This window comes from Strigops habroptila, chromosome 6, assembly GCF_004027225.2.
Source record: "Strigops habroptila isolate Jane chromosome 6, bStrHab1.2.pri, whole genome shotgun sequence".
Lineage (NCBI taxonomy): Eukaryota > Metazoa > Chordata > Aves > Psittaciformes > Psittacidae > Strigops > Strigops habroptila.
The window spans coordinates 28,901,562-28,964,978 of NC_044282.2; the positions used below are offsets into that span (position 1 = coordinate 28,901,562).

General features: G+C 40.4%; 1 protein-coding gene across 2 annotated transcripts; it reads left to right on the top strand.

The window, feature by feature from the left end:
* Positions 1 to 16,844: 16,844 nt before the first annotated feature.
* Positions 16,845 to 51,109, top strand: ELOVL4 (ELOVL fatty acid elongase 4). 2 transcript variants are annotated; one of them, XM_030490568.1, is made up of 6 exons: positions 16,845 to 17,308; positions 34,117 to 34,304; positions 37,622 to 37,702; positions 43,195 to 43,366; positions 45,569 to 45,696; positions 46,205 to 51,109. In XM_030490568.1, the coding sequence occupies exons 1-6, from the start codon at positions 17,206 to 17,208 to the stop codon at positions 46,478 to 46,480; spliced, it is 948 nt and encodes a 315-aa protein (XP_030346428.1). In that variant the 5' UTR covers positions 16,845 to 17,205; the 3' UTR covers positions 46,481 to 51,109. The 2 variants fall into 2 exon arrangements, with proteins under 2 accessions (XP_030346428.1, XP_030346429.1); XM_030490569.1 differs by lacking the exon at positions 16,845 to 17,308 and adding an exon at positions 17,476 to 17,609 and having other exon boundaries at positions 46,205 to 46,921.
* The last annotated feature ends 12,308 nt before the right edge of the window (positions 51,110 to 63,417 follow it).

A 63,417-nucleotide genomic window follows, 5' to 3' on the forward strand; every position in this document is an offset into this window, starting at 1 on the left:
ACCAAGAGAATACAGGAGTCTTTCTTAAGATTTCTGCCCTGACATGGCCAAGCTATTGGTTTGATCTCGATAAAAATGGAAAACCAACCCAAGAAATTAAATGACAGTATATGGAGAAAATCTAAAAGCAAGTATTTAAAGCTACTGAAGGTAGTAGCATACCTAAGAACAGAGAAAGTAATTACATTTACGAGGTATTTGCTTCACTAGACCCCTAGGAGCACTGCTGTATTGTACTGTAGAGAGACAGCCATGCTGACCTGGAGCTTCACTAACAAACACAGTAGCAGCAGAACCACTTGGCCCTGGTGCCATTCGTATCCCCTTTACAACACAGTTGCAGTGCACCATTTTACTCATTTGCCCACGGCTTCCCACTGGCAAGTCAGGCAAGTCTGAAATAGGTTGGACTTTTCACATTTTTATCTAAAAATGTGGTTGTGAATTTTAAGTGTAACTGAAGTGTGCTGTTTATAAATAATGTACCTAATGCCTCACAGCATTATTGTGAAGCTGCAGTGTCTTACTGAAATGCCAACAATAATCAGCTGTCCTCAGTAAGGCAAAAGACAGGAAGAAATGCTGAAACATCTTTAGTGGATACGTTTTGTTTCCTACATAATTCAAATAGGCAAATTTCTTCAATTAAAAGGTCCTTTCCTGCAAAGGCACTTTCCAGCTGGTTGGTCCTCAGCACTTGTGGATGCATCCCATCAGGTCCAGTGTGTATGTCCAGTTTATTTAACTAGTCCCTAACAATCCTCCACCAAGGAAAAGTCTTCCTTGCTCCAGAACCTTGATGTATCTTGGAAAACTCTGAGATTTATATGGATTTTAAGGACAGCAAACTTAAAACTATGATGGTATTGCAAATGAAAATTATTCAATACTTGTGCATAAAAAGCAGGTGATTAGTAAGTAGGAGCTGAGAGGCGATTATATTTTCATATATGGTGAGTCTCATTAGTCAACAGCAAAGAATCCTCATTTCAAAAAAAGAGTCATTAAAATGCACAAAAGAGCCCCCAAAATACCTCAGATCTGAATAGATAAAAAAGAGGTTTGAGACATAATTTGATTACTGTGTTTATCTTTGCAAAGAGCAAAAAGGTATTAGAGTGGTCTCTAATTTAGTGGAGAAAAAGTTCAAAGGACCCAATATCTGGAAGATGAAACTGGACACATCTGGAGACAGATTATGCACTGAGCATAACCATTGAAATAAAGCTCTCAAGGGGATTTGTGAATAATCATCTTCAAATTAAATTTGTTTCTTTCTGAAAAAAAGTTTTTGTCAAAGATGTATTATTTGGCTCAGTAAAAAGGTAATGCAGTGAAATGCAGTGAGTTGTAGTATTTCAGCACAGATGTGCATTTCACAGTCCTGTCTGACTTAAAACAGGTCATGAAATAATTAATTTCAGAGGTCCTGACAGTGAGCTCGAAAGCTAAAACCAGTTTAGGTTTCAAAAGAACTGCCTGTGCTGATTGGTATGGTCGATGTTGTACATCTCAAGAATGGCAGTCAAGCTGAAGTATCTAATTGCTGTCGAGGCACGAACACCACGGTTAGATGGGAATTAAAAACATGCAGTGCATGAAAGATAGATCAGAGGGAAAAAATCTAGTAAAACATGAGTTCATTTTATCAGAAGAAGAGATCCCACTAAACACTGAACATTTTGAAACTCCTACTCAACAGTGTTTCAATCAGATTTTTGTACTAACGAAGTTACCATGGAATTATGATCATTTTTTGTCATTGTTGGCTAGTTATTTGTGCATGTACATTGCTCTGCATTCTTAACAATGCAGATTGACTATAAGGCTTATTTTGTTCTAAATAAATTTTCCAGAACTATAAAATGCATTGTCATGTTTATTTTATTAGCTACTTTTTGCTTCCTAAATTACTTGCCATATGCTGTATAGGAGGTGTAATTCATATGACATGAATATTTTGGGGAACTCTTTTTTGCATCACAGTCCTGTTTCTACCACTATGCACCTTAGTCCTATCTTTTCTCTAGTCCATCTGTTGAAATGGTGAATTTCCTAAAGACGACTTTAAAATGAGACTTCTGAGAGGTAGTTTTCTCAGAAGTGTCCATTCTGTTGAACAGTGAATGTATAATTCTTTCAAGACCTACACAAAATTTTGTATCATAAGGAGCAAAACCAAAGAATAAAGTAAACTACGTTACAAAACTACTCAAAGAGCTTGAAGAACTCCAAAATAGTTCCAAAGGAATAAACTGAATATTCAGTTGCTGTTCCCTTCTAACATATTTCTAAGAAAGGTGGTTGTATTGCACTCATAAAAGAGTAATAGAATGGTTCGGGTTGGAAGGGACCTTAAAGCTCACCCAGTTCCAACCCCCTGCCATGGGCAGGGACACCTTCCACTAGACCAGGTTGCTCAAAGCCCCATCCAGCTTGGCCTTGAACACTGCCAGGGATGGGACAGCCACAGCTTCTCTGGGCAACCTGTGCCAGCCCCTCAGCACCCTCATAGTGAAGAACTTCTTAAAAAGCTACAGGTAGTTTTACCTGTGCCTTACTTCTTTGATGACAGAGTAGCTCAAAAGGGCACAGCACTGGTGACAGGTGAATAATGCTGAAGAGACTCAACATCAGTGAGAGCCCTAATATGCAAATGGTTTTGGTTGTTTAACAAGACTCTGAAAGTCATCGTAATGGAAGTGTAATGGCATACCTTTTTCCTTCCTTCAGGAAAACAACATGTACATGTCTATAATAATACCTGTAATCCCGAAGCCTGGTCCAATAACTTCACCACTAGTTCACCTTTTCTCCTTTTTTCACACTAAATTCTCATCAGCTTTCCATGCACACCCCTGCCCGATGCCTCTATCTCTTGGCATTATTTTGGCAATATTCATATATCTATCTTCTTCAACAATCCCATCCTCTTTGGGAGAATTCCTTCCCAGTTCCACATAGCAAAATTATACTTATTCTTTCTGTCTTCACATAATTTTTCCCAAACAGAAGGTCCATCCATTTCCTCATCTGCATCTGTCTTATTTCCATCAAGGTGCAGCTCTACTGCCACATGCTTCACTCCCGTTCCCTTTTCTAATGAATTTGTGAGAGCAGCACCATACAAAGTCAGGCATTGAAATGACATCTCTGGGTTATAGAACAAGTCTTCAAATATCCCTGAAATAGCAGCAGTCTGTAACTGGACTCACCAAGTGTCAGTAGTCATCAGTGGTACTCAAATGCACATTATCTGCCCATCATATGAACACATGGAAAATTAATTTCTGAGGCTACTATTCCATTATTCTCAAGTGGTACTCAACATGTGTATGTGTGTATATAGGAAGTATCAGCAAAGATATATTGCCACATTGTCGAAGAGACCTTTGCCTTTTGGGACAACAGAGACTTTATTCTCTTACTGACAAAGTAATCAAGAAAGCATGTGATTTCACTGTTGGAATCCCATTGAACTGTTCCTACCATGATGTGATACCTAGTGATTGCAGGATGATGGAAGAATGTGCAGTCTGCAATGAAAATATCACTGTGCAGGGAAACACCAGGATGCAGCCCTGGCCATGTGTCTGCAGTATGCCGCAGTTTACATAGTGAACATTTACATACTTGTTATGTTATCTTGTCATTATCTGAGAAGATAATGGCAGGCTCTGGTCGCGTATGTTATCCCAGTACACACTCATCTTGTAAATCTGGCATGCACAGACAGAAATCCTATCTATCTCCTCCCTTTGAGGCTAAGGGGAGGCAACCTGGGAAAATGAGGAATACCTCCTGCTCCCACATCTCTTATTGCAGGGTGACATGGCTTAGGAAAGAACGAATGCCAGGTGACCAGGGGTCATGTTGTGTGTTGTGCACTGGTGTGCTATGCATATCCACTCTCATGTTATGAACTGATACGATGTTGTGCATCAGAGAATTTTGGTTTTACAGAATTTTAAGAGACTCTACTGACAATAAAAATTTTGGGTGAAACAGCATGTTTCTCCTTCATTTTCCATGAATATAACGCCATTTTTAGGGTACGCAGCCAATATATCAACGAAATCAAATATATGTGCAAAACCAAAAGTACGCACAGAAAAACTGAAAATATTTTAATAGAAGACGGAAATAATGTCCTCCTCTTGTCTAGTCAAAAATTAAAGCCTGGTTAGGATTTGTTATCAACATGACATGCTTTTATTCCCATCTGAAATAGCGTGCATTTGGAAGTCTTTAAAGCTAAAGTAATATGGGCCAAAATAAATAGAAACTATGTTAAGAATTTATTTTTCTTTATTAAAAATGTTTAATAACTGGGAAAACTGAAGGAGAATTTGCTAGGGAAAATAATAATACAACATTGTATGTCATCATGATCTTGTTACCAGAAATCGTTTCACTATTGCTTCATCATCATGATGAATGGTCCTGGAATACATTACTATTGGAGATTGAAAAAAAGGCAAGCTATGGAAGGATAAGCATAATTCCGCCTGTTAATGCCAAGGAGATTTCTTCATTACCTGGTGACTCAACAGCGTATTATGGACTGTAACATTGAAAACGTGCACTTGTTGACCACCTGCAATTCCACCCATATGAAGTGTTCTAAGGTGTCACTTGCTAGCTAAAGGGAAAATTTAGGCAAGTATGAAAAGAAGCTGAACTATGAGAGGAATTCCAACAAGCAAATTGTTTCACACACCTTTCCCCATCCCTGTCAGTCAGAAAAAGCTTGCTAAGAAATGACATGAGCCAAAGACCAACTGTACTGGGTTCCTCAGTCCATTCATTTGGGACAATTTTTCAGTATTAGTTAATCTGTCTCAGCCTACTGCTAGGATAGAGCTACAAAAATACTGGAAGAGATTGGTACTTTTCCTTACTGTACCTGCATCTCTTATATCTCTGCAAATTGCAAAAGCAATTTAAAAGAGGCCTTAGTTGTTTGTTTAAATCATTTCCCCTGCATCCTCTGTAGATTACCAGATAATGGTAAAAAAGAAGTGTTGCAAGAGAAATACTTATTTCTCCCATCTTTACACAAAGCCAAATACAATCCCTAGCTATGAAACAGTAATAAATCTAGTGCATAAAGCTGGATACTGGAGTCAAACTCAGGAGTCTCTTCCTGTTCTGTTACAACTCACCCATGACAAAAGTAAAAAGGATCTGTTGACCTTCTGGCCACAGACCATTCTCCAAGACATGTCCACAGCTTTTACTTAGTCCAGCACTTGTAGCATTCAGCAAAACACCTTCCAGTGCAGCCACTTCCAGAGGCTGACCTTGAGGCCCATGGTCATTGTGCTCTCTTCTCCTTCCTCTTTGCCCTTAACATGCAACCTCTCAGTTACTTTCACTTGTATCCTCCAGGAAAAGGATGAGAAAGCCTCTGCTCATAGTTATGTCGTTGTGATGGTGGGTGAAGGAGTCGGCTGTTAGTTGCTCACACCAGCAGTTAACCCAAACCATAGCATCACCCAGATAGCAGCAGAAAGGTGACCTGGCATTTTGTTGGCTGACATATTAGCAATGAACTGTGTAGGAAATGGAGAGGGCCATATGGAAATGGAGAGTGACGCATTGTACAAATTGACAACCCATCAGGAAGTTATTCATACATGGAAGAGTGACAAGAAAAAGGAGAGAGAATGAAAACATAAAGGGATTGTGTGAATAATACTTTGAGATTACTTCAGCAGCATTTGAAGTATCCATGTGTTTGCTGCTTCCATATGGCAAAGCAGGGAGGTAACCTCACCACACGATCTGTCCTGCAGCTCTGGCAATGCACACACTGATGATGGTAGGTTTAGACATGAAACCTGCTGATGGTGTGAACAAAACCTGGCATCAGTAGAAGCCTATTTCCCCACTAATAAATTGGCATCAGGCAATGTTCCACAATCCTGAATTGAAATCATCTACACTAGCAAGCTTCTAAAATGTTCTCTGTCCTGCTTTCAGCCTGAACCAGCTAACCTCCCCAGCTGTTCCTAAGCCTTGTCCAGGGTGTAGGACCTCAACACTCTCAGCCTTTCTTCACAGTAGAGGTGCTCCAGCCCTCTGGTCATCTTTGTGACCCTCCTCTGGACTCGCTCCAACAGGTCCAGTCCATGTGCCTCTTGTGTTGGGGGGCCCAGAGCTGGATGCAGTACTGGAGGTGCAGTCTCACGAGAGTAGAGGGGGAGAATCACCTCCCTTGACCTGCTGGTCACATTCCTTTTGATGCAGCCCAGCATATGGTTGGCTTTCTGGGCTGCAAGAGCACGTTGCCAGGTCATATCCAATCTTTCGTCCACCAGTACTCCCAAGTCCTTCTCCACACAGCTTCCCTCAAATCGTGATTCTTTGCTGAAAGGTTAGATTCTGTAGAATCAAAATAGATGAATCGTGCAGACAGACAAATGTCTCAAGTATGTGGAAAAGGTATTTGATCTTGCCCTGTTGTTCTGTCCTTAGTCTGGCTACATCCGTACCAAGTTTAATGCACAACTGATGTGAACACATCGGGAATTACCCTGTGCACACCACACCTCAACATATTTACTTTGAATAGGGTGGAAACAAGCACCATATTGATTTGGGAGCCACACCTTATGATTACCTTATCTTTGGGCTACGATCGTGAGGCATCCTCTGGTATTTACGTTTATGTGACTGGTTTTCTGTGCAACCTGGGATGACTTATTTAGGCATGCTAAAACTGCATTTCTTCATCCCTAAATTGGGGGCAATTCTTTCCTCAGGGGATTGATAAGAAGCCACATTAATTAACGGTTATAAGCAGAGGAGATCCTGGGGTGAACGAGATAGATACATGAAAAGTATTCCTATTATTCATAATAGGACAGCACATTCTGTTTGTATGTATGTAGAGAATATACACATCGGCTCAGATGTGTGAAGTTTATCTAAACTATATATAAGGTGGGATTAATTTTCTTTAGTCATCTAACACTTAGGTATTTCACCTAGTCACTGTTTTAAGCTCTTTGTATTATAGGTAGAGACAGAAAACCTCAGGCAATGGCTTGTTTTATCTAAGGGTGTTCGAACGTGTCTTCCTCTCCAAGTGTCTATTCCTCCCCACTGGCTATGAAACCTAGAGCAGTCCATAGAAGATATGCAGGTGCACAAAGTAATGTGAGATTAAGCACAGGCTTACCATTTTGCTCAATCAACTGCTGCTATGTATTATTTATTCATAAGAATGATATGGCTAAAATATCACATATATAAGATGATGATATACATTGCACCCACCATATCCTTTAAGTTGGACATCCAAATAACAAAAATTCTATAAGCTATTATTGCACATGTGGGTTGTTATTACACTGTGCTATTAGTGTACAGACATGACACAGGAGAACGACCTGGAAACTCCAAGTCCTGCAGGCATGAGCTCATGTTTCTTCATTGAACGTATGGCAAGCCCTGACCACAGAAATTGAATATGCAGCAAGAATGTATTTAAACTTAACATCAAAGCTGAGATCATGTTTGCAAAAAGGAAAGGAGGAGTAGGAAGAGGTGAAGAAGGTGGAATCACCTCAGATACCTATTTAAACAGCAGTAAGATCAGTGAATCATGATTACAGGTCACTGTACCTCTATAGGAATATTTTCTTGGCAGTCTCTATGCATAACATGGACGAGATGCCATTTTCTCTAGCCTCACCTCTCATATAAATGGATGTTTCAGCTGCTTCTTGACACGATAACAAGTAGGTCTGAGGACCATGTCCTCTGTGCTGCAGCCACTGAACAATTCTGGGCTGGCATTGTGTTATGCATGGACCTGCACTTTGGCAGAATTATCTGGTGTTCTCCCTTACCCCTGCATCAACAAAAGAGAGGAGATAGATCTTGTAATAAGATACTGTCCTAAGGGGCATTGTTCTTTAGATAACAATATTGCACTGTGTAAAATTGTAAAAAAATTAGAAGTATGATTTCCTTTCTGCAGTTAAATAGCCTCTGTGGCATTTGAATACATGCTGGAGCTAGACCCGCACCTACAGGTACCCTTGCTAGAGCATGCTGGTATAATGAATGCTACTATGTACCATATGTACGTCTATTAACTTTTGGCTGTATGATAGCCATTTTCATGTTCAAAGTTAACTCTTCATTATTACTAGATTTTTTTCCTTACCCAGTGTCTGATGTATGTTGTTATATTGCATTATATCAACTTCTTTTTCTTTCTTTAATACACTTTAACAACTGATCTTTTAAAAGGATTGTGGAAAATAAACCGAGTCATCCATAGTTTCTCTGACATACTAAAAATTTTGAATATCAAAGAAACTATTTTTCTTCCCCAGAAGGTTATGCTACCAAGTAGCTACAGTCTTAACATATTCCATGGTTTTTTAAATTCCCTTTTTAATGTTTCAGACAGGGTTCTTTTTGGTGCTGAAAGAGGCAGATTGTTCTGTCATTTGGGGAATGCCCATAAAACTCGTTTCAAATATAGATCAAATAGTCACAGATTGCTAGCAGCTAGGGAAGTCTATTGGAGAATTACCAGTCATTGTCTTCTCCTGTTGTTACTTTCTGTTCTGCTGTTGGTTTCTACCAGACACAGCCTACCTTTCCTTGAACATTTTCACATTCTTACAATAAGTACAATGTTTAATCTTGTTCCAGGAGCTGCAGATTCCAGTCCCTTTCAGTAGCTGTCAATCTAAATGGTAAATACAGACAGTTTATTCAGAATAGGATAGGGTAGAACGGAATAGAATAAAGTAGAATGGAATAGAACAGAGTAGAAGCAGCTCCTCTCTTGTCCTGCTGGCTACACTCTTGCTATCACAGCTCGGTACATGTTTGACCACCTTTGCTGCAAAGGCACACTGCTGACTCATGTCCAGCTTGCTGTTCAGAACGACCCCTAGGCCCTTTTTTGCAAAGTGGTTTTCTGGCTCCGTCCCCACCCTGTGCTGTGACATGGCATTATTCCATCCCAGATGTAGGACTGCATTTTCCCTTGTTGAATTTCATAAAATGTCTGTCAGCCCATTCCTCCAGCTTGTCAAGATACCTCAAATGGCAGCCATATCATCCAGCACAATGACTTCTCCCCCGAGCTGGATATCATCTGTGAACTTGTGGAGGGCACATGCTGTTCCACTGTCAAATCCATGAATGGAGATTTTAAACAATATTGGTCCCAATATGAATGCCCAAGGCATATGCTCAATGAACCTATAAATAGCCACCATGACACTTCCAGCCTGTTGTTCCAGCCTTTGTTTTACTCACTTTGTAATTCATGAAGCTAGTCTCTATCTCTCCAAAGATGCTGCAAGAGACAGAGTAAAAAGCCTGCAAAAGTGAAGGTAAATGACATCCACTGCTCTGCCCTAATCTTCAAATCCAGTCATTACATTGTAGAAGGCAATTAGGTTGGTCAAGCACAATTTGCACTTGGTAAATCCATGTTGCTTTTTTCCCAATCGCTTTCTTCTCTCTTAGGTGCCTGGATATGGTTTACAGAAGGATTTACTCCTTCATCTTCACAAGGACTGAAGAAAGGAAAATTGGCCTGTATTTCCCCAGCTCTTCTCCCTTGGCTTTCTGGAAGATGGGTGTGACATTTGCTTCTGCAGTCATTGGGAACTTCTGATCATTGCAGCCTTTTGAACAGATAGAGATCAGCTTTGCAGGGATATCAGCCATGCATCCTGCTTTGCTCTGTGTTCAGGTTGCTTAATTAATCCCTTAAGTCTTCCTCTAACCTTGGTTGTATTCCTCCAAACACATGCAAAGCCGGAGAACAGACCGAGCCAGAAAAGACTGGGGCACAGAGACCTCAGCCTTGCCATCTCCTTCATCACTAGGTCAACTGTCCACTTGGCCTTAGTCTTCCTCTTGCTGCTTTTGTTCCAATAGAAGTTCTTCTTGTAATCCTTCATGTCCTTCACCAGTTTTCACTCTGGCTAAGCTTTATCTTTTCTAGTTTAACCTCTGCATGCCTGGGCATTCTTTCTTTATTCTCCTGTAGCAGCCTATTCCTGCTTCCATCTCACATAGACTTCCTTTTTCCACCTAAACCCAGTCAGTTCCCCATTCAGTTAGTTTGGCCTCCTTATACCTGCATCATGTCCTGCATACAGAAGTGGATGCTTCTCGTGCTTTGAGGAAGTTATCCATAAATATCAATAAATATCCCTAAATATACCCGCTCTCTCCTGGGCTCCTTTGTCTTTCAAAGCAGCAGCTCCCGGGAACCAGCGTACCGGGAATCTCCCTGAAGTTCTCTCTATTGAAGCTCAGAGTCATTATTGTTACTTGCCTCTTTTGCTTTCCATCTTTGAATCCTATGGCTTTTAGTAGGACTAGAGCAAAGAAGACCAGTTCTTTTGTTATTAGACTCAGCTAGGCATAAATAAAAGAAAAAAAAATATTATTCAACAAGTTTATTTAAAAAAAATAAAGATTGTTTTCATGCTAACATGTATTAATAAATTGATCCTCGAAGTATGTTACTATAATTATAAACATTTTATTGTGCTCTTTTAGGGCAGCATCTTTTTCCTCCCTCACATTTTCAGTTGCCGCTTTCTCAATGAAAAGGCAAGTATTATATTTCTGTTGGCGTTTCTGCCTGCAAATGACATAAAATAGGTGTCTATAAAGACTCTACAGAAGTCCAAAGAGTCCTGTTCATTTATACTGTGCTGACGATCTGTTCAGACTGTAGCTTCATGAATTCTTGAGGTAATACAGGTACGGAGCTATTGTTCTGTGTCCATGAGAGCCTCCATTCCTGTGATTTCTGGACAGGTATTAGAGTATCTGGTTGTTTTTTGTCATTTGGGCATACTCTAATATTGCCTCTAGCAGATAGATCTTCCAGTGTCAAGGCTTCTTACATTTTGGTTTTAAGAATTCTGTTCCATTACATAGATAAGACCTAAAATTTTGAGACAAGACCTGAGGCAAAATAAGGACTTGTAGCTAGACTGGGGTTGATGAAATGTGCATGGCTGATAAAATGTGCATATTTTGTGCACCTACTCATATGCAATAGCTGCCTTTTAAAAAGCACAACAGTTTAGGGTGTCATCTTCCCTTCTGCGAGTCCATTTAGCTGCCATGTAGAGCTGTGACTCTTACTCTGTGGATGACAGGTACCTTCATTCCCACTACAGCTTTGTAATCCTGGCAAAAATCTTCTGAGCATTAATTGCCTCTTACAGTAAGAATGGATGGCTCACAGGCTAACACCAAGCCCAGCACCACAACACCCTGCAACAGGCAGTGCAATCCCCAGCAGGAAGCACAGTGCACCTGTACAGCAGCCCTCCCTGGGGATTTCCCTGCCTTTTCCAAGGCTGGAGAGATGGATTTATGGCAACTTGGGCTGAGTGTGGACAGGAGCTTACAGAAGACAATTTCAAAGTCCTTTACAAGGTAATGGCTGTTTTTCTGATTTCAACGTATAATTGATATTAGCTTCTTCTGCTCTAGTTCTGTTCTCTTAAAACACCATTGTGTTATACACATGCAACTACTACAAAATTTTCTGTTGAGAACCCTGCTAAGTAAAAAGCTTTAGAGCAGCCACTGAATGAAAACATACAAGAAAACTCTCATACATTTTGTGAGAAATTTGGACTTTCACTATTTAGTATAGGAAATGTTATGTTTTAGAAGTAGTATCTGTCTTGCTTACAACTACTTAGTGGCTCTTCAGATTCTTTCCAGGTAGGGTCCTGAGGCTCATGCCTTAACCAATCATGCCTGAATATGGCACTGGAAAGATCAGTGAATGAGGGATTTATACCAGTGAGTGGACAAGACTTAGTTAACTGAAGGGAGATCCCAACATTTTTGCTCTATTCCATTCCAGAGAGCTGGAACTGGCATTGCATTTCTCTAGGCTTGATTTCACCATACATAAAATGAACTGAATAATACCCGTTTATCTCAGCAGGGTGTTAATATGGCTAACCTGCTGTGTATAAATATATAACCCTGTGGCAAATACTTCCACACGATCTTCTGAGGATAGGACAACACGAGCCTCTAATGAGGACTGGCACTCAGGCCCTGTCTGTTGAGGGCATGCAGGTCTACAGAATATCCCCCTGGCAGAGTGAAAGGCAGTGTGTTGGCAGGTCACACCGGTTCAGAGGCTCAGAGGGTGACACAGCCTTTATGTAACTCCTTCACCACAATTTTGTCCTCCACACATCACACAGATAAAGGGTATGCCCAGCACTATTGTTACCACCCATACTCGCACAGTTACAGCCAGAGACAGCATAATAGCACAGAGCTTGCAAAATCAACGCCCTTCCACCTTACTATATTGCTATAAGAGGCTTCTGCAGGGGACAATGCCCTACATTTCAGGCCATTACTAGTGCAGAAGCAAAGGTGCAAAATCATCCCTACAAACAGCTACACGCCTTCAGGAGGCTGACACACCCAGTGAAGTGGGTGCAGTAGCAGTGACACACACCTATGGAAAAGGCTGGATTTGGTAGTTAGCGACATGCTGCAAATCTGACTATACATGTTGCTGTCATTTCAACATAGTGCCCTCAAAACATCAGCTGATAGTTTGGCATAGCTGTTCTCCAGCATGTACACATATGAAGCCCTCATTGCAAAAGCATGCTTGCCACACCTCACAAATGATAGATGCTGTGGCAGATATCACTGCAGATAAAAATCTTAGCTGTGTAAAAGTATGAGAAACCATGTAAGAAAAGTATCAGTAAAGCAGAATGAGATAGTATGCATACAGGTTTTTATCATCCTTGTGTCCATGAAACGCTCATTTTTAAAAGGAAGCTGGAACGCAGCTAAAGCTAAGAACGTGTACCTGCTGGGTACACAACACATCTCATATACTACCTATACACATCAGCTTCTTGGTTAGGGTGAAACCTCCCATAGAGGAATTACTTACAAATGAAGCTCTGAGTAGGGCTGGGAAGCACGGGATTAATGACTCCTCTTCTGGACCACCACAGGACAGCAGCAGTTTAAGTTGGATGCAGCCCAGCACTGCAGGCCAACACTACCTCCAGTCACCATCCAATTTTGCAGTAAATGGGGTTAGTTCTACAGTTTAAAACCTGTAAACATACTGATCTGGAGTCAAACCATAGTTATATTTACTTGGGAATAAAACAGTGTAGTTTGGGAGGAAGTGGTCTATCACCCCCCTGGTCTTTTTCTCGGGACCAAATTTTTGGGTAGAAAGGTGGAGAAGAAATGTCCATATGTACATAGAGTCCTGTGGAAAAAAGAGTTGTATTTACTTCACTGGGAATTCTCTCTGCTGGATCTGGCTCTTGGGCATTTAAACCAGGATATTAAACATATTTTAATTCTGGTATTTCAGATAAAGCCACAGCAAAAATGGCTGATGTTCAAAACATGAAGTTGGTACAGACCAGAAATAAATTCAGTCCTGGTGCTGGCAGATGCAAGTGAGATAGAACCTAGTGAGAACTTACAGCAAAGGTATGTTTTGGCCAAAGCCTGCACTTGGTATTAACACCTCTGAATACTTTCTGATGCCTCATTTGGTGCACTTACATTTGCAACCATTATATTTGGTTTGGAAAAACACTATTTTGATGCAGTTGAATGTATGAAAGGACAGATGGCATCTAGCAGATGGTTTAGAAGACAAAAGAGCTGGATCTGTTTCAGATCCTAAGGAAGCCTCCCTGTGCAAAAGCTGTGTAATCCCTGTGTGCCTGAGTTACCCCACCTCAAATTATGGAGTTAACAACATGTTACGTAATAAACAAAAAAAATTAATCAGTGCTGAAAGACACATTGTTGGTTGTAATGTTATTATTTTTAGAAAATTATGGTTGTTTGAAAACAGCTTCTTTTGAGCATGTATGGTTTAAAGCTGCCTTAAACCACCCTCTGTACTGAAGCAGATAGCATTTGTACTATTGCATATGCATACACTTAAGCCTGTACTTGTTGATTCAAAGATCAGACAGGCATTTTGGCACAGCCAGCAGTCTTTATAAAGCATATCAGCTAGAAAGCTTCAATGCAAGGAGCATATAAATCTGACAGGCTGTGAAAGAAAATCCCATGCGCTGCAAATTAATGTGCTAACTTATTTCATCATTTTCCCTCTTCAAACATTAATGGAACCAAATGAAAAAAATATGATAGTTAAATAAAGTAACAAAAACATTTCTAAAGTTAAGTTCTGAACAGTTAGGATTTGTCATGCTTAATACATATAATACTTTGTATGCCTTCTTTCCTGGTAAACGAATAGGTAGCCCTTTACCAAAGGGCACCTTTTTTTACCACCAAAACGGTGGTAAAAAAACACCTTTTTGCATGGTTTAACACTAACACCTTCTGCCAAATGCACTTTATGGTTTCCCACCAGGAAAGTTCCTGGTTGTGGTGATTCTCTTTGTAGCAAGGCAAAGTTCTTTTACTTTTGTTTTTGTCTTCTGGTGAGCTGCCTGGAGGGATCACTGGTGGCAGGATACAAGGCTCTGACTGCTTTCTTCCTAACACACTGCATAGGTGTTATCCAACATACCTGTATTTCATTTTTTCCCCTCACAACAATCTCATTGCTAACCTGAAGCAAAACCTGAGTGGGAATACTTTCAATTAGTGCAGAAGCATCTGCTCATTCATCAAACATTATAGCAGAATATGCTTCACTGAAATTCATGAATTAATGATTTTTCACGTACATTACTAAATGCACTGATCATTTGGATTTTGTAACATTTCTATTGCTATTTATTTGTTTCATGAAGAAGCAGAAAATGGCTTGAAATAGTTCTGAAATGAGATGTCTCACTGTGTTTTTTTACGAAAAGTCTGAAAGGAATACAAACAATTGGTATCTTGAATGGGAACTGGGAGGAGACCTTCTTTGGAGCAGACTGTCCCACAGCTTCCTGTAACCTTCTGCACCTTTCCTGAAGCACACAGACTTGCCTGCGGCCAGCACAAGCACCTTGGAGCACCAGAATGGCCAGAGCACAGCTGGGAAGTTAGGTGTTCCTCTGGGATCACTGCCACAGGTCTGCCTTTTCCAAGCAGGAATTTGCCCATCTGAGATGGCCAGGTTTTAGGAACGTGTAGATTACCAAGTAGAAGATGACAACATTAGCTAATTAATGACATTTAAACATCATATTTTTCTGACTCCTCTGCTGCAGATTTCCGTGGAGGCTGCATCAGTGGATGCCTTCCTCCTGCTCTCTTTGAGTAGAAGACATGGGGCTCAGCTTTCCTAGAACCACCACGTCCTGCTGGATGCACAAACGTAGGAAACTCTTGAGACGTGTTTGGAAGGCCCCAGACACGGACCTAATTTTAAAAGCATGTCTGCATGCTTGCAGGCTGAAAGTTGAACTAATGACAATAGTTTGTCATAAACTTCACATTTTTTAAAGCCAATATCAAAGCACAGAAGTTACTCTGGTTAGATTGTTCATCTTCTCCCTGTTCTCCAAGCTTTGCAGCTCTGCTGCGGCTCTTCTCAAGCATTAATTGCTCTGTAAAATTATCTATGTGCAATCATATTGCCAATATAAAGGAATTAATTGCAATCAAGAAAAGTTATCTAATCTGAAATAGATGAAACAGTAAACTGGCTTATATATATATATGTTTTATAAACAATAATTATTGGTGTCAATTTTGCAAAAAAGAATTCCATGGAATAAAAAGAATAATAATTTTAATAAAGAAGTAAGCATATCTAGGCTATAATATAAATAATTATTATGAATTTGCATTAATATTGCTAATATGTCTTGTTCCTTTTGCTCTTTGGTAGACTGTGTCTGTATACTTCTTGGGTTGGCAGCACTCTGCTTATTCCACATCTTGCCTGACATCAGGGATGACAGGGGAGTGAGATCCTTTGTCACACTGATCCCTTCAGTAGCCCATCCTATTTCAAACATGTGGCTAAGGCAAACAGCCATATACCAGTCTGAGAATTATGACTCATTCTTCTGGTTTCCTTTTGATTTAAGTGATAATGTTGAAGTTCTGAAGCCATGCTTTAGACAATGACAACCACACATCAAGTTTCTAACTGCCCAACAATATGCTGTAGTGGTTTCACCTGAAGGAGGCACAGGAACCACAGGTAACACCACGCTGTCTGCCTGCAACTTGGGAAGGAGGTTGGTGTTTTCCTTGCCATACCCAGTGGCAGATTGTTTCAGACTGTTTCTCTCACCAGACCTCCTGCCATGATCAGTGCCATCAAAATAAAATCTAATTCAAGTTTGTATAACTAATGCAGAGTTCTGATTGATTCTTCTCATGTGAGAGTAGCAGCTGTCCACACGTCAGCCTGTGGTAACCTGGCCTCAGCTCTGACTTTCAGGTAGCATTGGGATAAGTTGGACTTCCCAGTCCATCCAGGCCTCCACGGGTTGACATAGCTCCTCTTCCTTTTCCCAGTGCAGGTGATCCCTACTTCCAAACACCTGCTGGCTTCCAAGCACTAGACGCAGCATCTCTGCTCACCGTGGAGTAACTATCAAGTAACTATCAACTACCAGTGCCTTGGCCTGTCCATCAGGGGTGAGTGAGACGGGGAGCAGAGAAGAAAAAAAATGCAAACTGCTGAGAAGAGAAAAGGAAGAAAGGAAATCAAAGACGACTGAAATGTTCATCCCCCGTCTGATAAAAACGGAGCTCCTTGAAAACGAGAGGCGCACGGGGACAAGCAGCACCCCCTTCCCACCCCGGCCGCCCGCTGAGGCAGGACACGGCTCCTGGCCCCGCACCTGTTCCCCTCGCCCGGGCGCCGCTTGGCCACCCGCACTGCGCCTGCGCGGCGGGACTGGGGCCACGCGCACCCGGCGGGCAGCCGCCGGCGGGCAGCGGCCCGGCGGTCACGTGACGCGAGCGCACCGCATCGCCCCGCACCGCGCCGCGCACGGAGCTGCGGCCGCCGCCTCGCGCCTTTCTTTCCCTCCCTTCCCCCGCCTCCGCGCCCTCCTCCCTGCCCGCGGGGCGCGGGAGCCGGTGACGGGAGCGAGGCGGAGTCTGGAGGGAAGATACCGAGAGATAGAGATTTAAATCACATCCCCGGCTGTAGAAGGGCAGCAGCAGCAGCAGCCCCGGCGCAGAGGCACGGACGCACGCGCCGAGACAGGTCTGCCGGCTCCGCCGCTGCTGCTGCTGCTCACCATGGGTGCCGCCGCCGCCGCCGAGCCCCCCCGCGCCATGGGCCTGGTGTCCAGCGTGGTGAACGACACCCTCGAGTTCTACCGCTGGACCTGGAGCATCCGAGGTAACGCGCCAGTGCGGGCCCCGCCATCATCGCCATCGCCGCGCCCGGCGCCCCCCGCCCCGCTGTCACTAAGGCGCTGCGGTTCAAAATGGCTCCGTCTCCCGGGAGACGCGGCGCGCGCCGAGGGGGGCTGAGGCGGCGGGCGGGCCCGGGGCGGCGGCGGCGGGCGGCCGGCCGGCCGGGTCCCTCCGCACCGGCCTCTCCTCCTCGTCGTTGTGGGTGTGCTCGGGTGCTTTGTGCGTTTTATCTCCTTAATCCTGTGTAACGGCCCGGGGTGCGCGGGGCATCTCTTCGTGGCAAGGTGAGGGTGTCCCCCGGGCGCCTGCGGGCTGGACTTAGCGAAATCGGCTTCCCAGAGCCGTCGTTCCTCGGTTCTCCCTCGCTGCAGCGTGCCCTGGGGTGCTTGTACGGGAGCCTGATGTCGGGGGAAGCGAGGCCCTCTGGTAATTCCCGCTGGAGCTCAGGCAGCCTTTGGCTTCTGCGGCAGGTGGGAATCCTGTGACAGCATCGCGTGGAGCTCAGCAAACTAAACGAGGAAATGGTTGTTACCGTGAATGCAAACGTTTTTCATTTATATTAAGCGTGTTTGGGTCGGTTCTGCTGTTTTCCCTTTTCAATATGCTCCGTTTGTGTATTGGCACCCCATGACTGCAATGTGGAAGATGCTGAAGGAATGTCGTGGAATATGGAGAAATGTGAAAAAGCAGCTCTTGGTGCTGGGACAGCAAACGAGATGCTAACTTGCTGTGATGACCAGTGGCTCTGGAAGTATTGGTCAGCGTGAATGGCTCTCTCGCTAGTCAAATGAAACAAGCGGGGTTGAGTTACAGGTTTCATAGTCACTGTTGTGAGTAGCCATGGGCAGTTGACAGAAGAATCATTTCTCTGGATGTGTTCTTAGTTTTGCAGTTGTCCACACAGCGGTGAGGTCTAGGCTCTTTTGATTTAAAACTAGAAATACATGGAGCAGAACTCTGGAGTGACTGCAACTGTGGACATGTTTCGTGGTAGTATGATAAGTGAGAATGTGGGGCCTTCGACACAGACAGGAAGCTCACTGCATCAGCAGTCTTTTCTTTTCCACCCCCCTCCCTACTGCCATCTGTCAGATAATAAATTAATCTTATGTTATAGATGGAGTTCACTTTTTTCCACAATTTGCCTTCCCAGCTTATCTTTTGGGTTTTGCTGTATTATAAAAAATAAGCCTGTGTGCATATTTTTTGCTTCTGTATTTCAAACCTGCCAGGGTATGAGATGAAATAAAAATGCTTGCAGCAGCACAGCATTGTAATCTACCAGTGTTTGCTCTCTTTCTCTGCCTCTTGCAACATACAATTGTTCATAGACTGCCAGGTAACGCATGAAAGAGATGCTGGTGTAGCAAATCAATAGCATTTTCAGATGGATATAAAAATAAATGTGGGTACAGAGTTGATTGATATCCTTATGGATTACTCGATTTGTTTGGAAAAACACTTCTAGTTCTGATATATTTCCAGAACTTCAAACATGTTATTTAAGTTTGTATATAGACAGCATTTGTTGTAAGCAAAAATGATCAGAGAAGAAAAAGAGGGATGAAAAGACAAGTTTATGTAAGGAATGTAAAGATAAGTAACTTACATTAATACTACTTATAGAGCAAACTTATTTCTTCGTGCTGCTGCTTTGGAGAATGTTAAACAATAGTAGGATGATACTGTGATGGCATCTAAAATATGCTCAAGTCTTTTACTAATATACTAATGCAAAGTTTTAAACTTTTGCTCTAAGTTCAGTAGTGTTGCTGTTCACTTCGTTACAGTGGAATCCTGTGTTATCAGTTGCATTTTGCGTAAGAGGTGGGGAGTTTCTTGTTCAGGTCCTGAATTTCAGCAGGTCCCTGCAAGGATAGTTTTGGGTAGAGCCTAAGTCACATCGAAAGCATGTTACTGTTCTTGTTTATACCCAGTAGTATATAAAACAAGGTCCTCCTATAGTTGTTACTGTCAAGTACGGATACAGAAAACATATCGCACGACGAAGTTACAAGGTAGATTTATGAGGCAATGCTGCATTGCTATTAAATGAAATCATATCTCAATGCCCCAAGTTCTGCTTAAATACCTGCTCAGTTTGCCGCATTTCTGCGTGTGTCTTCATTCAGAAAAAAAGTCTGTTTGCCATCTCTGAGTGAATGTATGTTAAAATCCTGAACTCCTGCAATTCAGCTTTGTGTCAAGAACTATGGCAGTGATGTTGCTCAACAAAAAACACAAATTATGGTGTGCAAGACCATTGCCTAATGTTCAATATCATTAAATAAAAAACTATACCACGCAGCAAAGTTGCTCAACAAATGATGCCACGCAATAGCATTACACAATAAATCATACTGAAACACTACTACACAGCAAAATTACACAATAAAATGTGAAGAAATTTTATTCCCACTACAACTCCTACACAAAACCTCCTCATTCATGTAAACCCAAATTTATTCATTCTCTCCAGTTCTCCCTTCAATTTTTTATTGGTCACCCAAGTCTGTCTTTAGCCCTGTTCTCCATATTCAGCAGGATGGTCCTGCCAGTAGGTGTTTTCTATTGCTACCCTGTGCTCCTATGATGAGACTTCTGTAGAACTGTGCCAGAACATCCCACTGAGTCTTGTGCTGCTTTATTTTAGTTCTGTAAAGATTGGGTCTTTTTCCTCCCCTGCTTTGTGGTGTTTAAAAAGAAACTGGCCTTTTCTGAGACTGAAAAGAACCCCAAAAGACTATCTGATGAGCCTAACTGGATTTTTTTTTTTTTTTTAATGATACCATAATTTTGGTATCATTAAGCATGCTATCTAAAGCTGATTTGTTTGTCATTTTGGTTTTTTAAATTTTGAGTTTGGGAATAATAACAGTATTCTGTGACTTTTTCCACATATATATTATCAAGTATATTTTCAGCCTTAGCTTAGTATTTTTGCTTGTTAATTTGTTGAAAAATTACTTTTTTTCCCCTTTCCTTCCTTGAATACCGTTTTAAACCCCTTTCATGAAAGCCTGAAATCCGTTGTAACCATATATTCACCTGAAAAGGCTGAAGGAAAGCATCTGGGAATCCATACATTTCAAGGAGAGATAGAAAGACAAAAATATGGTCGTAGTGGTCATCAGGAGAAGAAAAGGTGGTTGATGGAACAGTTCCTATCAGAAAAAATTATCAAGGGATTCCATGCCATTATTTCTGTAAGGGCATGGGACCGCTTACATGTAATAGGTAGGGCAGCGCTTCCTTCTTTCTCTCAGCTAGTGTAGCTGGTTGGGGTTAGATCTGCCAGAAAGGATTAAGGGCATGATTAGATGACTGAGCAAGTGACTTAAAGGGAGGTTCCAGGCTGAGTCCAGGGGAACTATTAAGATGAATAACTCAGCATACAATCCAGGAAAGAAGAATGTGGAAATCTCAAAACATGGGAGTGAAGAGACATTTGCAGTTGGGGAGGGGGAGTAGGAGGCTGTGGCTTGAAAAGGAGATTTGTGGAACCCTGTATTGAGAAGAGTTATTGTAGAAGAACTAATTAGTTTGAATGTATTGAGCTAAAGAACTGAAGGCTTTACTGACTTTGGGTGAGAATGCTTGTTCTTGGAGCTCAAAGTTAAAAGGAGGCAGGGCCATCCCCAGCCACGTGGGACTGCTTTGGAACAGCAACTATTTACAGCTGTTGCAGTTAATAAGATTACAGACTTTTTCCATCAGGAGGAAAGGAGAGAGGAGAAAGATGCAAACTTTCACTTTAGTGGTAGAATAGTCTTCTAAGTAGCATTTTGTTCAGGAGCAATGTCAATCATAGCTTTTGTCAATTGGGTCAGAAATGCAAGGCAATGAGGATGGGAAACAGGGGAAACTTACATCTCCTTGCTTTAAAAGTGAATCAGTGGTGCAGCTTCCATGAGAACTCAGATTGCCATAAAAGTTTTTGCCCAGAAGATCTTGGGACTAAGTGAAGAATGGTTAGGAAGTTTAGGTTCAGTTTCTTTTTCGGTCCAAGGAACAGAAGTAGAAGCAGACACATTGTTTATTCTTCCCTTGTTCATTTTCCCATGCAGAAACCAAATGTGGCCAACGGATCCTGAATGTTTATCCTTGAGGAAAGTTCATTGGGGTGGTTAGCAGAACAGTCTGAGCGCAAATACTACCTTGTTGTATTTGAGGATTTGTGCCAAAGCTGGAGGCAAGTAGAATCCAGTAGAATCCAAGTTCTTCTGAGGGTGACGATGGGGAGAGAGAACGAAAGGCGAGACAAAGGTTCATGAAGTCTGTTTCACAGAAACAAATCGGGATGTGTTCCTAAGCTTCCGGAGGGCTGGCTGGACATCAGACTTGGTGATTTGGCATGATGCCTGTGTTGCGAATACAATTTTCTTCTCAAAGGATCAGGTTTTTTGTTCTGACCACATCTGGGTAGAACACAAGGATTAGAGAGGAAGAAACACACCAGAAAATGGAGAAGCTAGTGTAACTGGGTTAGGCCGTCTTGTGGCAGAAAACCTGTGGCAGAAACAGCAGTTGGAGAAAGCGATTACAGAAGAATGTTATAAAGGCTAGATTATGAGTCTACTCTCAACCAAACAGAGCAGTAGAAGCATCCAACTTCACTTGATTTGTTTCATTAACTATCACACTTAACTGCCTGCCAGTGGACGGAGGGACTTTATTAGTGAAGAAAAAACAGCTGTTGGTATTGAAGACAGTTTGCTGAATGTTTGAGGGAAATTCCACCCACATTTCATCACCAGGAGATTTTTATCAGATTGTGGAACTCAAAAGACATAATCAGAACAAAATCAGAACAAAACAGATGCCGAGCACCTTTGGCAATGGAGACATTGTTTGGAAAGTGCAATACTGAAGTGGAAATGTCTGGTTAGAGATTTTTTTGATCATCAAGCTTCAAGAACTCAAGTCTGATGGAGAAGACTGAAGCAAAGCTAACGCTGTGGACAAGGAGCTGAGTTGTGAATGGAAGACTCTTTCCTAAAATGAAGAAGAAGGAGTTGTAGGTGATCACATGCAACTCTTCATGGAAAGTCTTCAAAGAGCACCAGCAAGAATGTGATATGAACTTCTATCTGAACACTCATCAGCATGTTCCAGAAGCAAAAGGAAATGTTTGGACAACATGGCAAGAACATAACTTCTGAAATTTGTTTTTAAGGCTGTGTAGATAGCATGTCTTGAAATCTTTGGAGAAAGTAAGATGTTACTAATATTCTTAAGGCAGATTCCATAGAGCAAGGCTGCAAAACTGCTTTGTACAGAATTTAACCAAGCTGATTGCATTACCTTAGTACCTATTACAGAAAGCTAAATGAATAAATGTTTAAAATTACTGTAGTAGAGTTCTTGGCAGATCATGTTTCTCAGCTAAGGCTGCATGCCATTAGTGAGGCACAAATCAGCATGTGGTCTTCGAGCCACATACTACAAGAGGTGAAGGATTCTTGAGCAGTTGAAATATTTGTGGCATGAAGCAGATGCATGCTTCCTGGGGACTGCACTGGTTATGTAAATTGTTTGAGCACAGTGGTTGAACAGTTGTTCTTAGGTCTCTAGTTGGAGAAACTTGACTAGAAGTTGATCATGGTAGTCATTCTGTTTATGCTGTGCCTGGGGTGAAGAGACATGTAGCAGGGCTGTGGTTATAGCTATGGAAGACCAGAAGAGGTTGCATTCAAGGCAGCGATGCTGTCCTGTGCAACCAGGAAAGGTAATCAAAGGTTTCATGAGGACAATCAGTAGAGGAAGATGTAGGAAACATAGGATGTAGTTCCTTTTCAAGTCTTCTAAATCAGGAGCCGTGAGGAGTGGGTGAGGCTTGACTCCACTTTTTCCTTTGCCAGTCCAGACAGGTTTTTGGAATTACTCTACTCACATGGAAAGGATTAAGGGAGCACTTAAATAAAAGGTGAGTGAATGAAGAGGCTTCAAGTGTGAGATACCTTTTGGAGGAAGAATTTGGTAGGATGCGGGACCACCTGGGGGGTGGGGAAGGCTGTGTCGTGTACTGAAGAATTTTTGAGGTAAGGCAAATGAGGCTAAACATGAATGGCCTGAAAAACTGGAGCTAAATGAGAGTTTGTTTAGCTAAAAAGAATTTGCCATAAAAAGAGTGAAAGTTTTGGCTTTTTTAAAGAGTGGTGGTGTGAGTGGAGTGTGCTTAGAGCACAGAAGTTGGGACAGTGGCTTTTTAAAGGCAGATCTGATCCATGAAGTAGGGCTTCTCTGACAGTAAACTGTTGTATGATAGGGCTTTGCTTTCTCAGGCTGTATTCGAAAACAAGCTTGAAGCTACCATTGCATTTCATAAGGAACCTGTTGGGGGGGGGACTATCTTGACTAACATCTTCAGGAAGATATAGATGTGGGATATGTAGCTTCTGGATTCTGCTTAGGTGGCAAGTGGGTACAACTGTGCTCAGTGTTGTAAAGACTCAAGTGCTTCTGAGTGTATGGACTTCAAGGTCTTGTGGCATTTTAAGGACATAAATCAAGGCAACTCTGAAATCAAGGTCTTCTGAGACTTAGGTGTCAGCTCTGTGGGAATTTTCAGGACTGCACCTTAGGCTGTAGGTAAAGCAGTAAGTAGCTCCAAGGCAAGCCTAGAGATGAATTGAATGCAACATGTTTTGTATTAACTCCCATTGTGTGTGCTTGGATCTCAAGATAAGTATGAGCTAGTTTGCCTTTGTCTCATGGAAGGTGAGGGGGAATAAGTTGCATAAATTTGGCATGCATTTGATGAAAGATAATGGTATGTCTGTGGGCATTAACTGCTTTTCATCATGTCAGGTTAACTCGCTTATGTGCCTGCAACTCAAATCTTTTCTTCATGTACTTGAATAATTTCAGTGGTTTGATCATGAACTCCTGCCCCTGAGTGTTCTCTCTCTCTCTGTGGCATTGTATCTGCTTGTACCATGAGATTCTTCTCTAGTTTCGTTCCATCTATTCACCTCCCACATGTACTCCTCTGTTTCAGCTTAATTGTGGACTTCTGACTATTTGATTTATTTCCATTTTCCTGTTCCTCTTATCTCTTCGTGCAGTATCTCAAAAGTGTTTTCTTCCTGCTCTTGTAGTTATGCTTCAGATTGCATGCTTGTCCATGGTGTTTTTACTTATCATCTTCTTGTTCCCTCTCCCAGTTACAGCAAATATGAGAGATTATTTTATTGCTTTCTGAATGCTCACAGTGTTGCTGGAAGAAGGGAATTTGTAACCCATTTTTTTCACTTCTTCTGTTAAGGCAAGATTTTATGTCCTTCTACCCCTAGAGCATCATTGTAACACCTTGTTTTTAAATGGTTTAAGATGCTCTAAATGGGGGGGGGGGGGGGGGGAAGGAAATACAGGTGATAAATTGAATAGCTGGGCTGTAAGTATGAGACTTAATATTTTCTGGGTTTGCATTTAATATTTAGTGGTTTACCAAAAAAAGATGTGCCCAATAGAAATACTTACACATAGAGTACCCCAAAATGTTTTCATATTTAGGTCAGATTTTCATCTGTTCTGTCTAATCTTGGTTTCAGTGATCCATGAATTTTGGATCAAGAGTGAGAAACTGTGTTGCATAAACCATTGGAGAAGCATAGATACAGGGGCCATATGTTACCATAAAAGGTAACACGACTGTAGAAGTAAAGGGATTTAATTGTAGCATTCATTAGGGTATGGCATTATCTAGCTGCCAAACTGATGATTTTGCTTCCGCACATTTAATGAGTGAAAGATTTGGGCACCGATCATTCTGGTCATCTTTGGGGGCTAAGAACACTTTCTCATTCAGTTCATGTTTTGAAAATCAACATTTCAAAAGTAGTCTCTTTTTTTTGGTGGTGTTTGGTTTTTGGGGGTTTTTTTGTCATCCTCCCCACCCCCCCAGATTTGCCATTTGTTATGATGTTGAAGGCATGTTGAGGAATTAAGTTCTAAATGTTTTGTAGTGTTTATTTTTCTTTGGAGGCTTTGTCTGATGTACTTGTGTTAAGCTACCAGAAGACCTAATGTACCTTACAAGTGTAAATTTTACTTCTGCCCCTGAACTTTACATAGGAGCAAATATATTTCAATAACTCCTTTTGTAGTTTTTACTCAAAACAGAATTAACAGAAATCCCACTTCATCCTTCTGTAAAACCAAATTGATGAGCAGCATCCTGACACAAACAGAAAAAAACTGGTAGTTTGTCAGAGATTTCTGTGCACCTCCTTGCAGATGTTCTCAAGTAACTTTCTGGTGTATTATTTTTAGGTGGATTTCACTTGTCATTGCTGGTTTTCATACGTGCTTAATCACTCATCTAGGAGTCTCTAAATGTTCATCTGCAAACCCGAATCATTCTGTTAGAAGAACAGCGATACAAGTGGTTTACATTTGCTGTGTAGTTAAGCATTGGTATCCTTAAGCTGTGTTAGCACATTAGGAAGGCACATATCTGTGCTGAACGTGCTGTCCCATGTATGCTGAGTATGTAGCACATCTCTACAGTCAATAAGGCCCTGCAGTTATTATTAAACTTATTAATAATCCTCCACATTTTTCAAGAATGTTAGCTTGGAGAAGATTTATTCTGTGGTCACCTGCTTCGGCATTATAAAACCCAGAATGATACTAGATGGGCCAGTAGTCTAATCTGTTATTGCAACATTGAATGTACATAAATCCTGTGTTTGCATTACTGCTTACTGATACCCCTACAGTTATTTTCATAGTACCAAAACCCACTGCTTTTGTGTGAGGTAATGACATCTCCAGTCTGAGCACTCAAATACAATTTTGGCTAAGACCACGATAGTTTGAACAAAAGTTTCAATAAAGAAAACACTATAGGAGAAAGCTTGTTGAAGTGTATTTTATGCAGCACTTTTCTTTCTAAAGAAATACAGAGACATGGGCTGGATCACAGGTTACTGTGGCTAGTTCATAAAAGTGCATCCCATGGGTTGTGGGGTTTTTTTGTTTGTTTATCTGTTCTGCTTACCTGTTTACTCCATAACTTGTAACATTTAAGAAAAGACATGTAGGTTTCCCTTCACTGGGAATGCATCTTGCTTCTGTGATGCCTGGAAAAGTAAGATTTGACAAATGGAAGATTGCTACGTGCCTGAAGGGCATATTACCTTGCAAATCTTGTGTAAGCTTCAATGAGGATTATATTTTTATTATTCCTTAAAGCAGAGAGTTTGCACTGTCCTCACAAATAATCATGATCAACAGAGGAGGTAAATAAAAATAACTTGAACAAGGTGATCTCTTAGACTTGAAAACCCTGAGACTTGATGGTGAATTGAAATGGCTCCTGAACTTCATAATAATTTCATTAGTATCCTTGTCTGGAAACAAGTGTATCCTGGAATTGCTGTTACAGGCACGGAGTCAATACAGTATCAGTGACTGAATGGTGGGAGTCCCAATAAGACTGGAATGCTAGTTAGAATAACAGGAATACTAGTTAAAATAAATCAGACCTCTTAACAGCAAATTGGGATTAGGCATTCCCGTTACTTTAACGGGACTTTGTGAAACACATATTACACAGGTGTTTGTTAGCGGTAGGGGATGTTCTCAGCTGTGTGGTATTTTAATTTTATGTTGCATATGTTGTTTACTCAATAAACAGTCAATTACAAAGCCCTCACATTTAAAACAAAGCCACAGTTGGTTATAGGCAGTACCTGCTAGTCTTGTCTATAGTTCCTTGAGGCTGGCATCTCATTTCTGTGTGTAACAGGATCTGTTCAGCTTCATCTGCAAACTTTTAAAATCTGTAGGGTTAATTTTGTTTTTCAGAGTATATGCTTTCGTTATTCACTGTGCTGGAGACTGAATGTTCTTGCATCTTAGCTTGATGTTTTATAACTTGTTAAAATGACAATGCTTTGTCATAAAATTTTGATGTCTCCTGTTATTGGTCCAAACAAATTAGTTTGTTCTTGGCTAGTTAAAGCTTGAGGATTGACAAAATACTTAACTCAGATATTTCCATTCATTCCCGAAGATCAAAGTAAACACTATTCTGTAAATACTGTATTCTGTAAATACTGTATTCTGTAAATACTATTCTGTATTAAAAAAAAAGATAAAAAAATGCTTAGATCAGGCCAGCTGTTGTGCTTTTTGTGCCAGGTTTTGGAAACTTTTGTGCGTATGGCATTATGTGCATGTCATCCTTCGCTTTACCTGTAACATTCTCACCTCTTTGTGATCTTGCCAGCCATAACTACCACTGATGATATGACATCATTGTGGTAATACAGAATTCTTCTATGAGGGAGTGTGTCAGGTACTTGATTGGTGAAGTTAATTTTCCTTGTCAAACAGGTTCAAGGCTGATTTAACTGTTTGTAGAATATCTAGAGAAAAAATAATGATTAAAAGATAGATCTTCAGTCTAGCAGAGAAAATTATCACAAATTGGTTAAAGTTTAATCCTTATTCCTTGATTTAGGAAGCAAATTTATCCAATGGGTCTAGGTAACATTTTACAGAAAGCTGTTACAAATTCTACTGGGTTTTCGACCTCTGAAAAGATGTGTCCTATAGTAAAACGGGAAATTCTTGTAAGGAAGCTCTCTTAGCTAGAACTGGTGTTAAGGGAAGTGCCATGGCCTTTGTTTTGTAGATTATACTAGATTGCAATGTTCCCATGTTAGGTATGGGAATCTTTGACCCTGTCAGATTTCTTAGAAATACCCATAGACTGCAAACATTGCCAAGTATGATAGGTGAGATAAAGGTGAGAAAGAAGCGTAAGCTGGACAATTCTTATGTCCCCATCCTTTTGCTTTCCTGCAGCAATCTGTCTGCACAGTCCCTCCTAGGAGGACGTAGACTTCTGATTGAAACAGAAGAGAGGTTATAGGCCTGTTGTTTTAGCTCATGCACTAGCTTCAATCCTCTACTGTAGGATTTCTCATAAACTTGATAAACTGAGATAATCGAGGATTAAAGTGCAATATATGCAATGAATAATGAACATCACAGCAAACAAGTTAATTAAAATACTGGAGACTTTTAAAAGTGTCATTCATTTGGCCCATATAAACTGCTCTCATAAAATTGTAATAAGTGAAACGAAAATTTAAAAATCTGTAGGTATTCAGTCCAAAGATATATGGTCTCTCAATTTTGACTCTGCAATGGTACTTCTCAAAATCTTCAGTTGCAAGTTGTGCAGCCCATGTGATTAGTTGTGTACTGGTTTATAGCTTCTGCTTTTGTTCCATTTGTATGTTCTGAGGTTTCAGGTAGTCAATGACTGAGCTTTTTTTCTTGGAATCTACAAACTGGTAACGAATTCTCGTGCATTATTCTATGTAGTTTAAAAGCCTAGGGTCTAATGGAGATGCTTATTCGCATTTGCTTTCAACTGAGCCAGTCTGCAGTGGTGGTATAGCCACAGTGGACCTTATGCATCTGTAAATATTTACAGGACTGAGCCACTATTTCTGATAAAAATGCAGAAAGAGAAGTATTTTGTATAGAATATTAACCTGTAACCAGAAAAAGAAGGGGCAGGGGGGAGGCACTAAAATGCTGCAAAGGAATCTGATGTGGAGCTTTGTAAACATTTAAAGTGTGTGACGTTTCTCACATTTTTTCTTCTATGATACATGTTTTCATTTTATAATATGCTTCCCTTGTAGTGCTAGTGGAGCTAACAAGATGTAGGAAATTCTTAGATAATTAAACCAGTGTAGTTCTGTCATGCACTGCACCAGCTACTAGGAAGGAGAAAAATAACTATCACAGCTGAACCCAGGATAAGTTCATTAAACAGTCCTTCAATTAGGTAGCACTGGTTTGCATTCCTTATATTTTGCAATTAAAATTTCACTCACTTAAAGAAATCTTTCTTAAACTTGAGATGAGGCTTTGAGAGCACTTCTTATTAAAAAAAACAGCGTGATCTGCAGAGAGCTCTCACTGTTAACAACCACTTTTAAACAGTCACCATCATTTCTGCAGTGTCTTTAGAAATGTAATTGGACAGATGGATGTGCTGGATTGGCACTGTGTCTTTGTGCTGAGAATAGTATCAATAGCTATTAATAACTTTGAAAGGCTCTCCAGATAAATTAGTGCATAGCGACCTTATAGCCAAGGAATACGTATGTTGTCAAAGTAAAAATAAAGACTAAGTATTGATTTTGAATCTGATTTTGATCTGAAATGCAGGTAATTTCACAAGTCATATATTTTAGTTATGTAATGTTTTCTCTCAAACTAATCTTAAAAGCAGAGATCATGATCATTATACTGTTTCAGGATTTCTTCTGATGAATGTAGGAGCAACTGTGCTGTGCATCTGTTTGCTTATTTTTAAAGTTTGTACTTGAAAAAATTAGAAAAAAAAATAATAGGCTCAGTAATACGCAGGAAATGTAACCATCTCAAATCCTCTCTACTAGGAAGAAAATGCTGAACCACATTAAACAGAAGCATTTGCATGTTAAAACATGATATGTTTCACAGAAGTTTATTGTGGTTTTTAACTATAGATCACCATCAGTGCAGCCTTACTTACCAAAATTTATCTTCATTTGCCTTCAATATTTCAGTGTAGGTTAATTATGTCCTCTTTGGACATTACCAGATAGGATATTCAGTCCTTTTCACTGGTCGTGCTCTTCTTTCTTTGGAAGAAGAAATCAGAGACGTTCATGTGTTTCCTGTTAAATGCCCCACGTGAAGAATTAAATCCTGCAAGGGTAGGTGCCTCAGGACATTTAAAATTATTTATATATGTATATAAAATATAGGTGTTTTTCTGTTTCTTGTCTTTGCAATGTGAAACTTTAAAATGTATATACATAAAATGACAGGAAAACCTTGTGTATATAAATATTTCATATTCTTCCCTTACATAACAGTAATTTTCTAGCAGGAACATATTAGCAGATGCCTTATTCTACTCTGGATTCACATTTATTATTGACTGAAACTTCAAATGTTTGTTCTGAAACTTCTCCCACCTTACAAAAAAGAAAACACTGTACTGCAGGTTGTGCTATTACAACAGACATTTTCTTCGTGATTGAATTAGAATCTGGGTCTTAGGATTTGAAAGACAAACACATTAATCTCCTGAAAGATTCAGTCAGTCTCTGTCAATTCTAATCAGGTAAAGGCATTGGTGATTTTGCTTCAAAGCAGTTGGAGGGATTTTTTTAATTCAGGGAGCTGGCCTTTTTATTTCAAGCTTATTTCACCTTTCAGGTATTAATGTACCTATTGCATGCAAAGTACTACAGGATTTGATACACTCATATGTCCCCTTAAGCTATCACAGTTCTCTGTAATTTGAAGAAATCATTTGTGTTCATCAGCTCCAACTAGTAAGGAGAACACAAAATTACAGTTTTTGCTAAAACAGGGTTGGGGTGGAAGGGAGGAGGGTATTGGAGTAGCTTGGGAGGTTTGTCACTTAAGCAGAAGACTTCAGAGTGAATTTATCTTGCTTCAAAAGAGGGTATCTGAAAAGAAGTTTGGAACAAGGGTCTGCATGTAACTGTTTTCTGTGTAGAACATGGATAACCAGGCTTGCCTGGTAAGCTGAAATGAAATTGGTTTTGTAATGCTTTCTGTGCAGTGAGAACGGTGAGTGGCACTGATTTGAAACTGAGTAAGTTAGTTTGCATTATCCAGGTGAAATCTTGTGATGAACAAGTTTCTAAATCTAGCAAACTTTGGGATGAATAATGGCATGTTTTCTGATGCCACAGGATTAGTAAAATGTAATCATATGTAGAGTCTCCTAAATGCCCTTAAAATAAATGCAAGGTGTTGTTCTTAGCACAGTAGGAATTAGAATAAACTTTCTGACTATTGATATGCTTTTGTTTTGTCCAGGATGTACTCCAGAACTGAATTGCCTACTACATTCCCTCTCATACAGGCATTCTGTGTTCTAAGTGTAATTAATTGTCCTAGGAGAGGTCAGGCCACCCCAAGTGTCCCAGTCAGATAATGTCCCTGGGCAGTGTGTTATGTGGTCTGTATCAGTAAGCTATGCTTTTCTTGCAAATACTTCAAGATTTGTCTCTGAGATGTGGTGTTCACTGTCCAAAACCCTGCGCAGAGGCAAAGTAACATGCTGAAGCCATGATACAGGTATAGAAGTGTAATGGCAGCTGCTCAGGTATTCTTATCTTGTTGTCAGAGTCAAGTAAATCCATCTCTTGGTTTTCTCCACTTCTTCTATTTGTAGTATTTGTGGAAAGTAGATGAATTAATTGTTTACAGTGCTGATGAAGTGTGAGCAAAGCCCACTTGCAGCTGGGCTTTCACGTAAGTTGTCCCTGTGTCTTTTCGTTCACCTGCTAGTGAATTCTCATTCTTCCCTCTAGAAATCTTTGTCTCCTCCCACAAAAAGAGATCTGGAATAGGTCATAGCTTCCTATTTTCAGCAGTGGGTGGTAACATTCAGCTACTGGGCAAAATTCTAATCTTCTTCCCTTTTCATATTTTTCATATTGTCGCTTTAGCGTTCAGGATACCATGAAACACTGGGTTAGAAAATAGAAGATAGATTCTCTTATGTCCTTGCCTCTTTATACTGTTTAGAGCAAGAGTGTTTGGGAAAGCAGCTGGGTCTCTTGCCTCACATACTCTTAACTCTTTGCACACTATGGTGTCTGAAGTGACACCGTTCTGCTTGCTTAGCACAGATGAGTCTTTGCCCATTACTTTGTAACAGGCAGATGATGAAGTTCTCCAATTCTCTTGTCTCTTAAGTGGTGGTATAATATTTTAAAATTCAGATTGGTAGAGCTAAAAACAAGCAGGAACTAAAGCATAAGGAAGATAATGATGTAATAATTGCGGTGCAGGGGTGTGATTTCAGCTTCCATAGCAGCATTCTGTGATGTCTGGAAAATTAGGCTGCTCCTTTACATCCCAAGGCGCTGTACTGTAGCATAAAGCAATTGGTCTCATGTTTTACAGACAGTACATTAAATTGCAGTAGAAGTGTTTGTTCCAGAGACTTGTTGAAAAGCAAGAGGTAACTGTCTTCTCTCTCTTTCTTCAGTTCTGTTTCAATGCCTGTGTTTCTACAGCCAATCTATCTGATTTTTTTTTTTTTTTTTTTTTTTTTTTGCTACTCCTTTCTATACTCCTTGTCCTATCTCACCCTTGGTTCCTGCTGGTGGCTGTGGTCGCAAGCGTGACTCCTGTCATCCTGGCTGCATAAGCCTTGCTGGAGGTTTCCATGCATTAGAATGACTTCCCTCTTCTGATATTAATAGCCATAATGGAAGCAGCTAGGCTGGTTTCTCTTTCTTCTTTTCCAGTTCTTTTTAGGCCTCCTAGCATCTTCCTTGCAGTACGCAGAGCAAGTATTGTTAAATCAACTGGGAGCAAGAAGAGTCAGAGCCGTGTACTCTGTCGTTCTGTATATCGTGATAATGTGCTGTTCGTTAGAAGCAGAGGGTTTCGTGACATCTGCCTTTAAAATGAGGTTCTAATTTATGATTTTAAGGACAACTAAGGAAACCAGAAGGAAGTGGAGGAGTAATGGCAGTGCTGTTCTGTACTTTCCTCATTGCAACAGAGTTACTTATTTTGTAGATAAGAAGGGCTTTCTAACCAGTTAGTATGCCTGGGAACAGGAGTAAATTTATGGTAGAGGGGGTTTTTTCACTGTCTTTGGGTTATAGTTCTCCAAAAGAAATTTTTCCTCTAGGAAAGTCTTCGGGCAACTGCACTGCTGTGTGTGAGTTTGCCCACAAATGACTGAAGCAGGTGTTTTAGATGTCTGAGATTCCCACGGAGCCCTGTGGTGTGATTTCCATCTGAACTCCAACTGGCCTAAGCATCTGGAAAATAATCCTGTTAGTATCGTAGAGCTGTGCAGTATCTTAAGTATTGATAGCTATGGATTAGTTACCTTTTTGTCTCTTACTATAACTAGAGATTAGCCTTCATGTGGAGGTGGGGAGGAAACACTGAGTAAGGGGGTGTCACCGTAGTCTCTCCCTTCCCTTTTCTGTAGCAGAGCCCTAATCTTAGATGTCACCAGTTCATCAGGCTAAAAGTGGGGGGATTTGATACAGATCCAGAACTTAATACAGCATATTCTGAGCCCTAGAATATACGTAACTCTGGATCCTGTGAGTGACAGGAGGAAACTGGAAGTAAAATCTTTGTGTCCCATATGGCAGCACAGATTACTCTAACTAGAGCCATCCCTTTAAACTCTTTTAGTTGTGTTCCAGTAACATTGTTAGTATTCTGTCTGAAACATGAGGCTGACCTACATCAAATAGCAAAGGTACTTGGTTAGCATCATACAACCTATATAAAATTAATAGGAGGCTTTCTAGTGCCTAATCTTAAACTAACAAAAGCTATTAATTTATCAGGTTTGCCAAATTTGTGTATCTTTCATTTGCAGTGGTGTTGAATATTTGGTTACGTTACTCCTGCAGTCACTGTCGATCATGAGCAAAATTGGGTTTTGGGGGATTAGTGGGTTGGGTTGGATTTGGGCTCGTGATTCTGTTTGCTTTGCTGTTTCGGATTGTAGAACTGGACAACAGAACTTGCATAACGTTATGAACCTCTGTGTAAGCTAATGTGATGTAGTGGGGTTTTTTCTCTTATTATTTTCTTTAGCCTTCCTAGAAAGAATGAGTGTATTGTTTTTCAACTATCTGATGCAGCTATTCCAGGAGAGAATAATACTTAACAAATGCAATGCTTAAAATGAAGATGAAATACATTTTGTTCAGCCCTTGTTGACTCCTGTTTGCTTCACCCCCCCAGACAAACGTGTTGATGATTGGCCCTTGATGCAGTCTCCATTTCCAACACTGACTATAAGCACTATTTATCTCCTCACTGTCTGGCTGGGCCCCAAATGGATGAAGACAAGAGAGCCCTTCCAGTTACGTTTCCTGTTGGTTGTTTACAACTTTGGAATGGTTCTACTCAACTTCTTCATTTTCAAAGAGGTATGTATACCCTCTCACAGGAGGGAATTCCTATTTAAGTCTGAGAGTGTCTACCGATTGCAATATGAAAATTATCTTACATATTTATGATTATTGATGGTGAATGTTTTGCACAGACTTTTATAAAGCTGAGTTTGCCTTTGATGTTGGTACTTCTGTAGCTAGGTACACGTGTTTGAGAATAAATGCACTAAATGAGTCTATAGAGAAAATTTGTGTACTAGCTATTCCAAGTTCTTCTTAGGTTTATGTTAGTGTAAATACTAGACAGATTAACTAAAATCTGTAGAGATTTAACACTTGCAACTGATTTTTATTTTTTTTTTTAACCCTTTTAATAATCCCAAAGGGTGTCAGAATGTATCTTGTTAGAAATTGAGCTGTTGTTGGTGTCTTCAATATGTTTAGAATTTTTAGAAATTCAGACGTCCGTTGTAGTTAGGAAAAGTAGTATCTCGTCTGTAAGGTACGTTTTGGAATAAGAAGAAAAACAAAGTGAAGTGTATCTGTAAAAGTAAAAGAATACAGTCTTTTAATATTTGTTTTGCAACAGTCTGAGTGTTTTAGTAAATTCCAATGTTGCTGCATTTTTCCTTTGTTAAGTTTTCTGTATAGAGGAAATGACTCGTAACAGTGCAGTGGATCAGCTCTTTAGCAGTAGATAAGTGGGGTTACTTAACAGTTTAGTAATCATTATTCAAGGATAGCTGCCCAGAATATAGCTGATGCTAAGGAGCAGTATATGCTGCTGTGACTTTGCTTATGTGGGTTGAGATTTTTCTTCCTGGAAGACCTCAGATCATAAATTTGAAAATCTATTTCCAGAAGTAACTAAACGAACAGAGCAGTTAAAATTACAGCATTGCAGAGCTCTTTTTTTTTCTGGCTGGTCTTTTGCCAGGAAAGTATGGCAAAATATATTGAGGATCTGCATATTGACCCTTCCCCAGAGCTTCTCTAATAAAATAATTAACTGATTTCAGCCTTTTTTCAAGACATGGGTCAGTAAAATTTTAGCCATCCCACCTCAGTCATCATTTTGTCTAAATCATTTCCTTGCACTACTCAGCTAAGTAATAAAATACTACAGGAACAACAGAATCTAATGCTGACACCCAAGGATAGTTGTGGGAATGGATGAAATCCAATCATCTTCACAGGTTAAAACTGAAACTCCCCTGAAATGAACTCTGCAGTCTTTTTGCCATGCCTGTGCTTTTCACATATTCTTTTAATTTGGTTTGTTATATCCAGAAGCTGATTTATACCAGGCTTAACATCAGTTAATTTTCAAACCTATGTTGCGTATAGAATAACACTTGAGTTTATATGGCATTTCCAAATCACTAAATTAACATAAAAATGAATGGGACTGCAAATAGGCATTTGCTGCCAATAGACTGAAAACTTATAATTTTAGACACAGACAGGTTCTAGTTTCCTGCTATTTAAAGTGATAGGTGGTTGTTACATGGATGTTAAGGATATGGATAGAACACTTATAGGAAGTGTCTTTTCCTGATCTCAGAGATTGATAGGAGGAAGATGTTCAAGTTTCAACTGTTCCCTTTAACCAAGCATCTTCTACTTCAATCTACATGAGATTTACAATACCAGTGTGCCACTTTTGTAATTCACGAGTGAAATGATACACAGTTTGTATTTTGTGAATGACTATAAAGTTTCCAGCTATTGCTGAGAAGAGAATTTGAATATGAAAGGCCTTTAATTGTTATTCAAATAAGTATCCTGCTGGTAAGCTGTATTGTTCATCTGTAATAATTTATGTTAAAAAAGTAAGTCCATAACACACTGCTAGGTTGTCTAGTCCAAGACTCCCATATGTTGGACTCAAATTCAGATTCAAATTAGAAGCAAATCTTGCTTAGAACATGCAGAAGTCCCAGCTGTGTAGCCCCTGTTTTGCCACAAAATCTTGAACTTGCTTTACTTTGAGGCAGTCTGGTGAAGTCAATTTACAGTCTTTTGCCAAATGAACCTTGGTCAAATTACCCAGTAGGTCGCAGTAAAGATTGGTTAGTTTCTGTTACAGTGCGGACTGAACTGTTCCTTACTCTCCTCTGATATTACCAGGTGTGCTCGTGCCTGTGTAGGACCACACTGGAAGGTAGTAGTGTTACAGCAGTTTGCAAATGGACTCAGATGATGCAGAACTAGTTCAGTGTCTTTCTTGGGGTCATTTCTTTGGACCATTCTTTCACTTCTCTAATTTAACAGACATGCAACAAATAAGTCCAGAGTTTCATGAGGTTTTGTGTGTTGGTTTTATCTGGATAACACTTGTCTCTGCATCTGACTGCACTCCTAGTGCTGTCTGCAAGGTGAGACACCGAAGTAAACTCAAGTTCAATCTAAATAAGAAGGAAGTCAGGTTAGCGGTAAGAATAGTCAATGCCTACCCATGTTTATTTTGAAGATATTTTTTTGTATTACCCTTTACTTTCACAGCTCACAATTTACAGGTTATGTCTGCTCCACTTCTGTTGTTTAATCCTTGACAGGGTGGGATTACCTGGCTTTAAACAATTTTGGATCATAACATTTGTGAATGGTGAGATTAGAAGTATTACTTGAATCTTGTACTGCTCTAGGCAAATGTTGTTTTTTCCAATGGGACCCTGCTCAAATACCAAGCTTATCTTCTCCTGTTCAGGTTATTGCAATGCACTTTATTTGGAGTGGCCCTACAGGAGCAGTTCATGTGCTTTAGGCCATTTCTGTTGGCACAAAATTGGACCCTTTTCTTCATTTGGTTTCTCTCAGTATGTTTTATGGGTGCTCAGCACTGGCTGTTCAGGGTTTGGGTTTTTTCTGGATTTTGACTGGTATGCTGTTATATATATGTGTATGTGTATATATATATATATATATATATATAAAAGTAGATCCAAATTATCTAATCCTTGTCTCTTGGAGACACTTCTCTCAAATCCACCACAGGAATAGTGGTTCTGTCATTCATAGGGAAAATATTTAGGTATTTTATGTCTCTGAAGTTAGAGCTATTGGAAAGAATACTCAGGTTTGATTAGCTTAAGGTCATACTGGAATTCTTACAAATTAGTACAGGGCTATGAGCAAATAACATGCAGGGAAAAGTGAGTACTCTCTTTATAATTTACCAGAAAAAACAGGCACTGTCTAAGAACAGGTTGTTAGAACTTCAATAGTATTTTCAGGACTGAGAAGGATGTTTTCTCTTTAGGTAAGTTTGATGTAGTAAGAAATTTGCTGATAATTGTTATGAGTGTTATATGTAGCATCTTTCCCCTCATGTATGACTTTAATATTTTCAGCTCTTTTTGTCGTCAAGAGCTCGAGGGTACAGCTATGTCTGCCAGACTGTGGATTATTCAGATAATGTTTATGAAGTTAGGGTGAGTATATCTTTTTTGTATTTGTATATGAATGTGTGTAATATATAGCACTACATGATGGTTTAAGTCTTGTTTGAAAATAGTCCTTCTGAAGTTCTGCTGTCAGCCCATGACTGTGTCCTGTTATATTCTCCAGGTATGACTACATTGCACATGGCAGGTATAAGCAAAGTGCATGAAGTGTATCTGCGTTAACTTTCATCTGACTGCTAGAAGTAAGGATGGTCTTAAAGATACCATCCTTGGCTTCATCTGCAGTTGTACAATCCAGGATAAACTTTGAATACATACTTTGGTTCCTAGACCGTGCTGAAGTTTACAATACCAGGCTAACCACAGTAAAGGTGTGGTGTTCTAGCTTGATCAAAGCAAGTAGGATTTGTTAGCATTTAATGTGGTTGCACTTCACTCATACTGTTGAGGCAACTTTTTGTCTCCCTTACCTATGTTTGGCTTGCTGAGGTTTTGCTGGCTTCTGGCAAGTGTATTATCAGTATGTTTCATTGTAGAAGCTTGGATTTCAAATGTGTGGCTTTTGGAAAGCATTCAAATTAAAATCAAAGTGCAGATGCTTGATAATTTCTGCAACGCTGTTGATTAGCTCATGTACTAAACCTTATCTTTCGGCAGAGCTGACACTTGAGAATCTCTCAGCTGTTCTTGCAAGTTTCACCTACAGATTAGAACACATTCTTGAAAATGCAATGAAAGTGTGTTATAGTCTAAATACATCTAATATTTATAGCACATTTCAAAATGGTGTTCATGGGTAGTATTACTGAAAACTTATGCACATAGCAGGGGTGGTAGTGAGGATAGATTCGATGCTTACACATTATGTATGATGTCTGATATTGCAAAAAACCTATGTCTAGATTTTTTTGCCTTAGGGTAGTCAGCTGTCTTTCATCTTTGTCAATACTGTGCACTCACTATTTCTGTCATTAGAATACTTCTGTTAATAATTTTGTTTAAAAACAAAATCTATCCAAGTATAACCCTCAAGAGCGTTTTTTTCAATAGATGAGCAAAATAAAATGCCCTTGTAGTCGGCTGGATGACACTGAGGACTGGTATGGCATACGTATATTGAAGGATTTTTTATATTAGTGAAGTACAAGATGTAATAACATTTAATATGCAAAAATTCTGTTTCACAGACTCGCTTTTAAGCACACTTGTTTATGGGATGCTGTGGAGGGTTCAGATCTGCTCAAAATAAGTATCTCCTGGTTTTTTCTTTATGACAAACAAAGCACTATTATACAATGAAATAAAGTAAAAATGACCTGCACAACGTATTTATTGCATGTGGTATGTCCAGAAAAGAAAGGTTGCTCTAGCAATATCTGCTTTTCGGACTGCCTGACTTTTTCAGTTTTTTTCAGCAAACTTGTGGATCTGCATAAACTATGTTTCTAAAGTTTTAAGTTGTAATATGTTCAGTTTGCAACTGAGAGAATTGGGGAAGCAGGGAAAGTTGAATTCTCTCAAGATGTTGCAGAAACTGTGTAGTATGTTATAAGGCGAGACCCATCTACCCTGGTAGTTCTTTGAAATGAATTCCCAATTTAGGTAAATAAGTTGCAAGTAGAAAAACTACACTTTCCATAAGTGTACCTTGTCTGACTAAAGAGTCTGGGATATATTTCTGGCGTGTGTTACAGTGTATCACGCCCTGTGTTTAGGAGGTATGTTGTTGGGTTTTGATATTGTAGAACCAAAAAAAAAAACCCCAAACCCGCTCAAGATTCTTTTACCATCATTTTTATAATATAAACCTGCAAAAGCAATTTTAAAATGCTTTGTAGTACTCCTTTGGAAGTTCCAGTATTTGGAGTATTTGGAGATTTCCTGACACTGTCTAACTAAAAGCATGTTAGTGTCTGCAAGTAGTTACTTTTCCCCTCTCCTTATGTTTGTGTGTCCTTGTTTCCCGGGTCAAGGTTCATCTAGTGTTTCTGAAGAGCTGAGGATTCAGAATCTGGAACTGTATGAATTAGTTCCTCGTTTTGAGTGTGCTGATTGTAATCACAAAGCTGAGCTATGGCTGCCTTCTGTGTTGTAATTGTAATCTGTATTGTTTGTATTTGTCTAGGGCATAAGTCCTTTTTATGAAATAAATAATAATTTGCTCCCGTGAAAAGGGAACTTGACTTAACAAAATAGACTTCATGGTCCTGTAAGCAAAATTTTTAACTGAAGCGTGGAAAAGAGTTTGTTAGTTTTTTTTAAAGCCACTTAAGTTTTCATGTAACTTAGCTCCTAAGTAATATCTGTCCCCTCAAACCCCTTCCAACCTGAAATGAGGAAGGAGAATGCAGGAATGGAGTCCCATCTTAAAACAGCCCTCTGTTCAAAAACCTTGCAGCAGGGAGAGGTCATGGGATTGCACCTCTTATTGACCCCCTTAATCCTAGGCTGTAATGTAATCTTTCTGTGCCATCTGGTGTTTTAACAGACTTAGATTGGTGGCTATGAAAATTGCCAGAAAAGGTATGGTTGTGACTAGCATTATTCATTTCAGAAATACACCTTTTAATGTATATTTTCTTTTCAGCTAAATCTTTTTCTTTCATGCTTTGCCAAAAGAAGGGCTACAGGTTAGGTCCTAACTTCTTATGCTTTGCAGAAGAAGTTTAATAGTAGCCATCTGCTCCTGACATATTTTTACATATTGGTGTATTTTCTACTTTACTTCTGCTCTTTGCCACTGATTGCAGGCATGACCCCAGGCAAATGACCTAACATCTGTTTCCTTTTTTTCAGCATCTATAAGCTAATGATCAAAACATCTGCATAAGTCATTGGGAGTACTGAAATAGATCATCAGTGCACAAAACCTATCAGGTCTGAGAATAAATGATAGTAAAATTGGATTCTAGGAAGAGAGCAAAAGAGCTGTTAGGCAAAACAATATACAGGAACACAGAAATCAGCAGATAGAATCCTGCAAAGAGATGTAGACTATTTTTAAGTGATGGGAAGCATTTTAATCAAAAGTTCAGCTGATTTTAATCCATGGGCTGTAATTGCATTCTGTGAAAGGCAGGTAGAATTCAAAAGAGGAGGAAATGTATGAAATGACTTGTCCAGGAACATACTGTAGCAATAGAATGAGGGGTAATGGGTTCAAACTTAAACAGGGGAAGTTCAGGTTAGAAATAAGGAAGAAGCTCTTTACTGTGAGGGTGGTGAGGCACTGGAACAGGCTGAAGTGGTAAATCCCTGGCAGTGTTCAAGGCCAGGTTGGACAGAGCCTTGGGTGACACGGTCTAGGGTGAAGCATCCCTGCCCATGGCAATGGGGTTGGAACTAAATGATCTTAAGGTCCTTTCCAACCCTAACCATTCTATGATATAGTGAACCTGTGGCAGCTTGGGCATAAAACATAAGGGGTTTTGTTGGTTTTTTCTCCACTTACATTTTTCTCTGTGTTATACAGTAAATTGGCTATTTGCTTATTGGCTGTTTGGCTCATTGTTCCGCTTTAACAAGATGCACATCAGCTTTATAAGAGATTTTATGGAAGTTTGCTTGTAACTGACCTATTGATTCTTTAACAGTTTCTCTGAAGGAAGGACTTCCAAAGAGCTTAGTGCTGTAGTCCTGGCTTGTCTTTTCATGGATACAGTCCAAAGTGTTTATTGTTAACTCATGAGAGGAAAAGATGCTTGTTTTAATTTAAGAAATGCAGCTTTAGCAATGATCTGTAAAAGATGCTGGGCTGTTATGCTAATCCATGGGTGTGAGACAAAGTCTTGATGTGGGTGTTATTAAACACCTGCCTACCTGTCCCAGAGGCAGAACTGTACTGGATATTGAGCAACGTTATATATATGGTCTTTGCAGATTGCCTGTGTCTTGGAACTCCAAGATCTGTGGGAGCCACTTTTCTCTCATTAAGCCTCTCTCCAACTTTGACACATAATTAGTATCTTTATATAAAAAATTGGCAAAATCTGCCTCTTCTTCATGAGACCTGAAGTAGGGTAAATCATATCCAGAGAGCGAGAGGGGTATTCATTAATGGATACATAGAACTCTGCAGTTTGGCAACAGTAAGTTGTGCAGTCCCTTTGGGAAACTTCAGAGTCTGCAATGCAGATCTGCGGCATTCTGCTCCTGTGCTGTTTTTTTGCTTCTGCTGTAATCTCTCCTAAAACATTCACCAGTCCAGTTATGGCTGTGACAAACTTACTCTGAGGCAAGACGTGTTCATTTCTCACTGGTTTAGAAAGGTGGAGGAAAACACCGTGTAGGCTGTAGCATTACTCTATACTGCTTGTTCTCTCAATTCCCCTTTCTCTTACTTGCCTAACAGTATGTGTGTATTTGAGAAGGGAAGCTACTGTCTCCCCTGGGGACTGAGGGAGTGGTAGGGTTATTTCACACCATGTTAAGGTAAGGAAGTCTGATTTGCCATCAGATGAGTCCTGAAAGACCAGGTAAACTTCTTACAAATAAGTGTGTTGTGACATTGCCTGCTGTCCTTGTCTTTTTTTTTCCTCTTTCATTCTCTGTGTGAGTCATCATGTGGGATATGTTCTGGTCCCACCCTTGCATAACAAGCTAGATGACTTACGATGCCAGGAACTAGACTACTTGTTATGCTTTGGGATCTGAAAGGGAGTCCTTACCACCACCATACCCCCATATCATAGCATTAACAAATTGCTATGCTGAGCTTCTGGGCTTTACCTGGTACAACAATATCCGGATTTCAGTAGGAAGCACATTTATGTTGCATCTTGGGCAAGATTCACTTTGATGGATGGATAAGGAAAAGAATTTTGGGTGTGTAGCATTGTCCTGTTGGGTAGATGGTTATATCTCTGCAGCTTGTGTGGCTCCTATGGTCTCAGTTGTCTTACTCCCCAAGTGGCACAGAGCCACTGGGGGAATTTCACTTTCCAGAGGGGATTACTGAGCAGGCCAGAAGCAGCCAAGGGGGAATATTGCTCTAAGGGATGTGAAATCTGTACCACACCTGGCTTGTAAGTGATTTGGTATCTTTCCACCCATGCCTGTGCTACTGAAAGAATTTTATACAAGGTTTCAACCTTTGCAACTTCATTTTATCTTAATGCTTCTATCTCGTTCCGACCACATCAAAGTGTGGCCTCATTAGTAGGGGAAGCCTTGTGATAGTCTTCCCCTGCAAAGCTTAGGATAGAGAATGAATGCACAAATTCTCTGTGTTTAACTGGTAAACTGTTCAGAGATGGCAAAGTTTTTAATTACGTTAGCTCTTTTTTACGGTTCTGATTTGTGAGCAGCAGACTCAGCATGATACTTCCATGTCCAGACCAGACGAATAGAATATTGGTTTTGTTGTTTTCATACTGTCAGATGTTTGTTGACTCCACCTCAACCTTTACAAGGATTTGGGGAAGGAAGGGGTATCCTTCTCTTGCAGCCAATAGGTGAGAGAACTTCATTCCATTGAGCTGGGAATCACTAAAACTTCTGTGTTCTTTTTCTCATTGCAGATAGCTGCTGCTTTGTGGTGGTATTATGTCTCTAAAGGAATCGAATATTTGGATACAGTATTCTTCATCCTGAGGAAGAAATTTAACCAAATTAGTTTTCTTCATGTCTATCACCATTTTACCATGTTCACCTTGTGGTGGATTGGTATTAAGTGGGTTGCAGGTGGACAAGGTGAGTTCCCTTCCTCCCACACCCTTTTGACTGGACACAAAGGTGAATTACTAAGTTCTTACAGACTTAAACATTATAATATACAAAACTGTTTAAATACTACTAAAGCAGTGCAATAGCTTCAATGTGTAGTCTTCTTCTGTGGGAAACGTGGGGGAGGAAAAGATAACAGAGCAATAATCTAATGAATTGCAAAACTTTTTTTTTTTCTCTTCTTTCATGAGCATCAATTGCAAGCCTGAAGTTCTGTATTCAGAATTATCCTTGTTCTGTATGAAACAGAAGGATGAACGTGTCTTGCCTAACTTCAGATTTGCAGACACAGAGAACTGCAAAATCTAATTGTGGGCCACAATCTGTGTGCAAATATAATGAAATTAATGGTGATGCTATTTTGGCATTGTATCTGAGTTTGGGGTTGGCTTGCTTTCTTATAAAGAGGCATGTATAAAATTCTGAAACCTTCCCTTGAAGGTGAGCCGATCAATCTGTCAATTAACTTTTAAAACATAATGTCACAAGTCTATAATTTTCAACCTTTTTCATTTCCTTGCTTCCTTTCTAAAGCCCCCATTGAAGAATTTTATTGCATTGTATTTGTCACGTTCTTCTTTGCCTGCATTGTACCCTTGTTCCTTGCCTTGTCTCTCTCAAATTATAAGCTCTCTAGAGCTGAGAGTTCAGCAAAAATACCTGGGCCCAAGTTTGTAATGTGCTTTTTTAAGATTAAGACACTGAAAATAACATGTAATGAACACCACACCAAACTAATATTTTGGGGTTTGGTTGGTTTTGGGTGTGGTTTTTTTCCCCAAAACACACTAATACTTAATGCATGAGGGGGTTATGTTTCTATTTACTATAGATATTTTGTACTGAGTGGCTACTTATATGCAAAAGAAGAAATATTTCAAAATGAGTATCTGTGACTATCTTTGAATTTCTCCCGAGTAATCTGCAGGATGCAGGTCCTCAGCCAGATGTTTCATGATCTTTATCGGCTACTACACCCATAAAATAAGTTTATTGGAGACCGGATGCTTACTTGTAGTCTTACTTAGAAATTCCCTGGATATCTCTCTCCCTTGTTGCTTCTTCAGACATTTCATGCTAAATATCAGCAGCTTTCAATACAACAGTTGCAACTATTTCCAAATTTATTTCGAGTTTAGTTGTTCTTACACTGCCTCTTAGTTTCTAGCCCCTGCAAAAGGAAAAGCAACTGTTGCTCTTCTGCATTTATGTACTGCTACTGCACAAATGTGGATAGATCTACGTTCTTCTGTTTTCTAGCTGATAACATGTTGCTTACATAGGCAGATCTATTATAAACTAGACCCTATCATAAGTAACTGGGGCTAGGCCACATGGGCATCTGAGCTGTTTGATGTCAGCAGCTACTGTCTGTATTGACCTAATCTTATACGGTAGAGCCTTTTTGAGCCTTTCTGGCAGTGTAAGAATAACTTTACAAGATATAATTTGTTTCTGTTAAATGGCTGCTAATCTGGAAAGAGCAAAGAGATCTTAATGCAAATGAGAACTGTCATCCTCATTTCCAGCATGTTTAATTCTGAAAAAAGTGATACATTTATATATTTAAGGATGCTGAATATTTGAAGTCATAAATAAGGAAACCAAAGATGAGCACTTTAGACAACCTCAGTGCCTTTAAATGTTTTAGAACCACAAGTGAAGTTTCGCTTTGTGTGATTTTTCTTTTTTTTTTTTTTTTTTTGGCCTATTTAATCAGACTTCCACATGAGTTTCTTGGCTTCTTGCTGAGAAAGTGAACCTTGTTTATTTAAATTTAGTTTAAAATATTTAAGTTCAGAACCTGATACTTTATACTTTACATTGTCAAATATAGCTTTTAACAATCCTCTGGCAAAACAATTCGGTTATGCTACAATAATATGGAATCCATGTGATTTATTTCTGTTCAACAAAAATCTTATGAAAAGCTTTTGTGTAAGTAGTTCCATGAAAGACGTGATACACTAATTGCATGAACAGCTGTTTGTCTCAGCACATGTTGGCAGTCAGGTCTATACTATACTACTGAATATTTCAAAGATGGAATCCTAGCATGTCCTGTGCTTTATAATTTTTACTATCACATCAATAATACAAGAAAAGACAACTTTTTTTTTTTTCTTTCCCCAAAATTACATTACAACTTTTCCTTCTGTTTCTGGACAGCTTTTTTCGGAGCTCAGATGAATGCATTTATTCATGTCATTATGTACATGTATTATGGATTAGCTGCCTGTGGCCCTAAATTTCAGAAATACCTGTGGTGGAAACGATACTTGACCATATTGCAATTGGTAAGTAAAACTTTTCCCGTTATGTTAGAAGGTATTGCCTCTGAATGGACTTCCATTTGCAGAGCTTTGGAACAGATGCTGCTTCTTCCAAAAGTTCCTTGCTGTCCGATACTTAGAAGTCAAATTAGAATACTTCCAGGCAATGGAATTATTTATTTAATTTCTAAAAAAATACGCAGCATAGAGTTGTATGAGTAAAGTCTAATATTACTCTACTGATTGTTTCAACTGAATTACAAAAAAAAAACTGTTCAAAAGGTAAAGAAAATTCAGATCTCTTAATGTCTTCTCGTTTTTCTATTATTGAAAACTGGTGCCGGGTACTACAATAGATTTGATCTACCTGGTCAAGCATACATGTGCGTGCACGATGTGACAGCCAAATATAGCTTCCCTACTGCCTCCCAGTTTAGCAGTGTTCATAACTTAATGCATCAGTACGTATTGGTACAGTCAGACCTATAAAATATAGGTAAACCTTTCTGATTCTGTATTTTTTGTCTTTTAGGTGCAGTTCCATGTGACTATTGGCCACACAGCCTTGTCTATTTATATTGATTGTCCTTTCCCTAAATGGATGCACTGGGGTGTAATTTTCTATGCTGTCACCTTCATTTTCCTGTTTGGTAACTTCTACTATCGGACATATAAGATGCCCAAGGAACCTGTAAAGAATGGCAAAATAGCAAATGGTGCTGTTGCAAATGGAGTAAGCAAACCAGAAAATAATGCAGTGGTGGAAAATGGAAAAAAGCAGAAAAAGGGAAAAGCAAAAGGAGAATAACTTGATCCAGGCCTTAACCGTTGTTGGCAGTGAGGAACGTCCAGTTTGGCTTATAAAAGGAAGAAAAACACTATCTGTACCAATTAACCTTAGGTTACTGAAGAGCTAGAACACAGATATTTTCATTATTTATGAAGATTGTTTTAAGAACAACACTAAAGTTGAATTTCTATTGTAATCATGTCATTACCATGTATATGGTCTCTGTAAACTTGTAGACTGCTGGTGATGGTGAATGTAAGGAAGAATTGCAGTTGATTCCATGTTTAGCAGTCCAGAAGTTAATACTACCATTGATACAGGCAGTTTTGTTGGCAGCCACATTTCTTTGGGGAAGGGAGGGGAAGGAAGTAGCATTTGGATACCTGTGTTTTCTTTCCCGAAAATTATTAAATTTCAAATCATGATGTATTAAATTTCAAATTATGACGTATTATCTAACCAGAATGCGCAACTTTTCTTGTCCTCCTTTGAGAGTATCTTCAGACACGTTATGTTTTATGTGCTGTCAGAACAGTGTTTGACTTTTCAGACATTACTTGATTTAATTGAGTGTCTGTTACAGTTTGGTTTGTTGGTTTTTGTTTTGTTTTTTTTGTTTTGTTTTGTTTTTGTTTTGGTTTGTTTTTTTTTTTTTTCTTGTGTGGAAATATACCTACCTCTTCATCTGCTGAAAAGAATATTGAGCATTAAATAACTGGTTTCTGAAGTATGGAGTCCTCTCATATAAATATCAGTTAACACTAATTCAGGAGAAAATATGATTTCCTGTGGGGGTAAAAGGGATTTTTGGCGGTATTTCTTGGTCAAATCATCAAGAACCTTTTTCAATGTAAACTTTAATTTTGTAGTGGTACTTTTAGTATAGCTAAGTGAAGAAAACATTGTAAGAACGTACAAATTTGAACCAATACATTGTTTGAAGCAAGCAGTAAAAGTAGACCTGCTGCTTGTTGTCTGTGACCTGCTTAAACCTGTGGTGCTGTCTGATGCTGAAAATGGTACGATAATATTGTGGTCAAGAGAAAACAACAATATGTAGCTCCATTTAGAAATGCTGTGTATATGGCTAGTTGTGCTAACTACAAGACAGTCACTTTCTTGGGAGAGAGAATCTGGTTTAAAAGTACTAAATAACAGCAAACAAAATGTTGAAAATGCTACTACTGCTTGATGTCCATCAAAACTATTTGTTTAGATTTTTGCAGACAAGGCATTGCTAGTAGTCAGGCCACCATTTTAACGCAAATGTCAGAGATGGGCTTCTGAAACTATTCCCAAAATATTCTCAGCTCTTTTCAACCTAATTGACAATGTAATTCTGCTAATCATTTTTTAGTCAAAACTGGTAAAATAAGTAGAAGTCTTTCAGATGGCTTTTCATCTTACATGGTACATTAATGGACTTCTTACTGTTCTTTAGTGAAGAAAATATGGAAAGAGTTATTCTTGTAAATAATGTTTTCTGAGAGATATGTCTCGAGCTGCTCAGCATGCAATGAGCATAAGACAAGGGTGGAATTGGTAAACATATCCAGAACTCCAGCGTTCCTTGCTCATCACTCCAAGAGCTGCATTGTTGCTATCTAAATGCGTTCCTTCCAGCTCTAGTGAAAAACTTATTCATAGTGACAAACTTGCATCCAGCAAGTGACACCGTTGTTGCAGGAAAAAAGTACATGGAGCTGTAGGTGTACAGTGTGTGACATGTTTAATAGCTTTTGCATCTTGATTATCCATTTGTCTGTTTACAATATGCAAACAGGTCACATCATCTGTCTCAGGTTTGTCTCTCATCTCTGTACAAACTCTGCCTAAACGCAAAAAACAGGTCCCAGAAAAAAAGGGTTGGATATACTCTGTTGTATTCAGAAATAATTCCTAATGCTGGAGTTGATTCAGCTGGAAAGTAGTTCATTCATAATCACCACCACTGTGGATTTTATGGCAGAATATAGGATTGGGAAAGAATGCCTCTGCTGAACTGTAGTGCATCTGACCATTAAGTCTCCTACCTACTGTATCTTGTGATTCTTCCAGCGTTTGTACTGATGCTTTTTGCATTTGTATAACTCTCTGTATTTATGTAGTGTGGCATGGGGAAGAGGGATAGTGATCTACCCTTCCTTCCTGGGCAAATGCCACTACCGTTAACCAAGCCAAAACGCTTGTTGACTGGGTAACTTTGGAATGGCTAAAGAAGCAAATAACTACAAAGTAAGCTAGCAGATTTACAGCACACCTGCTACTCCAAGGTAATGGCTGGTATGAATACTCTTACCCTACTGTAAATTCAAGGTAGCTTACCCCACTTTAATCAAAAGGTTGCTTCTTTCTATTTGCCGTGGAATGTGGACAGCTAACTTGTAAATCTGTGTCATTCCCTGTATTGTGTTAAATTGGTTGTTTTCTCTGTCTTTCTTTCAGTAAGCCGGATCAGATAAACTAGTACTCTTAAAGTGATCTAGCTCTGAAAGAGCACACCAAGAAGAATTCCAGTACAGGTTCAATTATGTCTTTGCTGCACTTTGTAAAGTAAGAATCATGTCTTGCATGTTGGCAGATATTTAAATAACTGGAAGTCAAGTCTTCTCTCCCCTCATCATGCATGGAAACTGCTTAAAGTTGATAACAGCTTGAACCTTATTGGCAGAACTTGAGTAGAATCCTACCCTCAAACTCTGGGGCACTTGGTAACTTTCAGGAAAAAATGAAATGGCACATTGTGTTGCATATGCGTCATGGTGTCTGGCCCTGTGGGGAAAACCAGTTTGAGAGATTGGCATTTCATGGGGGGAAAAAAAATTCAGTTATTAAATTGCTGGGACACTGCTGGTTTGAGTCCATCTTCTGCGATATAGGTTTCCTAGGTCTATTGATGATATATTTGATTGCTCATGTGACCTGATCTCGTTATGATCTTGACTATTATGGCCTTATTAAATGTGCTTTTTTTGTAGGCATGGTCTTGAGTGCAATATTTCTGTTTCTGACTATGCAGCCAGACTCACAGAATACAGGGCTGAACTTGTACAGTTTTTTTCTTTTTCAAAATTTGAGGCAATGATGCACATGTGAGATGCTGCCAGATTCATCAAAGTCATCAATGAGTCCAAGGCACCTCAGGATTTTGCCATGAAAATAATAGAATATGAGTATAAATGCTTGCTATACACAGAACTGAAATTTAAATTATAAAATCTACTTTGCGTGGGGTTTTTTGTTTTGTTTTCCTAAATTATTCCAGTTTATTTAAAAGTGAAATTCAAACCATTTGGAACTTTTATCTTTTTGCCAATGAAAGATCATTTTTTGCTAACAGTTCTGAAGCTCTTGGACCAGAGTCTCGTAATTATTTGATGCCATATAAGTAGTAGCATTTCATTTAGCCTCATCTCTAGCACCAAGAGTTGTTGGGTTCTTTTAGCACTTTGTAAGTGTAAAATAAATACAAATTATCTATATATGTGTGTGTATATATATGTGTACACATACATTGTGTGTGTATATAATATATGGATTCTTAGCAGATTCTTGCAACATGTGCAGTAAATTATATTTATTTAATGTGAAGTTGGCAGGAGCTGATAGAACAGTTCCTACAGCTAGACCAGTAAAAAAGAAGCAGTTTTCATTGATCCATAGATCAAATATCAGTCTTGCAGACATAAATAGTATCTGTCAGTCATTTTAGACATAGGATAGCAGATAAACCAAAGCCATTTCTCCCAGTGTAGTAAATACTTTGAGGCAGCAGTTGTAGATTTTGAGGAGACTCAGAGGACCTGAGGAATTAGGCCGTTTTATAGTAGTGATCATTTAGGAAACAGTAGGAGTAAACTTGCTCCAGATAAGTCTTTGAAGTCATTGCAATCAAATTCTCTGTTGACCAAAACACTTTTTAAATAAATGCTTCTCTGTAGGTTCAGAGGCACGGCCTATCTGATTACATGACCACTAACCACTTCCAGCTCTAGCTCAGGAGAAAAAGATGAAGGCAAAATAAAAATGCTGCACATTTTTTTCAGGTTAACCTTAGGGCATGATTCTTCAGAGTAAGCACTTGACCTCCATCTACTGGGGAGGCAGGTAAGAAAGGAGTAAATAGCGGTTACGCTGAAAGATCTCACTCCTGATATAAACTATGAACACACTTGGTATCTCTTGAAAACTTGAGTAAAATTGTTCATGGTGCATAAAGTTAAACCTTGCATGAAGTTAGTGTGGGATGAGAGTCATAATGTTTAAACAGGCATTTAAAATGAGATCTGTTAAAACTAAAGAAAATGGGGAGCTTATTAAGCATCTGGATAGTCTATTTATCTTGGCTAGAAGCAGAGACTAACACAGCTTAGCACCTAAAAAGTCACCTGTTTGACATCTCATTGCTTTGCGGTCTGACGAGTCGGCCCATTTGCTAATGTAAGCAGTTGGAGCTCCGTGGAAATCGGTGGGGTGGTTCCCATTTACCTCAGCAAAGTATGTTTAACCCTAAAGAACAGAGAAAATACTTGCTCTCTGCCAATATCCCAGGAGGATAGGGGAAATGTATGGTTCAGGATGCTGCTTTTGCATAAGGTGTTCATGCTTTTGTAAACAATAAAAATAAACATTACTTTTTTCATGCTGTTTGAGTCTGGTTTTATACATTCCATAGAATGTCTTTTGTGTCCCTTCTTGCTTCAAGATGTTTACTAATTTTACAGTGTTGAGCAGGTTGTGTTGATGTAATCTGTTATGTAGCCCAAAAGTTTGAGGGGAAAAAAAAAGTTTTTGTGGAACATTCTCCCATTTTAAGGTCATGGAGACTTTCTAATTTTACTTATTGCCCCAAAATGGTAATTCAGGGGATTTGAAGTCACCCTTAGAGAATTGACTGAAAATAGGATGTCCACTTAAAAAAACAAGTCTCCTGGAATATATTCTGGCTGCATAGCACATGTATTGGCATCACATGTGGTTCAAATGCAATATTAAGGCTGGAATATCCTGAAAGTGTCAAATGGATCTGTCTTTTGCTTCTATCTCAGTATGGCTTGTGCCTTGGATATGGGGAAGAGGGAGGGAAGGATCAGCCAAGTGAAAAATTAATGTAATGCCTGAATATTATGCTTTCAGCTAAGAAACCTTCTCAATCAGTCTTCTATTTTGGAAGGATGGTGGCAGGAGATTCTGCATACTGTACTCAAGGCTGCAAATTGTTTGGTGCTAACAATTAGGAATACAATTAGCTTTTGCTGGACACCATGTTGTGTTAATGTGATGTCTCTCATCCCCAAGAATCTGGAGCACTTTAGGCAGTAGGTGTAATTCACGGCTACATGTTGCTGTGTACATTAAGTTTCTTCATGGCTAGTCTGCCAAGTATGATCTCTGTAATCAACCTTATAATATTGAGCTGCACCCATGTTGTTACACTCCTAGCACCTAAGTGCAAGTAGCTACACCAGCTGTCAAGTAGTAGAGAATCAAGTCTGCCATCATAGCAAAGTATGGTGTGGTCAATTATCTCTTGCATAATTTACAGCTGTTGCTTCAATCTGTTGCTTACACCCTCCCTGGAGTTAGAAAATACACTACGTGTTCAGAGCAGGATTTGTCCCTCAGATGGTTAACATATGCTGGTGGTAGGCATACTGTCCAGGCATCTTTTCCGTAATACTTATTCCACATCAGTAATTAAAAATAAGCACACTTGACAATAACCAGAGCAACCGTGTCTCCTGTCAATAATACAAGGGCTATCAGAACAAGGATAGAAATTATGAGGGCTAGAGAGGGTGATGACCAGCAACTTTCTGAAATAATTATAAAAACATGATACTTCCAAACTATCATTGGAAGTGTTCAAGGTCTGGTTGGATAAGGCTTAGAGCAACCTGATTTAGGGGAAGGTGTCCCTGCTCATGGCAGTGGGGTTGGAACTAGATGATCTTTGAAGGTCCCTTCCAACCCAAACCATTCTGTGATCAAGTTAGGTTCATCAGATAATCGGATAGAATAAGACTAGATCCTGTTTTTTATCTTCAGTTTTCTTTATTGTATTAATTGGTTCTTAAAATCCAGGAAATTGCAGTTGGGGAAAGGATTTTATTACCTGTTTGTTTGCTCAGCTCAAAGCACTGGAGTTACCATATGAGAGTGGCTGTAGTCTTAGACACAGTTGAAGCATTTACTCAAAGACTGTTTTGATGGCAGTACTTTCTATGGACTAGTGCCTTTCAGTGTCTTTTTATGCTTGAGACTTCTAGGTAGCCTAATGAATGCACACACATTTTTCTATGGATTGCCTGATGCAGTGACAAATCAGTGACCTCTTGTTTAATTTAATAAGAAAGATGCTTATGGATGGGCAAGATTATGGCTCCTTCAGTCATTGTGGTGCCAATTGTCCGGCGCCTGATAAGTGCGTGGTGGTCTGATAGTACTGAAACAGTGCTGGCAGTTCCTACCAGAACACCAGGCAGTCGGTGCCACTTTGAGGGGAAAAAAGCTCTTTGCATTTTGATTCAATATGTCACAATTGATCTGAGCTCATGCAGTGTAACTGCTATCTGTCAAATCAATATCAGGTAGGTTTTAGTCTGCTAAATGAGAAGAAATCTTTGGTTCTTGAAATGATTCAAAGATAGATGTTGTCTGTCCCTATCTTTAGATTGAGAACTCTTGTTCTTGCAGTGGTATTATATTAACTTCTTTAGTGAGAAAACCACCTTTATGCTGGTATCTTTTGGAATGTGTTTATCAGAGAAAACTAAAGAAATAAAAGAAGTAATTGGGCCGAAAGCTAGAGAAAATGGAGTAGTTGTTCCTCTAGTTTTTGCCCTTGTCTCTAGGTGTTGCAGGAGCTAAATGACTATAACTTACTGCTGTGTATTTATTATTTATAGATGCTGTAACACTATGCAAGTAGTGTACTTGTGCATAAGTACATTCTGAAGTACATAAAAATTGCTTTGTCTTAAATTAAATTAGAGAGCTATTTATCTAACCACAAATGCTTGTAGTGGAAGTAATGACAAACATCATTGTCCTGCATTGGCAGGACTCAATTAATATTTACTTTCTATTGTCTGATTAATAATCTTCAGAGCTTCTGAGGAACTTCTTACAATAACGCAGCTCTGTGAAGATGCAAATTGCTATATAACTGCTAAAAACCTATTTTGCAGAGCTCCTCTTACTGCTTTGTTTCTTTTTCTCTTTTGTAAAAGTGTCTTCAGGTCAGGTGCTTGCTTACTAAATTATTCCAGAGTGAGGCTTACTTCACACAAAGATCCTGTAGTAGTTGCAAGTGAGTAAAATGTTAAAATGGACTCTGGGGTGTTGTACAGTCAAAGGTTTCAAGTCCATGGCATCACTTGGTACACTGGCTTTGCCTCAAATGCCACTCCTGGGCTTAGGGCACAGCAGCCTAGGTCCATCCAGCCCATTCATTGCTGGACAGCAGATTCTCACCTGGAATTTGGTGTCTGACCTGGTTTCCACACATTTGGCAGAAGAGGTGGGAGAAGTTCTTGGGTCAAAGAGGAATTCGCACACCACACCCCCCCCCTTTTTTTTTTTTATTTTTTTCAGTTCTGCTTACTCTCAAAACACCAGACTGGGCAGCAGCTGGTGTAGTATTTTCTGCTGACAGCCTAAGGTACAGAGTTTGAAGAAAATATGGCTCTGGATTCAGTACTCAGAGAGATCCTAGCATGCTTTTCAGTTCTTCTTAGTTGCTTGACATAAACCAAGTATGCTGGAAATATGAAATACTCCAGTTAAATGGTGGGGGGTGGGAGAAACCCCAATTTTTAGGATTTATTCAGAAAATGTGGCTTTATGTAGTAGCTGTTCTTTTACTGAGGACTTCCCTTTTCTTCCCCCTTAGCTCGCTCTAACCACTGTGCATGCCTTTCTGTTCTGCTAGGGTGGCTCCTTGGATGAAGATTGCTATGGGCATACAGGAAATAATTTACTGCTGTGCTTTGTTGGTGGGGCATTTGAAGTGACTTCTCTTACAGTCTGAAATGCCAAACAGCAGCCGTGCAATCTGAGCAGGTTGAATAGTAACAATATTTGGCATATAATGGTCTCAAAGCAACTCTACGAGATTGGGTGTTCTGGATACAATCAGCTAGAAGAAGGAAGAGCTTTTAATAAATTTTATCTTCCTGCTTAACAAATACAGGAGTACAAGGACAAACTCCAGTTTTGTATTCTGTGGTATGAAGGCATACTATATGCTCATACACAGAGCTGATGGCTGCAAGAGATGGACAGTTTACTACGCTATAAAATCACTGTTAGGGATTTTATACTGAGCTATTCTCTTCTGTGATCAGAGTTTAATAAAAAAATCCCACAGATTTTCATCTAAATCTGACTTTTGGCAGATTTTATTTCAAAGTCAGGTACAAATATTTTTCTCGGGTAAAAATTCTTATCCTGGCTTTTTAATGCTTTTTGGTGTTCTCTAGGTGAAGTTTCGCTTATTTCAGTAAGAATTTTCAGTAGGTAAGAACACCTCATGATGCTAATAGAATTTATAAAAGCTCATGTACCATCTAGACCTCACATTGCACACAAAGATATTCAGAGTAATAGAAAAAAAAAAGGTACCAAACCCTTTTTTTTCTACTTTGTTTTTTTTTTTTTAACTTTATAATGAATGTTTAATTACTTTAGTAAAACACTCGGAGAGGTGGCAATGTATTTTTCATGGGGGTTAGGAACATACGCTATGTTACAAACAGATGCATAAAGCATTAGTGGCTTGCTTGCTTTTGAATTGCAAGGATGCTGAAAATGCCATGTTTTAGCCAGAAGAGTGATTCTGGGCTCTGTTCTCAATTTAAATTTTGGTGTAGCAGTTTTGGCAGCATAACATCTTGAGGCAATGTGGTTCTTTTTTGTTTGTTCGAACAGGCACAGAATGCTGTACAGTACCTCCTTCACTGAGCAAAACTCCCTCTGTAAGCCTAATGCTAAACACCAAGACTAGCTATCAGCGTTGTTATCACTGGGTGAGCAGTGTATTCTGGATCTGAGGATCTGAATTATAAATTTATTTTAAAAAATTGTCAGAAAAATAGTTACAGTCAACAGCTTTTTTCCAGCTCTGTAGCTAGGCCAGGATATAGAGATATGTGCCATCATTAGCTGCAACAGGAACCAGGAATTCAGGAAAAAAACCCCACAGCTTTTTTTGTGTCCTAAATCTTTGATTTAAATATATAGGTTTTTTTAAAAAGTCATTACATTCAACACAACTTTGTCATCTCTTTCTTCAGCATTGAGGAATAGAGTGAGGAAAAATCCCTGCAGGGCACTCACTGAGGTTATTGCTTACTGTTCTTTTTGCGCCGTCTGCTATTTTAGTAGCAGAAGCAACCAAGTTAAGAAATGTCCTCATTATTGCTTACTAATGCTATTTATTTTAAGAAAATCAGTATCAGGTTTTAAAGCCCCAGCTGAAACCTGTTCCTCTTTGTTGCTTAGATAAAATAGCCTTCAGGGTTGTGAAGAATGCATTAGAAAAGAGATTAATGATAACACTCAAACTGAGGTGGGAGGTGAGCCAGTTGTATTTCTTGATTTCTTTTTTTGCAGCTGTTATAATTCAGTTTGAATGTTTGGGCCAGAATTTCAGTTCCTGAAGCTGGTAATTCTGGAGCAGAATCAGCATTTTTTGTTAGCAAGGAGGAATCCACACAGGCTCAGTAGGATGCCCCTGCTGTGCTGTGGAAGGGAAAAGAACTAGAAACCATAGCACTTGTTGGCCCTGACTCCCTGTTAAAATCATAACTTTCTCATCGCTGGTCATTCCTGTTTCTTGGGACTGGCTTACCTTTGAGGACTTACTGGATTGACTGAACAACAACTTAAGTAAATAAATAGAACAGGTGCTGAATTTCTGCTCCAGGTGATTTACTGGGGAGGGTGAAAACTCCCATAGCTGGAAACTGCCTCCACTTGCACAACATTTTCTAGGTGGCACTTGGATTTAGCAGGTTTCGTGCAACCTGTGAGCTGTTACCAGATTACACTACATGGGGATGGATACAGGTGACTGGTGGTGAAGGCACAGCCAACTGGATGACGCATTTCACTGCAGTGTTTCCTTGGGAAACGTTGGAGCCTTTCCTAACTGCTGAAGTTTTCTAAGGAAGAGCTAAATAATGTTCTGGCATCAATAGGTAGGGTGTTCCTGCAGCTCCACCTCCTTGGCTTTAAAAATTTAGCTGATGGGCAATCTTAAAGTGGCTTTTCTGATGTCCAGCTACCACCAAAATCAAAGCTGCTCTTTCAGGAGCTTCTCAACATCAGTAAAAGGCCACTCTCAGCTGTTCAGCTTTGGGGTACTTTTTTACCTTAACAGTGAAAGGAGACCACAAGACAAGGGCTATAGTTTACCTGGAATGGCTACCGTGCTGTTTAACTGCAGGAGGCTTGTATGTTTTCCAGTGGCTACAGGCAAGGATGAGAGAGGACTGAACAAGTTCTTTCTGCAGTGTGGTGTCATGCCTTAACAATAGCGTTATCCCTCCTGGCAGTGCTATAAAGTAAGGAGATGATTTATTCCAAAAGAAAAAGGGGGGTAGGTAATTTGTGCTAGTGCTAGCTCTTTGTTAATATATTTTTACAATTTAAAAAAAAAAAAGAGAAAAGACATTTACAAAGTGATTGGAATACTTGGTAAACAACCTGAAACAAGACTTGCAAGGACTTGGGTAAGGATGACTCTCTCCTTTGATCCTGCTACTTCCACAGCCACGGCACGCATACAAGGCTGCTGCTGCTGCATCTGCAAGCTCTGTACGCGACTTGTCATGCTGACGGGCTGGAAGTGAGGTCCCCAGCCGCTGCTTGCTGCCTGGGCACCATGGTACAGAGAAACACTAAGAAGAAACACTAAGAACTGGCAGAGATTTTGCCCTCCTGCCCATCCCCAGAGCAGCCTGAATCTTCTCGTGCAATGAACATCCTGCAAGGCTTGACTTGTACTGTCACAGCTTTTGCTGTTTCTGGTCTGGGATAAGAGACCAAATTCGTTTGCGCAGCATTACATAGTGGGATTTGCATTCAGCAAAACTCCTATCTTATCATTAATAATAAAATCTTTTTCATTTGGGATGTAATTTGCTTACATCATTAAAAAAAAAATCTAGATAAGCATTTTCTAACAGCTGAAAAGCAGTGGTATGGAAATGTTCATAATTGCTTGAAATAGAGCTAAAATGATTTTGCAAGAAAGGCTTCTAACACAACAACAGTTGTGTTAACCACAAAATCAGAAAGTGTTTACTTTTGCTACATGTGTCTAGATCTACACACTCAGACGCCCCTGTTAGTGAAATTAGGATGTTGTGCTTTTCACTTTCATTTTGAAGGCGCATGTATTTTATCTTATGCTGAGTCTATACAGGCTGTGTTCTGTATTTCTAAGGTTAAAATAAAACTGATCAGTCGCTGCCGGATTTTTCTGCAGGTCTCTTAAAATAAATTGTAAAGCCCTTAACCTCTTTCTGCTGTTACTCATGAGCAGTGCCAGTTCATCAGTTTAGCTGTTTGTACACAAGCCCTGAAGTATTTGTCAGCTGCACAAGAACAACTCTTTGTTAGCTTTGACTGTCTCTGAGCCACAAGAGGGAGATTTTTATATCCTAGAACTGCGTGGTCTTGTGTCTCCAGAGCACAGTGCCAGTGATCAGCTGGTTTTACAGGGGTTTACATACACATTTTATCACTCTCTTATAAAGACTAATGATGTGACTGTACCCTAGCCAGCAGCAAAAAAAAAATGGTACAACTAGAGATCAGCCCAGTGTTTGAAATGCAACAGCTCGGGGATGAGGCTGATGGCTTCCCTGAAAGGCTCATCCCTGCAGTGGGGTTTGAACCCTTCCCCTGATACAGAGGATGAGTGTCCCCATGGCAGTGGCAGTCACCTCTCCGCTCCACCCCTTCTGTGTTTCCTGGTTCCCAGCCTAACCCTCCATTTACGCCTATTACTTATGGAAAGGATTGACCAATCTAGCTCCCATCGCAGAATTGCTGGCTAAGGAAGGAAAACATGCCAAACCCTCACTAAGCAACAGGGAAACATGAGCAGGTTCAGTCTTGGTGTCGCACAGGCTGCCTCTGAAGAGCGCTGGCTGTGCAAGGCAGGCCTGCCCCTCACCTGCTGACAGCCCTGCGTTATCTCCCTGCCATCCTTCCCATCGGCTCATTTTGCTTGGCTCTACCGGTGACTCAGCCTATTAAATGGGCGTCTTATTTCATTGCAAACCTGAGCTGATTAATTACATGCAGTTAGGCAAAGAAAGTGCAGGGCAGTTGTAGGGGGGGATGGTGGTGCAATGGAGGCGCAAACAGAAAAGTTGTCACTTCTGGAAAGGGAGAGAAAAGGATTAAGGAGCGACGCATAACCAGAAGAGTTGCTTTGCCAAGCGGATCGGTCACCGGAGGCGTTGGGAAAGCGTGGCTGCACCGGTCCGCACCACGGGAAGCGCTGGCCGCTCGCCCCCCCAGCGCCCTACCGCTCCTCTCGCAGGGCTGCAGAGATGCAGAGCTCCGTGTTCCGCTTAAAAAGTAATCCCTGCCGCCCGTGCTAATGAAAAAATAAATTGTGGTGCTGTTTAGGAAAGGGGTTTTTTTGAAACGGCAAGTGGCTGGGCTGGTGCAGTGGGACCCAGCGGGAACAGGGGCAGGGAGGGTATGGAAGCACGGTGCTTCCTCTGCCCAGTAGTAAAGCAGGGAGAGGAAGTGCCCGCGCGTCCTGGCTTTCTCTTTGCGTCAGCATCGTAACTGTGCAGCCTCATCAGGAAAGGGCAAAGCACCCCTTGCTGGGGAGAGCAGGAAGAGTTCCCCGTGGCTGGGTGCCTCAACTCGCCCGTGGGGAGGGAGGACGCAGCTCCATCCCTGTGCGCGGAGCAGTCGCGGGGGAAAGCAAGCATGAGCACGGTGAGTAAGGCAGGGGAGGAGGGTGACTTCCCGCTGCCAGCCCTGTCGGCCAGGGCGCAGGCTGGGAACGCCTCTCTTTCAAAAAAGGCTCTGTGAATACGCACAGAGAGAAAAAGCCTTTTAAAAACCATGTGAACATTTTGAGTCCAAGACAAAGAGTGAGTGGCGTGGTTTAAGAAGCTGGGAACGTCCGTAGGCAAGCACGTGAATCACTTGAGTGGCCTTTTGCAAAGGGGAAGGCAAGAGGTGTCACACTGAAATTACCATGGGTGGCAGCTCATGCCCTTTGAAGCGCTGGCTAAGACCAATGATTTTTTGCTATATGTGTTTGTTGCTTCTGTTTGAAATCATGCAGAAAAAACACACTTCTGTTTACTCTGTAAAACCACTGCCTCTTCAGTGCTTGAGCTGGCACATCCCTGTGTGATGGGTGACCTTGGCTGGGCACCAGGTGCCCACCAAAGCTGCTGTATCGCTCCCCCTCTTCAACTGGACAAGGGGAAAGAAAATATAACAAACGTCTCATGGGCCCGGATAAAGGTGGGGAGAGATCATTCACCACTTAACATCATGGACAAAACAGACTCCACTTGGGGAAAGCAATTTATTGCCAGTTAACACCAGAGTAGGATAATGAGAAATAAAACCAAATCTTAAAACACACTCCTACCTCCTTCTTCCCAGGCTCAACTTAACTCCCAATTTTCTCTAACTCCTCTCCAGTAAGTGGCACAGGAGAATGAGGAATGAGGGCTGCTGTCAGTTCATCAGATGTTGCCTCTGATGCTCCTTTCTCCTCACTGTCTTGCCCTGCTCCACCGTAGGGTCCCTTCCACGAGGACACAGTCCTGTATGAACTTCTCCAGTGTGAGTCCGTCCTATGGGGTCAGTCCTTCACAAACAGGCTGCTCCAGCGTGGGTCCTCCACGAGGCCACAAGTCTTGCAGCAAACCTACTCCAGTGTGGGCTCCTCTCCCCATGGGGTCCTGCCAGGAGCCTGCTCCAGCACGGGCTTCCAACAGTGTCACAGCCTCCTTCGGGCATCCCCTGCTCTGGTGTGGGGTCCTCCATGGCTACAGGTGAATGTCTGCTCCACCATGGATCTCCATGTGCTGCAGGGGCACAGCTGCCTCACCATGGTCTGTACCATGGGCTGCAGGGGAATCTCTGCTCTGGTGTCTGGAGCACCTCCTCCCATCTTTCTGCACTGACCTGTGTCTGCAGAGCTGTTTCTCTCGCATATTCTCACTCCTCTCTTCATTTGCAGTCGTACATGGGGTTTTTTCCCCCTTCTTAAATATGTCACCCCAGACGTGCCACCACCATCACCCTTGGGCTCAGCCTTGTCCAGCAGCAGGTCTGTCTTGGAGCTGTCTGGAACTGGCTCTGCCTGTCATGGGCATCTTCTCACAGAAGCCTCCCCAGTAGCCCCCCTGCTACCAAACCCTTGCCAGGCAAACCCAATACACACTGTTTTCCAATGCCACAGGAAACTCTGATGCCTGTTGAGTAAGGGAAAGGGGGGAAAAACTCCTCTCTTACCCACCACTAAACTCTAAAGGCCAAACCCAAGGGTTAGCTAACTCTAGAGAGGCCACACAAGCCTCCTGTGTGGCAGATGCATACTCGCAGAATGTGTTTGAAAAGCCATGGCTGTGTGTGCCGCGGTGGCCAATTCTTTATAAAACCACTTCTAGCATTTGCTGATGTTCTTCCTGATGTTCTTCCTGCAGTCCTGCGCTGTCTGGTATGTCCCCCAGAGCCCTGGCTAAAACACATCCAGAGATGATACAGAGTTTGAATGCATTATTAGTAAACTGAGGTGACTCACTGCTTTCAAAACAGCAGTGCTATCACTGTCTTGTTCAGCAGAGAGCACAGGTTCTTCGTAACAGAGGAGCCAACAAGGAAAATGTACATCATCGGGTGTTGGGTACATCCCTGGGCGGTAGCACCACAGCCTGGCACCAATGGAGAAGCTTCAAAGCAATTAGAAAATCATTGGATTAGAGAATATAAAACTAAAAAATGGTTAAATGCTTCCTGCAGTTTTTAATTCAGGAATTTTTATTTTTTCAAAAAACAAGCTTTTTTCATTGTAGTAGAGTTATATCTTGTATCTCATCCTGTACCTCACTCTTGCCTCTTTTTAATGCTTTCACCTATCTTACTATGTGATATACTACAGTTTTACACAGAATTATAGAACAGTTTAGCCTGGGAGGTGTCTCTGGGGACTTCCTGGTCCAATCCCCTGCTCAGGTCAGGGCCAATTCCCAACCATTGAGAAGCTCCTCAGATAACCCCTGCCCATTACTGAAAATATGTCCTCACCAAACACTCACCCTTCAGAAGCCTTGACCAGGGACAGGGCAGAAGGAGACTGGAGGTGTCTCAGCAGCTATAGTGGAGAGAGTGGACTATGGAGGATCTGAACTAAGAAGTTAGGGAGAGGGTTTAAGGCTCAGCTGGCCCACTTTTTATCTATGTGTATATAGAGGGAATCTGGTTTTCTCTTAAACCATGATGAACAGACAGCCAGCTACTTGCTGGAAACAATGGTGATTCCCAGCAAGAAACCCAAACCTGCACTTATCAGGTGGTTTTGGAAATTGAACCTTGAACACTGGCCAACATTTGGAATAAGAACAGTGCGTGAGGTCCACTTTCAGGAGCCATGGCTGCACAAGAAAAGACAACATTGAAAAAGGAGGTAATCTTACAACACGCCACCGGGAGAGGTCCAGAAGCCTTTTAATCTGGCAGGGGTGCTGTATTTTTTATGACATATCCAGCACACCAGCATGGAGCTTGTGCTCCTGGAGAGACATGAGATGTGCAAAGGGCAAAGCCTGGTGGGTGTCCCTGAAATACAGCAGCCAGCAGCTGCAGCAGCTCCCTACTATAGGGGAGAAGCAGTAAAGACAGATATATAATTCTGTTATGCGTTTAGAAAGCAGCAGGATGGTATATTCAAGCCAAATGAGAGAAGTGATATTTTTTAGCTGCTAAATTGTGAGGACGTTAAAAATCTGTGTCAGACATAAATAGGCTTTAGTCTTGCTACACACTCAGGAGGCCTGGAAGATCAGCCTAGGAGGTAATTGGCCCACTCGTCTTCATTTTGAATGCATCCTGGTGTACCAGTGAAATTCCTGAAGCCTTACAGAGTATTAGTGTTAAGCCACAGTTAAAAAGGCTTAAAGATGAGCCTGGTAATTGTATGACATTTAGTCTGACATCAACCCAAGGTGAACTGATGAGACTACTGACAGAGGGATTGGACTGATAGATGGCAGAACAGAAACTAATGCTTCTCGCTGTGACGAAGAGGAGAAAGGCATGGTTTGGGGTTTTTTCTGCATGGAGACTATTTGTCTGCATTCTGCTTAGGCAGATATTTGGTTTTCTGTGAATCTTTTGGTTTGGTGCCATACAACATGTTAGTGAAAATGTTGCTGGTAAGTTGTACCAGAAAGGGGCAATAACGCTGGACAGGCAGACAGAAGGGGAAAAGCAAAGGAGAAGGAGGAAGGGGCTGCGCGAGGAGGTACTCCAGGAGCTGGAGCAGATATCCACCGCACTCTTGAGGACCCACACCAGAGAACATTTACCTTGAAGGACTGCAGCCCATGGAGGACTCCACGATGGAGCAGGGGAAAAGCATGTGGAGGAAGGAGTGGCTGTTATGGACTGACCCCAGCTTCCATTCCCCCTCCCTTTTGTGCAGCCTGGGAGGAGGAGAAGGTAGAGGAGTTGGGAACGAAGCTGGACCTGGAAAAAGCAGGAGAAGAAAGGTATCTTTTTAATGTTTGTCTTTGTATCTCACTACCTGAATGTATTTGACATCAAACCAGAATATTGTTCAGTCAAGTCTGTTTTGCCTGTGATAGTAACTGGCAAGTGAGTTCCTGTCCTTGCCTTGACATAAGACCTTTCTCACACTCTTTTCTGAGGATGCAAGGTGGGAGGGGAGTTTGGCTGTT

What these genes read in the sequence shown, in the direction of transcription:
- ELOVL4 (XM_030490568.1), top strand. Translation starts at nt 17,206, where the DNA reads ATGGGTGCCGCCGCCGCCGCCGAGCCCCCCCGCGCCATGGGCCTGGTG. An exon ending in CTGGACCTGGAGCATCCGAG is followed by an intron (nt 17,309 to 34,116) that starts GTAACGCGCCAG and finishes TCACCCCCCCAG; the next exon opens with ACAAACGTGTTGATGATTGG. An exon ending in ACTTGACCATATTGCAATTG is followed by an intron (nt 45,697 to 46,204) that starts GTAAGTAAAACT and finishes TTTGTCTTTTAG; the next exon opens with GTGCAGTTCCATGTGACTAT.